We start from the raw sequence: 60,547 nt of genomic DNA on the forward strand, positions 1-60,547 counted from the left end.
TTTTTAAAGTATATGTGTTTAATAATAACATGATCTATTGTATATTTAACTTCAATTTTTTTCTTTTTTATCTCTCTAAAAATGTGTTTATTGTTTCCTTATCCCCAAATCATGTTTTTAATGCACTCTTTTTTGGAATGGCCAAAAGCATAACACATTTGTTTTCATTCTGTATGTGATGTGATTTAAATGTGATTTTTTGTATGCAACAAATTGTTGGGAGTGGTTCTTATTTATTCAGCCACTATCTTTTATTTCCTTAGTGATTTTAATCTGATTATACTCAATATTATAATAGTTTAGTTTTTATTTCACTAAGTTGTAATATTTATATTGCATTAAATGTTTGTTTAACAATGTTTATTTGTTACACATAAATTACTATGTATCTCCCATCCTCTCTCTCCTCCTTGCATTAGAGAAGACATTGTTTGACAAAAAGATATGTAATCCTAAAACTATATCTTCTACATTTCCATTTATCATGGGGGGTTTTCCCTAGAGGAGTAGGTATAAGTCATTCTTCAAACTATTTATATTGCCATATATGATATTCTTTTAATTTCATGTAGGCTTCTCCATATTTTTTTAAGTAACCTGCTTGTCATTTCTTATAGTTCAGTAGTATTTCATCACAACCATATGCCACAAGTTGTTTAGCCATTCCCCAGTTAATGAGCATCCCTTTGGTTTCCAGTTCTTTGCCACGACAAAGTTATCTACTATAAATGTTTTAGAACCAATAAGTTCTTTTATTATTTTTCCAAGATCAAGATCACCCTAGGAAATAAAACCAATAGTGATATTATTGGGTCAAAAGGTACACACAATTTTACAACTCTTTGATTGCTCTCCAAAATGGTTGAATAGGTTCATAGTTTCACCAACAATGTATTAGTGTTCCCATTTTTTTCCTATCTACCAATGCCCATTTCCCATTCATCCTTATGTCTCAGAAGTCTTTCAGATCAATCTGCACCTAAACAGGAATGCCTGTTATAACAACATTGATAATTGCTCATCCAATCAACACTTGAAAAATTTTAGTGATGTCTTGGTCCCTGTCCAAATAGAGAGGACTTTGTATTTCCAATCTCCCTCATGATCCATCTCTTTCTCTTCAAGATTCTCCTCAGACTATAAAAAATAACATAATAATACTTTAAAGCAAATTAAATGGAAAACCAAAAAGCCAAAGTCATTTATTCATGAGGACGAAGGCTAAATTCTAGGTCACTAAGCATTACTTACCTTGCAGGCAATCCTAAAGGATAAAATGTCAGTGTAAGCCCTCTATCTTGGCTAAAAGGAGGTAATTATCCCATTTCTTAGGGTTCCATATTTCCCTCCACACTGCTGATAAGGCAGCCCAAAATATTGTTTTTGCTTTTTTAACCCAATGACTTCAAAAATCACTGCTTATGACTATTCAGATACTACTTCCTGACCCTTGCTTCTTTCCTGATCAATAATTTAGTTTGATTTAATTAAAAATAAATTTCACTTTTGTTTCTTTAGCAACCATCTCAGTTCCAACTGCTCTATGGCAAAGTCTACCTTCTTTAAAAAGAGACTTAACTCTTTTTTAAATACTACTAATTAAAGATGCTTTGTTATTTTTTCAAATATAATTTAAAAGATTTTCAAGGGTCGTTTTGACTGTCACATTTTCACTTACACATAGTCTAGAAACTAATCTTTATAAGATGTGACTCCATTGTATTTCTTTTTTTCCTCACAATACTAGATAATTTAAATAACCCTTTTTGTAGTAGATTTTAAAGTCTGCAAATTGGATTTTATCTTTGATTTCAATTTCTTTTAAGTCATTTTCCCCTTCTCATTAGGTTTGAAATTCATTCTTGTTGAATGAAGAAAAAACAGAATGAAAATTAGTTGGCAAGTTGTCTTTTCACTGTTCTTTTACTGTATTGATAAGAATCAACTATGGTCAGGAAACTGATATGCTTACCTTTTTGTCTCCATGAAGTTAGATCTTGTGGCTCATGACATATGCATGTGCAGACTGGAGTCTAAAGTGAAGGGTTAGGCTCTTCCTCACACCCTTTGTTCTACACACCACCATCTTCAAGTGCTTTGGGAAAGTACTTATAATTTAGCTTTGAGCTCATGTCTATGGTCTCCCCAAAAAGGGAAGGGGAAATACATTCAACATAAAATATGAATCAGTTATAGGACAGCTATTTATTTCCTATACACAAAATAAATACTTAAAACAAGAGACAAGTTCAAATTTACAATAGTCCTAAAGAAATAACAGTAACAAAATAACTATAATTATACTCTGCCGGTAAGTTAAAAATTTTAATGATAAAAACACAAAGCATTTTGTAGGATTGATGAATTGGCATTTATTTATTTTAATTTTGTACTATCCAATCAAGTTTCCTCTAGGTCCATGTTTTCTAGTCAAATAATGGCATGGGGCTCTTCCTTTTGTCCATGTTCATCTTCTCCAAGAAAGTTGTAGTTGAGGAACACTTTTGCTCCTAGCCAGTTCCAATTGAAGGACCTAGGATCTGTGGACATGTCACTCACAGCATTTCTTCCAACACTTAAAACATTGATTACAAGATTGCTATTTGGTCATCAATGCTCAAGAATGTAATAAAACAGAAGCAGAAAGCAAAACCCAGGTGAAAGCTCACCAGAAGAATGTCATGTGCTTACAGTGTTAGTAAAGGGGACCATTGCTACCCCCTCTAAGAAGAGGTTCAAATTGTTATGACAAGATAGAAAAAAGAAAAGAATAGATTGTGGAGTCACTCCTTTTTTAGGATCAACTGAATCAGTGACTTTTCATGCTCAGTGGCCAATTAGGATGTTACTTTATCATCTCAAAGAGCCAAACTCATTAGCACCAAGCTACAAAGGGTAGATATAAGTTGGTAGGGGAACTCTGAAACATGATCTATAGATTGGCCCCAGCAGACCTATGCTCACACATATTCCATGAGGTAGAACCCCTATGACAATCTTCTTAAAGGTACCCACTATTTTTTGTATTTATTTTCCATTTCTAGACCTAGCTTCTGTTTTCTAAATATCTATCATTCTCAGCCCATGTGAGCAAATTGAAAGTAAATCTAAAGGCCAAAGATAGTTTATTCATAAGGTTAAAGTTCAAAATTTTTTAAATAGGGGTTCTTAATCTGGGCTCCATGAACTTGTTGTTTAACAATTAGATAACTATACTAATATAATTGGTTTCTTTTGTAATCCTATGTATCTCATGTATTTAAAATAATTTTGCTGAGGAGGGATTCATGGTCTTCATTGTGCTGCTAAAGGAATCCCTGACACACAAAAAGGTCAAGAAGTCCAACTTTAGAACAACTCAAAAAACACTCATCTCTTTGGAGTTCACTGTTTCATTGAACAATTATTTCCTTATCTCTGGAAAGGAGGAAAGAATATTTTTTCCATAAAAACAAATACAATTTTAGGCTTTATTAGTAGAAATAAAATGGACAAAGCACTGGAACCTATGGCTATCATAACACATCAAGAGTACCAGGATGGCTTCTGGGCACTGCAATTTAGGAAAAACATTGAAAATTCAAAGGCATCCAATTAAGTTTGATTGGGATTATAGGACTAGAGAAAAATGGCATGTCAAGAATGGCTGAATAAATTAGGGATATTTAACCTAGACATGAAGAAAATTGGAGAGTAGATTGATGACATTGTTCAGGCATTAGAAGGGTAGTTAGAGAAGGGACAGATTAGATAAGACAGAATGATTCTTTTTGAGCCCAGAAGGCAGAACTAGGACCAAAGACTTAAAGGTGTTGAGTGACAGTTTTTGACTCAATGTAAAGAAAAGTGTTTTTGTTGTTCAGTTATTTCAGTCACTCTTTTTGGCCACTTATGGGGTTTTCTTGGCAAAAGTACTAGAATGATTTGTCATTCCTTCTCCAGATCATTTTACAGATGAGAAAATTGAGGCAAACAGGGGTTTAAATGGTTACTCAGGGTTACACAGCTAGTAAATGTCTGAAGACAGATTTGAACTCAGGAGAATGAGTCTTCCTGACTCTAGGCCTGGCCCTCTATCCTGAGCTACCTAGTTGCCCCAATACCATAACACTTATACCTGTACACCATGTAAACTCAGCTGGTATATAATGTATTCTACTACTGGAAGTCTCTAAAGAAAGCTGGGATGATCCTAGTTTGAGCTATAAAGATGCTGTGAAGGCATATAAACTATCTTATTAAAGAGGGAAATCAATAATGTAAGGTGTCTCAAACAATCTTCATGTCATTTCAAGTTTTCGTAGTTTAAAATTGCGGAAAGATTTTTGGAACACTCTTGGAAAATTGTAATTACTGTGGCTCAGGAAGAAGGTAAAAGTGGATTACAGACACCTGAATAAATTGACACTCTGGGATTCTCAGAGCCATTTCTCCCTATCCTCCAAGGACCCTTCCTGAGTCTAATGAGTGACTTAGGCATTGTTCAGAAGTGCGATATAGATTGGATCAGGGCTTCATTTGATACAAGCATAAGATTTGACTAAAGGGGAACAAAAAGCATACTTTATGTAGCTGGTACTTACAAGTATGTCAAGAGGATCCACCTGAAATTATGTAGGCTTGAAGCTTTCAAGCAAAAGTTACATAACCATTTTTAGTGATATAAGAGAGAGAAGATATTTGTTTGGGCTTGGGTTGAACTAAAGAAGTTAAAGGAATTAGCATTTACCTAGTACTTAAAATTTGAATTTTATATTAAGGGCTTGTTGATATATTGTATTATAATAGGTATATATTATAATACATGTCATATTAAGTGCTTTTTAATATATTATTTAACATATTTAATTATATATTAACATATACACCTATATGTAGATATATAAATAGTCAGACTGACAGATAGATACATAGATAGATAGATGGATAGATAGATAGATACCTAGATCGATACATAGATAGATTGATACAAAGATGGATAGATATTTAGATCCTTCCAATAACCCTAGAAGGTAGCAGGTATTTATTATGCCCATTTCACCAGGAAACCATTTCACTGAGGAAACAGAGAAATAGAGATTAAGTGATTTGCCAAGGGTCACATGACTGGGAAATATATAAAGTTGGACTTGAACCCATCTTCCAGATTCCAGGTCCAATGCTTTATTTACTGCATCACCGTTTCTGATGTTCTTCGGCAAACTTGATGACACTTGAAGTGCTTTCCAATTCTAATATTCTCTGTTTCTGTATAAAGTAGATCAGGATCCAGGAATATGGTTTCCCTAGTGGCCAGTGAGGAAGACAAGAAGATAGATTCAGGGAATTGTGTGTGGATTCCACAAGATTCTAGTACCTCTAGAATCCTCAGGTTTTCTTATAACTCCAGTTTTCACCCCTATCAGGAACAGAAATTAGATTGGCAAAAGATTCAAAACATATCTGGGACATGTCTGAGGATACTGAGTGTGGGTTGCTTAATCTGTCAGAATCCTATTAGCTCCATTGGTTTGACTACTATGTATAAGGCATTAGATGAAATGAATGAGAATTAAGGAATCTAGAACATCTATGGAATATTTAATTTTCCTGTAACATGCAGGTTCCCATGAGTTGTATGTATCATTGGGAAGCTAATTTATGATAACTAATCACCCATACTTTGGACCCTGTCTACACATATGGACTGAGAAATAAAAATCCCAAGGAATAGAGTCCAAATTTTTAGTACAAGAACAAGGAATAGAGGAGAGAAGAAAATGAATAAGGGATCCAAGGAGAGCTAGGCTTTCCACTACTTTTCTGTCTGTCTCTGGGATAATGGCAAGGGAAACCAAAGGCCCTCAGGGAAAAAAGAAGACAATTATGGTAATTTGAAGCTCAGGAGACAGTATATGAAAGATGGGATCTCCTACACAGTAATGCTTTGTGTATATCCACACTGGGTATAAAGGAACGGAACAATAATGAAAAATTAAGGAATTTATATAGCTCTTTCTTAAAGAACATGAACAATAAAGAACACATAAAAACTGAAAAGGGAAGTAGATTTGAAGAGAATTGCAAATTCTACACAGAAGTCAGATGTATTTTTCTTTGAATAGCAGAGGATTATCACTGTTGAAGTCACCATCCCTCTCCTAAAATATAAGTTTTGATTATTGGGAAAATTGAAAAGCTTGAAGTTGGCAGCTAGATGTTAGGGAACAATGCCAACCCAAAAGAGAACACTTCCTGGAGAAGTTACCTACTTAAGGAAATAGAGCATGTCAAATCCTGGTGTGTGCCAAAGCCAAAGAAAAAAATCATCTATTTTTCTGCATTTCCCTAAAATTGATCTTATGTGATGGACAAAGATGGTATCTCTTTCCACAGGAAGTGACACATTCCAGGGATGGTCATCCTCAATCATACCAGTATTAGCCACACCATCTTCATCCTAGTAGGTATCCCTGGCCTGGAGGACCAGCATATGTGGATTTCCATCCCCTTCCTGATCTCCTACCTTACTGCCATTATTGGGAATTCCCTCCTCATCTATATCATTGCCACTGAGAGAACCCTCCATGAACCCATGTATCTCTTTCTGTCCATGCTGGCAACTGCTGATATTGTCCTCTCTACTACCACTGTACCCAAGACATTGTCCATATTCTGGTTTAATGCCAGAGAGATCTCCCTTGGTGGCTGCATTACACAACTGTTCTTTATTCACTCTACATATGTGATAGAGTCAGGGTTTCTATTAGTGATGGCTTTTGATCGATACATTGCAATCTGCTATCCTCTGAGATATAGCATGATTCTTACCAACTTAGTTACTGGAAACATTGGTTTGGCTGTTGTTTTAAGAAGTTTTGGCACCATTTTCCCTATCATATTCCTTCTGACTCGACTGACTTTCTGCCAAAACAACATTCTTCCCCATACATCCTGTGAGCACATTGGTCTGGCCAAATATGCTTGTGCTGATATCCGTGTAAATATCTGGTATGGAGTGTTTGTCCTTTTAACAACTATAGTCTTAGATATTATCCTCATAGCAACTTCCTATGGTCTGATTCTCCAAGCTGTCTTTCGCATCCCCTCCAGGGAAGCTCGTCACAAAGCTCTCAACACCTGTGGTTCCCATGTCTGTGTCATTGCCCTCTTCTATGTTCCAGGAATCTTCACATTTCTTACCCAACGTTTTGGGCGCCATATTCCACCACATGTTCATATCCTATTAGCCAATGTGTGTGCTCTGGCTCCACCCATGCTGAATCCCATCATCTATGGTGCCAAGACAAAACAGATCCGAGACCGGTTGGTCTATGTGTTTTTTCCAAGGCAGAAATGACTTTGGAGAATGTGTGCCAGGGGAATCTTTTTTCAGATGCTGTCCAGCAAAGATTGATGGTTGTAGAGACTGGGGAGTGGGAGGAAAGAGGTGGAAGCAATAAAGGTATTTGTAAGAATTGCATGACTCAGTGATTTGAGGAGTAATGAATTTTATTAACTCAAGCTTTTGTGGAAGGTGAACAAACAAATAAATTCATATCACAATGGTTGATTTTGAGCTTTTCTTAAAAGACTTCATCAGTGTAGATATATTCTCTGCCCTCTGAAGATTATATCTTCATAGCTTTAACCATAGTCTCCTAAAACTCTACATAAAAGTATTAACTATCTGATGATCTTCATTGTGGAGATAACCCTTTCTTGAATTTAAACTAAAACGTAAAGGTCAGATAAAGTCCCATCATCATTTCTGTTCCCAAAAACTCTTTTGGTAGGACTTGAAAAACCTTGTTTGACATATACTTCAAGAAACCATGCTCATTTCCACATCAGTGATGATGGGCTCCTGGAGGAAGGTTTTATGTTTTACTTTAATTTTTTTTCATATTATTAGTAATCAACTACTTTAAAAGCCAAGATATATGATCTGGCTCTGCATTCTGTGGTTTAGATACTACTAACTGTTCTTTTCCCCAATGTAAACTGATTATTATAGAAAGAATGTTTGTATTTATAAAATTTGATAAATCATCACTCAGATACTTGTCACTGTGTGATCTTGAGCAAGTTGCTTTAACTAGCTGGGGCTCTGTTTCCTCATTTATTCAGATGTACATGTATTTCTAGCTTGCATTATTTATATCCATTATAAATATTGTATAAACAACCTATCCACTGAAGTGTAAGTTTAGACATATTTATTAAACACTATGTGCCAGGCACTATGTTAAGAGCTAGAAATGCACATACAAACAGAAAGAAGAAGATTATATTCTAATGGGAAGATAACTTAGAAAAAAAGGATAATTGGGTGTTGGGGAGAGATACCCAAAAGGAGGAAAAGTAAAGTTCAGAGAATTTTTAGTACAGTCTCAAGAGGAAGGAAAACATGGGTGACATGAGCATCTTCCTTAAAATTGGGAGGAACCAGACAATAGAAAAAAGTCTGCAGCAACAAAATATATTTCCACTACAAGAGGTCATACTTACAACTTCCTTTCCCACATATTATCAGTATCAAGTAGAGGATCTCTGCCAGTTTCTGCTACCATAGAAACTTCTTAAGAGGAAAAGGGCTCACAGGTGGGAATGAACAAAAAAAAAATACCAAAGAGTATTAGGTATAACATACTTCCCAATACAGTTGTTATACTCCCTAGATAGACATAATAAACCTTTTGTGAAACTGATGAACAGATACTTCTTATTCACCAGAGGGCCACCCTGTCTCATCAACTTATGGTTGTTTTCCATCCTTGAACCAAAATGACATCATTTTTCTGGGGTCAATGTACAGTGTGTCCAACTCTGATTGATCAGAGCTATATAAGCCCAGAAAGCTCTACCTTAGGTCAAATAAACTGTAGGAACACTTGATATGGAGATGTTTCTTAATTTATACATCTCACATGTCTTTGAAGTACTCAATTCTGTTTTTCTCATAAGGCACAGCATCTTTTTTGATGCAGGCATCACATAGTAGACCATCCTGTTCCAGTGTCTCTCATATCTCAAACTCAATAGCAAAGTTCTTCAGGGAGATCTCCAGGTGAGTGCTTGCCTTGTGTGAGTTCTCCATAAGATAGACTTTTAGGCAAATATGTGTTTGGCTTTCAAATAACAAGACTAATCTATAAAAGTTGGATTCCTTGAAGTAGAGTATTAACATATGGAAGTTCAGCCTAAGAAAGGCCTTCAGTGTCTAATATCTTATCTTGCCAGACAATCTTTAGAATGTTCCTAAGGCATTCAAAAGAAAGAGATTCAGTTTCCTAGCATGGCACTGGTAGACATTCCAGTTTCATAGGCATTTAAAAATGAAATCAACAATGAGATCAACACAATGAATTTGGCTCAGTTCTCTATATAGGTGAAAAAAGATGTCTATGTCAAAGTTATCTACCATGATTTCCCCCCAGTTTGTTGCTTCCTTTCTAATCTTGGTTACATTATGCAAAATCTTTTTAATTAAAAGTAGTCATCAAAATTATTGATTTTACAGTTCATAATGTTCCCTATGTTTTATTGGTCATAAATTGTTTCCTTACCCATAGGTCTGAGAGGTACTCTATTTTGTATTCCCCTAATATGTTTATGGTATCACCCTTTATTTCTAAATCATGTATCCATTTTTACTTTATCTTGGTATCAGATCTCTGTTCTGTTCCTGGAATTTTTCATGGAGTTGTCAGGCAGCAAACACCATGTTGACTATTCCTCTACTTTTTATGAAACCCTGGTGGCTCTTGACCAGTCTCTGAGGAATGAGAGTTACCTGCTGGTATTCAAAATCTCTTCTTCAGTTGGAAGTTCAGCTAAAAAGGGATTGACTTCAACTTAAAGTATATGGTCAGGTGGCATCACCATTGGTTAATGATGACCAATTGAGAATACTATGTAAGTGTTCAGCCCATCTCTCCAGGATCATGTCCTTATTATTGATTAGTGTGGCTCCATCAGCACTGAGTAGCTGAGATACACCAGAGGTCTTTGGCCCATAAATAGTCTTCAGGGCATCATGCAAACACTTTGTATTGTTGCTATCAGTATAAAACTGAATCTAATCTGCCTTCTTATAGAGCCAAGAATCCTTTATCTCTAAACTTCACTTACACTTTACTTTTAATGGAGTTAAACACTGCCTTCTTATAGATGGATGAACTGTCCTGATGATAAACTCTGTAGAGTTCTTGTTTTTCATTTAGCAGCTTTTGAATTTTTCCAACATTTTCATCAGATAAATCATGGTGTTTGTTAGTGTTCTGGCTCAGATAAGCAAATGTGTTGCTCAACACCAAGTCTCTGAAAGCTGCCTTTTCTACTCCATTGTTACTGTGTGATGACTTAGCTTTCAGGCTAGGTCAGCAATAAACTGTTTGCCCACAAAGATGTGCTCTAATTTGTTGACACTGTAGCAGTTTTCTTGCCTTGGGGCTTCAGCTTTTATTGAATACAAATGGTCCAGCACTCTAAGCCACTAGCCTCAGTCACTCACATTCTCTGCCTGTCTCTTCTCCTTACAATAATATAGTCTATTAAATGCTGATGTTTGCTGCAAGAGTATTCACAGATGAAAGAGAGAGGAGTGGGGTGAGAGAAACAGAGACTGAGACAGTGACAGGCAGATAAACCAATGCAATATCTGGAATATAGTATGTACTTGATAAATACTTACTGACTGAGGCAGCTAGTTAGCTCAATGAATAAAATGCCAGGCCTAGAGTCAGAAGGCCTTGGGTTCAAATGTGACCTCAAACACTTCCTAACTGTGTGACCTGAGCAAGTCATTTATCCCCAATTGCTTAGTCCTTACTGCTCTACTTCCTTGGAACCAACTCTAAGAGGGAAAGTAAGAATTAAAAAAAATATGGCTTGATTTCCAAACATCTTCTATTTTTCAGAGGTCCATATTTTTTTCTGTTCTATAGTCTTCCCAACTTCCTTCATACTTTCTCTTCTCTACTAATTGAGAAAACAAGAAAAAACAAAACTGCCATTGAGGGAGGCCAAAATGACCAGCCTAGAAAATACAGGAAGGCCTTAACAAGCTGACTAACCTTGGAAGTTAGTCAGAACCATAAATATGCCAAACCCCAGCTGCAAGGGGTACCAGATAAAGGCCAAGAAGACCCCAATAACATAAGAACCATAAACATGCCAAACCCCAGCTGTAGTGGGTACCAGATAAAGGCCAAGGAGACCCCAATAACATAAAATTGTCAAAGTTCCAAGAATGGTATGTAGCAGATAAGGGGCTGGAAGGGGGGCCATACATGCTAAAAAGTATTTAAAGCCAAGCCTCTCAGAAGCAACTTGGAACTCTGATGGCAGAGGTTCCCACTGGTGCGTACCAGTTCCATAATAAATGGCCTTTTTCCTTGCCTGATTGCATTGTCCAAGGTCTTCCTTGGTGGTGAGTGAAATCCTGGACCTTAACACCATAAGCATACATAGTCAGCAAAATAAATTCCTACACTGGTAAGTTTTTAAAAAGTACTACTCATTTTGTTCCCTGAGTCCATCACTTCTCCATCTGGAGAGGGGCAGCAAGTTTCAACTTGGAATTGTGAGGTGACCTTCAACATCTTAAAGGATCCAGTTGTGAGTCTGGATCCTGGCATGCTTCCAACCATATCCAATACTATTATAGTTAAATTCTGTATTTCTTTTGTATTCCAGTCAAACTGCTCTCCTGTCTAAAAAGAAAAATGGAGAGGATCCATTCCAGGTCATGTAATGATATGAGCGAAAGCAGAGACAGAGGAGGGTAGAACCAGTCAGGGAAAGGAAGCAATTCAACTTGGTTTATTTCCATTCAGATCCTTTTTCCCTATGGACTCTGTGAAGGCTCATGTCATTCCCAATGACTACAATAGACTCCTCTCATCTCCATCTAAAAATTTTCCCTTCCCTCAAGGGCCAAATCAGATGCTAGTTCCATTCTCTGACCCCCTAAAATGAAATCTCCTTTTCAGATTGTAATTTTCTATGTACTCACTTCACTTGTCATTGTATCACTTTTTTGGATGTCTCTCTCCCAATAGATGACAAACATCTTAAACAGGGATTCAATCATATCTATCTTTGTACCTCCCTTAACAAACTAGCAGAGTGCCTTGTAGCTAATCAATGCTCAATAAAGTATAGAGTTAAATTGACTTTGCATCTATTAGGTGATCAATCAATTTTGTTCTATTGTCTATGTACATAGTAAGTACTCTAAAAATATTGACCAAATAAGTGATGATTTCTGGTCTGGTTTTTTTTTTATCTCCTACAATGTGTAAGGGCAAAAAATCTACTGTTTTAGGCCATGGGGTCACAGAAGCTCTAAGACTAAAGTTATTTGGAGGCAGATAATTATACAAAAACGATAAACCCAACAATCATAACCACATCAAAACCCTAAAATTTTGAGAAAACAATAGCAATAAGAACTTCAGAGGATCTTGGAGAATATACAATTAAATTCCTTAAGTTATTGAGGAGCAAACTGAGGCCCAGAGGAGTAATGCGACTCTATTGAAGTCTCCAAGAAGTCAACATCAAAGGCAGGATTGAAGTCAAGTCTTTTGACTTCAAAGCTCATGTTCTTTTTCCAATGCTTGTGAAGATGAAAGTAACAATGGAAGGTGAAAGATAAAAAGCCAAAGACCTTGGCAGGAAGAAAGGTTTGATGATCTCCCCCAGCAAATAAATATATTCTAAGTCATTAATTTAAATATTTACACAGCCAAACAAGTGTTGAGTAGTGTGTGGGGAAGGACTGGAAGGTTGGGAAGTAATATAAAGGATGAAGTAGGTAGAAACAATAAGAGAAAAGCAAATGAATTTCTAGGTTCCATCCATCTGAGTAGTTCATGAAGGATATCTTTAAGCATATGGGCCTTCAATTCAACTGAATTCAGCAAGCATTCATTAACTTTAGGTACTGTTTGATTTATGAGAGGGGATATGAAAAAATAAAAAATCAAACTGAGACTTTTAGTGGACTGTCCTCATCAGAATGAGCTAGATCAGGTCATGGCAGCTGAAAAGACATTCAATTTTAGGTTACTTCTAGTGACTTAGTGTATATATAGGGAGAGTGATTATCCTACCTTCCTCTTCCTAGGTCAGACCATCTCTAATCATTTTGTTCAGTTCTGAGTCCCATATGTCAGGAAGGATATTGACAAAGCATAAACATTTCCAGAGATGGATTATGCAAACATTAATTGGGATAAAAACCACATCTTGTGAAAAACTATTAAAGGAACTAGGGTCTTTAGCCTGAAAAAGAGAAGATTTGTGTGTAAAACTGGGGGATGACATAATGACTGGCTTCAAGTATCTGAATGACTTTCAGGTGGAACAAAGATTAGTTTTGTTACAGTTGGTCCTTGAGGTCAGAATTAAGAGCAATGGAATTGAAGCAAATTTGTTGTTCAGTCATTTCAGTCATGTCTGATTCTTTGTGATCTGAGTTTGGAGTTTTATTGGCAAAGATCTAGAATGGCTTGTCATTTCCTTCTCTAGCTCATTTTACAGATGAGAAACTGAGGCCAACAGGACAAAGTGGCTTACCCAGGAAGGGTCACACAGCTAGTAAGTGACCAAGGCCTTGAACTCAGGGAGATGAGTCTCCTGGACTTCAGGTCCAACACTCTATCCACTGTGCCACCCAATTGTCCATCAAGCAAATTTAGGTACAGTACAAAATTCCTAACAAGGAGAACTGTCCAAAAATGGAGTAAGATTTCCGAAGAAAAAGTGAGTTCTCCTTCACTGGAGTTCTTCAACCAATGACTATTTATTGGGTGTGTTGTAGAAGGAATCTCTGTTCAGATAGAGGAGCCAGATGCCTTCTGAGAAGTTCACTAACTTGCAGAGTTCTATGGAGTTGAAGTGGAACACTTCATGCAACAACATTGACATCCAGAAGTTTGAATTAGCGGAACCTTTATTTATTTATTACTGGCCAGGGTGCCCTCCTAATGAGAGTCACCCCAAGAAGAAATTTCATGCAGCTTTTATAAAAGTTTGGATAGGCAGGAAACAGGTGTACTCAAACACTTTCACACATATATTTCCTTATTGGGTTTGGCAAAATCAAGCAAATCTTATCTGATAGAAGCAGATGTGCCATTAGCGTTACTTCAGTACAGGGTACATTCCATCATGCAGTCATCTCTTAATATACCATATGCTATATTAAGTTCAAGCTTTTTAGGGATTCCTGATTTCTTCTCCCTAGGACTAACCATAGATTTTTGTCTGCTTCACAGTGAGAAGCTTGTCTTATGATATGACAACTCAGAGGAATTTCTCTGACTTTGAATCCTCCTTTTTTACTTCTAAGCTCCATGGCTTGACTTTGCCCTAAGTATCACTGCCACAATGTTTTCTTCTGTCTGAGTATTTCTCATTGATAAGATTTAAGAAAGGGGCTTATGTTCACAACTTCCCCATTATCCAGCTATTTTTGGAATAAAACTTTTTATTTAGATTTTCTATAGATTTTTATAATTAGTAGGTAGAAAGAAATGGGAATAGGATAAAGTTAACAAATAGGTAAAGTTATTCAGTTATAAGGAATCTTAAAAGAACTCTTTAGTCTGCAATGAGATAGATGGCTTTAGGCTTCATTACTTTTATTTCATTTCTTTGTATATTACTTTATTCTTTTTGCTCCTTTAGAGAATCGTATTTTGTCATAGTTAGAAGGCATCCTAGAACACAGAATTTCAGTTTGGAGGAGACGCAGGACATAGAATTTCAGAGCTGGAAGGGATTTTTAAAAAGACCCTTATCTCCATCTCATAATTAACACTAAGTATTGGTTCTAAGGCAGAAGAGCAATAAGGGGTAGGCAATAGGGGTCCACCAGGGTGACATGGCTAGGAATATGTAGGAGGGACTTTTGACCACAGAATGTCATAGCTTTAGAACACATGATGTCAGAGCTGGGAGAGCCCTTAAAATGTAGACTATCAAAGCTAGGAAATACCCTAGAACTCCTTCATCTGCCTCTTCAAGGAGAATTTATGAGCCATCCTTCCTTTTAGCTATAATTTCTTTCTCTTTTTTTCATTTATAGAAAAATATCAAGACTAATCTAATAATTGGTCAATGGACAAAGATTTCACTTTTAAATCATCAATAACTGTTAATATTTATACATAATGTAATCTTTAGTACTTTCTGTCACTTCTTCTGTAACATTACAGCTTTCACTACTGTTACAGAAGGTGACATCAAAAGGACTGATGGCTATTTTGTAAAGCCAGCAGGAAAGGATTGGAAGGGCAAGGAAAGCAATTTCATTTTTGCTCTACCATTTTAAATGTCTTGATGTGAAATAAAATTGCCCAGTAAGAGTCATAAAGGCCAGCTATGAGCAGACTCAGTGAATCCAACAGATTGACATTTTCAGAAGAGACATCATGCCCAATGGGAAACAGAATGAATTGACCACAAAAAGAGAAAAGCCATCAGGACACTGGAATGCCAGAGGTCAGAGATGCCTTGACCATTTGTTTTCCCCACATATGTGTTTTCCTATTAAAATATTCCATGTCCCCACTCTTCCCAATGATAAGGTATGGGTAGATGGAGGACAAAACCTAAGTTTGGGAAAGGAAGAAAGCTACATGACCACCTTCATAATATTCTACTTCAGAAAATGCCTTTGCTCTGATCATATCTTGTCATATATCTGACTCCTAAGTGGAATATACCTATGGGGCCTTTTTAATCTTAGAAGGGTAGATCCACATTGTACCTTGAGCCTAAAGTTGTGGTCATCACCTGTGGGACTCTCATCTCCACAACTTTTCTCTGAGTATCCACCATTCCTGGAATGCACTACCTCATTTTAACCTCTAAGAATTCCTAATTTATTTCCACATTCAACCTAAGCATAATATTTAAGATGAAACCTTTCTCAATGTCTCCAGTTGTTCCTGTACGCCCCCCCCCAATTTTGTATTTATGTTGGATACATCTTTGTATGTGTGTCTGTGTGTTTATACATTAAAATGTAAGCAGGGAATGTTTCACTTCTACTTTTGAACCCATTTTAACTCCGTGCTTAATAAATGTTTCTTTTTTTATAACTCTTACCTTCTGTCTTGGAACCAAATGGTTCCAAGACAGAAAAATGGTAAGGGCTAGGCAATGGGGGTAAGTGACTTGCCCAAGGTCACATAGCCAGGAAGTGTCTGAGGTCAGATTTGAACCTAGGACCTCCTGTCTCTGGACCTGACTCTCAACCCACTGAGCAACCTATCTGCCCCCTTAATAAATGTTTCTTTTGTTTATTAAATGTTTCTTGATTAATCCTATGTCCTCAACATTTCTCATATCTGTTCCCTTATCTCCATTCAAACCAATGCTGGCCCTCATCACCTCTTGACTGGACAGTTACAGTAGAGTCTTCTATGATCTCTCTGTCCAAAATTTCTTTTCATTCCATTGGCCACAATTTCCAATATGATATTCTTAAAGCCTATGTATGATCATGTTACCTTCTTCCCACCATCAACCTCCTCCCCCCCAAAAAAATCATCAATGACTTTTGGTAGCTTCTAAGATAGAATACAATATTTTCAGCCTAGAATTTAAATCCTTTGGCTCCCATTTTCCTTTCTTTCTGTTCTTATTTTTCTGCATACAATCTTCATTCAAACCAAACTGACTTCTTATCTTCTGTTTGTCTAGGCTTGCTCCTCTCTGCTTCTTATAATCTCTAGCTTCCTTCAAAGCGTAACTCAGATACCATATCAATACAAGTCTTTTCCTAATTGTTTCAGTTATTAGTACTCTCACTTTAGCAGTTACTTTGTATTCCTTTTAATAGATTTTATATTTATTTGTTTATGTACATGTTCTATCCCCTTGAATAATGTAAACTCCTAGAGGAGTTATGGGCACAATACCTTATGGATACTATGCACTAGATAAGTGTTTGTTGAGTTGAATTTGATTCCAGAGCTAAATTAGTCATGTACAACCCTACATAACTCCATGGACTTTTTGTCCATGAGGTTTTCTTGGCAGGAATATGAAAATGGTTTACCATTTTTTTCTCTAGGGTGCTGACATTTTATAAATGAGGAATGAAGCAAATAGGTGTTAACTAACTTACCCAAGGTCACAGAACAAGTAAGTGTCTGAGGCCATATATGAATTCAGATCTTCAGACTCAAAGCCAAGTGCTCCTTCATTTCATGAACATCTGAAAGAAATACAGGGAATAAAGTTAAGGATTCTTCAGGCAATTCCCAACCTTATTTTACCTCTCTTTCGCCCTCCCCCCTTATTCCCCTATTATTTTCTTTATAGTCTTTTTGAACTACTCCCCCACCTTTTCCCTCCCTTGTATTGTTCCCTTCCACACCAGTCCATTTGTTACCCTTCTAATTCTCTATAGGGCACAAATCAATTCTCTGTTCCAATGAATCTGATTGTTTTTTCCTCTTAGAGTCAATTTCAATGCATGTAAGAATTAAGATAATGACCTTTAGAAGCCATCGAGTACAATTTATACCAGTGAGCATTCTCTCTACCACACTCCTAACAAATGATCATCTTAACCTTCACTAGAAAGCCCAAGAAACAGAGAACTGCCTGCCTCCCAAACTTGCCCACTTCCCTTTGAGATCAGTCTGATTATTAAGAACTTTTTTCTATATATTGAAACAAAATCTTCATCTTTCCAACTTTTTACCTTTCCTCCTAGCTCTTCCAACTTAAGGAAAACATGAACAAAAAATAGAATCATAATAATTCCTACAACTTATATCATTGAGACCCAATTTCCTTCAATAATTGAAGAAAAAATTCACTTTAATGATCATATATTATCTCTCATTTTATGAATCAAGAAATTAAGCTCTTGAGAAAGGTAGAATTACTTGCCCAGAATCATAGAGACAATGGAAGAACTTAAAATAGAAGAGCATGACCTGAAATATAGAATCCAGATTCAACCCTAGACCAGTCTTTTTTTCCCCATCATACTACAATAAGTTCCATTTCATAGATGAAGAAATTAAGACCTAGAGAGGTTTGAAATGACCCAAATTATGAAATTCTAGAATAAGTAATGATAGAATCTAGATCTCTCAGAGATTTAGTTGAAGTCCCATAGTTTTATAGAGGAGGGAAGCAAGGTCCCAATGGAGTTACAGAAATTTGCCCAAGGTCAAACAAAGAGTAAATAGCACAGACAGGGTACCAAAGGAGCTAGTTTGTTGATTTTCACAGTTGTAGGATGTAATAAGATGGGTTAGACAATAGTTTGTCAGAGAAAGAGTTGAGAAACTTAGTGTACCAAAAATTCCAAATGATTGAGCAATGGTATATAGCATAGAAAAACTCATGCAATCTGAAGTTGAATTAAGAGAGATTTAGCTTCCAAGAACTGAGGGGTTATAATCTCATTGTTCTCTGCCCTAGCTAGAACACATCCCAGGTAATATGTTATGTTTTCAGTAGCAAACTTCAGGAAATACATTGATAAGCATCCAGAGTGTGAAGATTTGTTTTGGCTCTCCCCTGATTGTAACAATGAAGGTACTTAGCTCTTCCCTGATTGTCAAGATTTAAATTGTTACTCATGGCTATTTTTAGATTTTAATCCCCATAAGTGTAAACACCCTTGCAAACATGGTACTTAAAAATTAAGTATGAAGATCTGTCCATTTAAATCTAATCACCAAAAGTGCAAATATCCCACTTAATCATGAAGTGGGGGGTCTGTGACCCACATATGCAATAGTGGGTAATGAATCAGAATTGACTAACTGCTTTCTTGGGAATCCTAGAGCATAGTTTCAGCTGTGATTGGTAGACATGGAATTAGGGGAAGTGACACAAGAGAAAATGCCTTTAAAAGAGAGAGTGCTACACAGAGTTTGGGGAGGATTCTTGGAGTGGAGTTCAACTTGGACTTCCACTTCTGTTGGATGCAGTTCTTCATGCTTTCAAGTTGAGGCTGGTGAAGAGGGGCAGAAGTATCTGCTGATTGGATTGACACTTGGTGAGTGAAAGGCTGACTCTTAACTGCTGGATTTTCTGAAGATACTTCCCAGGTCCTTGGCTTTGCCTAGGCCAGCTGAAACTAATTCTCCCTGCCCCAGTAAATTACTTAGTGCTTAGGCTAGATATCTTACCTTATTCTCTCTGATTTCTTGCTTCATTCTTTCTATGTTTTGTAAATAAATTGTAAATAAAATATCTTTGGAATTAATTAAATTCCTTGCAACTACACTCTTAAGTAATCAAGTCCAACCCTTTAAAAAATAACCCCCTTTTCACCCTTACAAGAGGAAGGGGTCCAAAGGAGGCAATAAGTATGAGGAAGAATCTTGAATTTATATCCTAAGAGGATTGTCTTAGGAAACTTGGGATGTTTAGCCTAACAAAGAGGAGATTCATGGAAGACACTGGAACCAGCTACAAACACTGAAAAGGCTGGCAAGTGAAAAAGAAATCATAATTGATCTTTTTAAACTCCAGAAGGCAAAGGCTCCAACAATGACTAGAACTGGCAAAAGAAGCCAACTTGGGTTCAATGTCAGGGAAGACTTGCTAGCAATGAAAGCTATTCCAAAGAGGCATGGCCTGCCTTGGGAGGAAATGCCCTATCAATGTTTCATGTACCCCTATCTGTAAAGATTAAAATTTAGGGGAGACGGGGAGACTGAGGCAGGTAGAAATTAGTTTCTCTCTGCAAGGAGTATTATATTTTTGGGGGGTTTATTAAAGGTTAAAGGTTAAAGAATATACAAGTAAGAAACATGTGCCTAGGCCAGAGGCCTAGACAAAATAACCTCACATCACGCAAGAGACCGCCTGCTCCAAAACGGAAGTCCAAAAAGAGCCAAGAGAGCCTCAAAAGCCTTTGAATCAGCTTAAATACCTTCTCGATCTCGGCCCAGGTGAGATTACAAGGCATTCTGGGGAAGTGGAGCAAAGGCTCATGGGGATTGTAGTCCTGTATTCGAGTCTATTTTTTACATATCTCTATACTTTTCGTTCTTGCCATCCTTTAACCTTGACTTGCCCTTCTAAACCTTTTGATTATGTCCTCTGAGAGGAGAGCAAGGATACTTATTTGTTAAGTTTCATTGGGAAAAAATGGAGTAGTAGCTTACATTTCATTAGGACTAAAACATTATTGGGTGGTAGGATTTTTATTCTTATTCTACAGATGAGGAAATTAAAGCTCAGAAGGTTTGAGGGATTTTCCCTGGTTCCCAAAATGAATATTTTCATTTATTAGTTACTCAGGACTTAAACACTGAAATAAAAACCAGTCCTTGGTATTCCTCTTCCATCAACACCTTCAAAAGCCTAGATAGTTAGAGAGATGCAGATCAGAAAAGTTAGCAGCAGTCCTTAATATGGCATATGAGTGAGTAGAGCAGTTGTTGAGCTAGCATGAGTTTGCCCCTTTGACCTCAAAATATTTATAATAGGCAAGAATAGTACAAGCTGAAAACATGTGTGGACATTTGATTTGAATCCAAAAAATAAGGAAACTGAACCAACCAAAATTATCCATTTTACTTCCATTATCCTTTTTATCTCCTTTTAGTCATAAATTCTTTTCTTATTCACAGACCTAACAAGTAAAATTTCCTGATTTATAATTTAGCTCACTTGTTATATCTAAATGATGTACCCATTTTGATTTTATATTGATATAAGGTATAATGTTGTTCTGTTCCTAGCATCTGCTATTTTCTAGTTCTCAAAAGAATTTTTGTCAAATGCTGAATTCTTGCCCCTATAGTTTTAGATCTTAGGGTTTATCATACATTACATTACTATGACTATTAATTACTGTATATCATATACCTAATTAATTCTACTGATCCACCACTCTATTTCTTAGCCAATTCCAGATTGTTTAGATGATTACCACTTTATTATATAGTTTGGAATGTGATATTGCTAGACTCTCTTCCTTTATTTTTAAAAAATGACTCTCTCAATATTCTTCACCTTTTGTTTTTCCAAATGAATTTTATTATTGTTTTTTTCATTCTATAAAATAATTTTAGGTACTCTGTTATGGCACAGAATTAGTAAATAAAAGGAAAAATTTAATTTTTATTATTTTGGTTTGTTAAATTTTTATTTTGGCCCTGAATATATTTAATTGGTGGTCACCAGGGATTTAATCTCTAATTCCCAAAATGAATTACTCAAGTAAATTGGAATTGATGGTAGTTTATTTCCAGTAGAGGGAAGATATTAAGGAAGAAAGAAAAGGGGAGGGAAGGAAGGAGGGATAGAGAGAGAGAGAGAGAGAGAGAGAGAGAGAGAGAGAGAGAGAGAGAGAGAGAGAGAGAGCGAGAGAGCGAGCAAGCTCTGGCCTCCTCAGAGTCAGGTAGAAATTCTTAACTCCAGCCAGAGGAAAAGAGTTTCGAGATGATGGGCCTTTCTCAGAGGTTCACACATCCAGAAAGGCAAAGAACTAAGTCAGTCTTTCACTCACCAGGGTGATCATTTAAAAGTAAAGCAGTCTGAGGTCTCCCCGTGAGCTCCTCCAGGGGTCCAGTTCCTAAGCCAAGTGTCTTCACTCCAAGTTTGAGTTTCTGTCTTCCAGTCTCTCCTCAAGTGTCTGATGATTCTTCCAGTTTCTCCTCCAAGTGACTCTTCTTCACTCTAAGCCCAAGTGACTGAATCTTCACTCCAAGACAGAGTGTCTGATCTTTTCCACTCCAACTCCAAGTGACTGAATCATTCCTGATTCATCATTGTGTGCCTGTTTCCTCTATTTAAAGACCTTTTTCTCTTGGGTCACCTCCCCTAAATTTTTACATCTATCAATCACAGCAGACACACCTCTCCAGGCCTGCCCACTCAATGTATAAAATGGGTGTTCACACATTTTGTAGTTAGTTAACACCTTTTTTGATTAGTTAACACCTTTTTGTAGTTAAAATGGGTAGATCTACTTTAAATACTGAAGTAACACTTTGGGGATTAATATCTAAAAATAAACAGGGGATTACAATTTTATCTTCACTGTCAAGGAAGAGCTAAATACCTTCATTGTTACAATAAGGAGATAGCCAAATCCAATCTTCACAGGTTCATTCACCCCATGAGCACTTTCCAGTTGTTTGTATCTTTCCAGTTGTTTGGATCTGTTTTTATTCGTGTGAAAAACGTTTTGCAATTGTATTCATATTATCCTCAGTTTTATCTTGATGTGTAGACTCCCAAGTATTTTATACGCATGAAATTATTTTATATGAAATTTAACTTTCTATTTCTTTCTACTGGGTTTAATTGGTAATATGAAGAAAGAATGATAATATGTGTAGGTTTATTTTATATTCTGCAACTTTACTAAAGTTATACATTGTTTTATATAATTTTAATTGGTTCTCTAGTGTTCTCTAAGTACACCACCATATCATTTGTAGATTGATAGTTTTGTTTCATTTTTGTCTTTTCTTACTCTTTCAATTTACTTTTCTTATTACTATAGCTTTTCTTATACGATATATAATTACAGTGTTCATAATGGACATCTTTGTCTCACCCTTGATCATATTGGGAAGGTTTCTAGTTCATTCTCACAATAGATAATGCTTGCTCTTGACTTTAGACGGATACAACTTATCATTTTAAGCAAGGTTACTAGTTTTGTATTGTGCTATAAGAAATGACAAGCAGGATGCTCTCCACAAAAAACCTGGAAAGACTTACATGAACTGATGCCAAGTGAAATGAGTAGAACCAAGAGAGAAGGCATACGTATCGACAACAATATTGTACAATGAATCAACTATGAATGATTTGGCTATTCTCAACAATACAATGATCTAAGACATTTCCAAAGGATTTGTGATGCTATCCATTTCTAGATAAAAGAAATGATGGTCTGAATACAAATCAAAATGTACTTTTAAAAGCTTTATTGTTCTATTGTTTGGGGGAGAGGATGCTATGTTTTCTTTCAAAGCATGACTACTATGGGAATACATTTTTTTGCATGAGTGTAAATGTATAGCTTATATTAAGTTGTTTGCCTTCTCAGGGAGGGATAGAATTTAGATCTCAGTTTTTTAAATGAATGTTAAGTGTTGCTTTTCAATGTAATTGGGAAAGAATAAAATTTTTAATTTAAAAAAAGGAAAAGTTACATTTATTCCTATGCTTTCTAATGTTATTAATAGTGTATGAATTAAATATGTGGGGGACCTCCAACCTAGTCCAAACTTGAAAGGACTCACCATGGAAATGCAGAGGCTTTTTAAACTCTCAGAATTTTTTATGATATTCCTTAGGGTTTTCATTTTAAGATCACTTTCAGGAGGTGATCTCTGTATTCTTTCAATTTTGGTATTAGCATCTGGTTCCAACCTGTTGGGAAAACTTTAATTTATAGTTTCTAAAAACATAACATCTAGGCTCTTTAGTTGATCATTGATTTCAGGTAATCTAATATAATTTATCTATCCTCAATCTATTTTCCAAGCCATTTGTTTTTTGGATGTGACATGTCACATTATCTTCTATTTTTAAAAAATTATTTTGACTTTGTTTTATTGTATCTTGGTGTCTCCTGGAGTCATTGTTTTTAATTTTCTCAATTCTAATTTCTCAGAACCTTATTTTTTCTTCAGTCAGCTTTCCCAACTCTTTTTCCATTTGATCAATTTTACTTTTTAAGAAATTCTTTTCTTCAATGATGTTTTGTACATCTTTTCTGACTATATGGCCAATTCTGCTTTTTGAACTATGATTTCCTTCATAAAAAGAGGTGTCTTTTTACCATTTTTACTATTTACTTATTACCATTAATTGTCATCATAATTTTCATGGTGTCTTCTAATTTCTTTCCCAATTTTTTCTCCACCAATTTTATTTAATTTTTTTTTCAAATCTGTTGTTTCTCTTTCTTTAGCTCATCCAGGAATTATTATTGGGTTTGTGTCCAATAAGCATTTTCTTTGAGGTTTTGTCTAAATCAATTTTTACATCCTTTTCTTCTTCTGAGTCTATGTCTTGCTCTGCCCGTAGTAAATTTTTATGATCAGGATTTTTTGCTTGCTTGCTTGATTGATCATTTCTCTGGCCTATTTCTTTACTTTGAACTTTATGCTAAAGTTAAGCTATGCTCACCTTGTGGGATGGGGAAATATAGGGCATTCTCTCAAACTTCAGGCATTTCTACTATTTTGACAGTTAGTTCTGGGAGTTTGTAAATTTCAATATTTTCAAAGGCATATGATGCAGGAAGAGGTGCAGTCACGCTCTTCTGGTCTGTTTTCTGGTCATTATCCAGTAAAGTCTCCTAATTCCTTACATTCACAAACATTATTGCTCCTCTGGGTCCCTGATTTCTGCAAGCACGAACACTTCTCTCTGCCATGGAACTCTGACCCCAAAGTGGGTATGAACTATGGAGTTGCCAGAAAGTACTCATTCCTGTACCCAATGTTAGAACAACATTCCCCTATAATCAACTAGGGCTGAAATTTCCCAAAGCAGCAGCTGCTGTCACTGCCACCTATAAGACCCAGAAATGATGTTTTTGCTGTATAGGTTTTATTTACTCTTGAGTACTTTAGTAATAGCCCTTCTCACCCCCAATCCTTATTTTTCCCTATGTCTCACTTTTTGACTCTCCCTCTGATGGTGTTTTTTCTGAGAACCGTATTTCAAAATATCTCAGCCTCTTCCCATAAAGGAAAATCAACATTTACCAAACTAGGTATCTGTCCCAACCAACTTTTATGTGCACAGGCTTAGTGGAGGGCCTTAACCTCCATCCATCCCCAATTCCACACACTGGTGTCCTATCACTTTCCCTCTTTTCTCTTTTTTCTGGTCTGGCAGTTGCTGGGGGCCATCAAGCCACAATGTTTTGACATGATCACTCTTGGAAACAAGGAGGTCACAAAGCGGCTCCTAGGAAGGATGGAGACATTCACTCATCCCCTCTCAGTATGACTTCACTCACTAACATCCCCTTATTATTAGAATCGCTCTTACTTGGTCCCAAGAAAAATAGATGAGAGCAACATCCTTGCAGGGTGAATACAGATGTCCCACTCTGTCCCTCCAGAATTTCACCAGGAGATTCCACTTACAAAATTAAACCTAAGGATTCTTATATACCCACTTAGATAGGACTCTCTTTTCTAGGCCATAAAACTTCTGACAAGTCTGTGCTCAGAATTCCCCAACCCAAAACTGGGCCATGTTGATTCTTTGACCCTGCACTTAGCAACAGTGTTTTGTTGATCTCCTGAGGCTTCTTATCTGTTGTTAGGATCTATGGAAACATGCCTGTTGAAAAATGAAACTGTGTGCCAAGTATGGTAACCATGAGATATAAAAATAAAGCCAAGTCTGGGCGAAGGTGGAACAGTTTTTCTGCGAAACCTGTGCTGTGCATTGAATACAAAATGTGTCCCATTCATCATTCCACCAATACCATCCCAGTTCCAAGACCCCATCCCCTGTGGGAGGCTAGACCACCTCAGAGTCGGCAGTTCTGAGCACTGGAAGACTGGTGTCATCTTAGCTAAGGTGATTTTAATCATTTGGAGTTTGGGGCTTAAAACTGTAGGAGGAAGGAGAGAGAATGTAGAGCCTAACTCTTTTCCAAGCCCAGTAGTGTGTCCTGTCCCTTACCTCTGTTTCTCTACTCTTCTGCAAACATCTTTTGGAACACAGAATGCTGTCAAAATAGTTCTCATGAAGGATTTATCAAACTTCTGGAGCCTGAAGATCAAATCTCCATGACACATGAAATAGGGAGAGAGATACAGGTTGTAGGATTGGGTTTTGTTACAATTTTGTGATTCTGGTCTTTGGCCTGACTAGTGTCACTGACAGTAGGGTGGTGAGTGAAGGAGTACTCCCTGACCCTGGGTTAGATTTGATACTTTAGCTTTGTTGCTATTTTTATTTGTTTTAACCTTTCTTTGGGTTCAGGGTGTCCTAGACCATGGAGACTACTGAAGGTACTTTACCTTTGGCATATACTTTCACTTTTGGAGAAGTTTAAGAAGTCATTGTAATCAGAGAAAATGTCTTGTCCTGCAACTTGTTGGTTACATAACCAGAAAGTTCTAAAAAGTATCATTTGCAATGGAGCTAAATTCTTGCATTAACTTTTTGTCCTATAGACATTTCAAACTCAACAGATTCAAACTGAACTAATTATCTCTTGCCTCCTAAATTCAAATTCAAGCTTCTTATAAACTTATTAATGTTGAGGGCCTGGCCACCCTTTCAGTAACCCAATTTCTCAACCTTAGTTCCATTCTTGGCTCCTCATTGTCTCACCATACGTGTTCAATAAAGAATCAAATCTTATTTCTATAACTATCATCACCCTAAATAAATCCCTTGTCCACTATCACCTAGCTTATTGAAATAATCATCTAATAGTCTTTTTGTTTCACATCTTTCCTCAGTTTAATTGTTTTTTTTTCATTCAGTAACCAAAATGATCTTCATAAAATGTAGGTTTGACCATCTAACCTCTATAATTAAACTTCAATAGGTCCCTAATGTATTAATAGTATTAAATATAAAATCCTCAGTTGTCATTTAAAGGTTTTTACAACCTGATCACATCTTCCCTTTCCAAACTTCTTATATATTACTCCCTTCTATGCTCCCAGCTATGCTGGTCTATTTGCTCTTTCTATATACATGATATCCTTTATCTCCTCGCCTTTGCATTGACTGCCCTCTCCTCTGCCTTCATATGTCTGAATTGCTCTCTCTTCTTTTACTTTGGAATCCCTGATTTCCTTCAAGATTTAGTTCAGTGGCTACTTTCTGCACTGAATTCTTATGCTTTGCCAGCTGCTAGTACATTCCTCTCCAATGGTTCCCCTTATCAATTTGATATACAGGATGTCCCAAAAACATTTAGATAGTTTTAAGATTTAACATCTTCAGAAGTATAAATTTTACAAACACTGAAAAGTTTGGAATATTATTTACAGCTTTAAAATATTGATTTTTCTAAGTAAAAGTTCAGCATAACTACCTTCTCCATCTCATTCCAGTCAATTTCCAAACTTTGTATTTCTTTTCCCACAATTCTTTCTCCTAAGTCCCTCAGAATTGTCCTGGATCATTGCATTGCTGCTAGTAGAAAAGTCCACCCAATGGCTTTCTTACTAATTTCTTACTTTCTTACTAATATCTTTTCCATATGTTCTAGTTCATTCATGAGGTGAGGGTGTATCTCTCTCAGGACCCTATAGAGGTGGTCTTTGTAATCCTTGCTCCAGGATGGGCTAAAACTAAACAGTCTTCTCATCTTCTCAGGGTTAGTTTTCTCTGCCCGTATGTGCTCATAATCTTCATTGCTGAGGAATTGGCTGTGAAGTCTGTCAAGGATTATGTCCACTGACGTTACCCGAGAAATTATCTGGTTCCTGTGTTGATCAACAAAGTGAAGCTCTGGAAGAAGAGAATAAGGGAGAGATTGGTGGGGCCTCTGGTTCTGACAGAGGTAGGATTATCTTAATGTAGTATTAAATAGTTCCAGTCATTCCCGTGGCCTCCTCACTTTGTTTCCATTAAGTTTAGAGCCGTGGATCCCATTCATCCATCCCTTCATCCATGCTACTCACTGATGTGATTGAAATTAACAAAGGGCAAACTGAGGCAATTCATTGAACCAGATAACATTTGTTAATAGATGCACACTACTTGTCAGTCAAAGGGTCTATGGCTTTTTTGTCTGGCTAAAGGACCAGAGCCAAAGGACAGCTTCCCTTTTATAGCTTTTGGGGGGTACAGAACAAAGAACAGAATGGGTTAAGTGGCATCATAGGACTGAGGGCAATCTGATTGGTTACAGAGCTGAGGCACAGGGAGCAACATGATTGGATAGAAGTTTGGAAATTGGGTTGCAACAACCCCCTCCTTCCTGAGACTAAGAAGTGCACATTTTATGAGTCGAGGTGCAGGACTAAAGCCTTGACTGTTTTTGTACAGCAAACCAGACATTTTCAAAGGATAGCTTGGTGGTTTAAAGATATTAGACCCTTCACCCTGGTATTCACATGCATACCCTAAGGATGTTAATTCCCTAAGGCAGGAATAAATCAGTGTTGGGGACAACTGGGTAACTCAGTGGATTGAGAGCCAGACCTAGAGATGGGAGGTCCTGGGTTCAAATATGATCTCAGACACTTCCTAGTTGTCACCCTTAGGCAAGTCACTTAACTCCCATTGCCCAGCTCTTACCACTCTTCTACCTTAGAAACAATACATAATAAGACAGAAGGTATAGTTAAAAAAAAAAAGAATAAGTTGGTGATTAGCAGGAGAGCTGGATTTTTTACAAACCAGCTGAATTCTGAACCAAGTTCAGAAACAAAAGAATCATGACTTAAGCAGTTACAGGACAAAAACACTTGTCAATAGGATCAATAAGAAAATGATATAGGGGCAGCTGGGAAAAACAGTAGCTAGAGCACCAGGCCAGAGTCAGGAGGACCTGGGTTCAAATCTGATCTCAGATACTTCCTAGCTATATAATCCTGGGCAAGTCACTTAACCCCAATTGCATAACCCTTTCTACCTTAGAATTGAAACTAAGAAGGTTCTAAAAAAATGTTACAGTATCAATTTTATCATCCTCATCTACCCTTCAGGCTTTTGCTCCTTCAGGTCCTTCCTTAAACAGTTCCTATAGTAAATAGGTCAATTTGAAATGTAAATAACTACAGACTGAAGACCACCAAGCCTTCTCCCTATGATGTGCCTGAATCTGAATCTTCCCCCAGCCCTGATCCACTTAGCTCCAGAGTTATGGCTTGGCTCTATATTCCCTTCTGCATCACTCTAGACTCAAGAACCTGGCCTTTCTAGACCACTTTATGTCTCTCTAGATGTCACAAAGGTCTGCATGCAATTTCATGCTATAAAACTTTAATTCTGCCCAAAGATTTTCTCAACATCACCCTGTTTATGACCTGTTATGACTATCTTTGGTCATTTATGAGTCTTCTTTTCTCCTAGACCCCTGATAGTCAAATTGTAGTCCAAGCCGATCTGTTTCTGGTGTCTATAAGACTGAAGATATTCCCTACCTGTGGTAGCTGGAGAGATTGGGGCACAAACTGTTCCAACATCTCCTGGGAAAAAGAAAGAGGAAATGAAGTATAATTCAATTTTCTGACTGATGTCTGGTGCTCCTAGGACACCTAGTCTTGGTGTGGTAAAGTGATGTTCTGACTGCAATGGACCTGGAGGAGTGGGGAAAAGAGAAGGGACCTAATGGAAGGAGGTCAGAGGGTGCAAATTAAGTTGTCATTCCCATCCTACAGATTGATATTAAAGACTAAATAAAAAGAAAAGGCCATGGTAACTAGGACCCCAATTTCCATGAATTGTGCTTTTCATCATGGGCAGGCAATATAAAGCAGTAAAACATTTCTAGAGTGAAGGGCTTTATTTCTTCATTGGTGTTCTCAGTAACACTCAGAAAAGTACCATGTTGCATAGATATTAGTGATATAACTAACTTGATCCTCCCTATGTGTTACCATGAAAGGTGAGATGAAGTTATTTTCCTGTTGATAGGTCTCTTGATCTTAAAAGTATTAAAATGGGATGAATGAAAAACACAAGAGCCATTCTTCAGATGGTAAAGTTCATTCCCAAGTTAGTAATAAGTAAAAATGGGACCCTTTACTATTAATGACCACATACCTCCCCTTCTTTCCTCAGTACAGACCTTCTAGTCAATAAACATTTATTAATCACCAACTATGTGCTAGGCACTGTGCTAAGTGTTGGGATTATAAAAAAAAGAGGGAGAAGACAGTCCCCACCCCTCATAATCTAATGGAGGAAACAGCAAATGACTGCATACATAGAAGCTTTCTACAAGATAAAAAGGAACCAATTAACAAAGGGAAATTACTAGAATTAAGAGGAATTGGGAAAGCCTTCCTGTGAAGAGTATAATTGTAGTTAGGACTTGAAGGAGCCAGGGAAGCAAGGAAGGAAAGCATTCCAGACATGGATCGCAGACAGAGAAAATGCCTATAGCTAAGAGATGGAGTATCTTGTTTAAGAAACCATCATGATACCAATACATGACAGAGAGTAAGGCATAAGGACATTGGAAAGGTGGTGGGGAGAAGAGGATGGTGGCAGTGGTTAGATTATGAAGGGCTTTGAATGCCAGAGGATTTTGAATTTGATCCTGGAGGCAATAGGGAGCCTCTGGAATTTGAATAGAAGGGTGACATGATCAGACCCTCCACATTAGGAAGATCACTTTGGTGGCAGAATGGAGGATGGAATGGAGTGGAAAGAGACTTGAGGCAGACAGACCTACCAACTAGCAATTGCAGTAGTCTAAGTTTAGGTGGTAAGGACTACACAAGAGTGGTGGCTGGATAAGAGAAGATGACATAGTTGAGAAATGTTGAAAGGTGAAGACCTTGGCGACTGATTAGATACAAGGAGTGAAACATAGTGAGAAGTTCAGGATGACTCCTAGGTTGTGAGCCTGAGGCACTAGGAGGCTACTGTTGACTTCCACCATAAGAAGGAAGTTGTGGAGTGGGGTGCTTAGAGGGAAAGATAATTAGTTTAGTTTTGGACAAGTTGAGTTTAAAATATCTATCATCTATCCAGCCTGAGATTTCTTTTTTTGTTGTTGTGTTTTTTTTTAATATCTTTTCATTTAAATTTTTTATTTTATTTATTTATGTTTCAGTCTGAGATTACTGAAAAAAAAAATTGGACATACAAGATTAGAGGTCAACAGAGGGATTAAGATAGGGAAGGCAGATTTGGGAATAATCAGCATAGAAATGATAATTAAGTCTGTGGTAGCTGATGAGATTTCCAAGTAATAGAACACTGTTAGTACAGATGCTTATACTTATGAAGACATATTTACACACACACACACACACACACACACACACACACACACACACACACACACACACAAAGTATCTTACCTGATCTTACCAATGTCCCCCAGACCACTGTCCCCTTTGGGTCTCTCAAATCCAAACTGATTATCTCCTTCACATTGCTGGTGTAAATCTCAGAGAAAAACTGACATTCCCCAGCACTCTGGTAGCAGAGTTCTAGTTCCTGGAGGGAAAAAAAAAAACCCAACAGTATTATACATTACAGGTTATCAGAACAAAAACAAATCAAACCAAATACGGCAGGACAGGGCCATACCTTTAATATTAAGGGATTACATTTTAAAAATCAAATTAGATGTTTACTTCAAAATTATTTTAAAGTAATTCAAATCCTCATATCAAGTTAGTTAAAGTAAGATAGATGGATGGAGAGATAGAGAGATGGACAGACAGACAGACAAATAGATGGATGGATGGATAAATAGATGATAGACAGAGAGAGAGAGAGAGAGAGAGAGAGAGAGAGAGAGAGAGAGAGAGAGAGAGAGAGAGAGAGAGAGAGAGAGAGAGAGATAAGATAGATTAGATAGACAGATATTCCTAAAAAGCTTAGGAATCATGTCAGGGATGCATACTGAGCGACACTGAATTCACTTAGATTTTGAATGAAAGTTATTTTTACTGCAGGATGTAATCAAATAGTCACTTACTGTAGGCATTATTTCCAAGTGTTTTGATCCAGATACTAAGAAACGAGAGCCAATGTAGAGTGGGGTTACTGGAGATGGTTTATGCAGACGTAAAAAGTGGAATTTTGCCTCTTCTTCATCAATAGCCTGAGGAAAGACCAAATTTCAACGTTAGAATTCCCTGTCTATCCAGGAGAGCAACCAAGAAGGCAATAATTAATGTCTGTGTCTGTGTGTTTATTATTAAGATGGGGTTGTTATTTCTTTAGGCTCTAAGTATGTTTTGTTCTTTTATCCTTAGGACAATTTAAGCTTACCTTCCTTATTGTGCAGTCACTGGGGATCAGATAAAGGTGGAGTGTGATGTCCTCTGCCCTTAGACGGAAGTAGATCAGAGTAGTGGAATAAATGGGAATGAATCGAAAGGTAGAATGCACAATTCTCAGCAGAACTCCCATGGGAGAGAAGCTAGGGTTTTCCAGGATGGCATGGGATGATTCCATTCTTGTTGGATTCTCTAGGACCATTCCCTCTTCTTTAAAGTGGGCAATTTTGAACAAAGAGATATCAACTTTTCCTCCTGTTGGAGAATTTCAATAAAAATTACTTCTCATTTCTCCTTTCTTTATATTTCCCCTAATATTCACTTTCTTTGTGTGACTTCTATGGAGACAAGATTCTGTACTCTGGATTTAAAAAGCATATCACAATAGGCCAAATTATCCCATGGCATTTTTATCTGAGCAAAGTAGTGAGATTCTTAGTTGACTCTTCCAACCTGACATATACAAACTGATCTTTTTCACCAACTCTCCTCTTCTCCCTTTTCCTGCATATAAGAGATGATGGAGACATGAGAAGGTATTAAATACATGTGTTCTCTGAGCCATCAATCTCTATTTAGAAAGAAGATTCCTGGAGATATGGTTATTCAGCTTCTACTTTTAGATCTTGTTGAAGAAATTGTCATCCATTTTTAGCTACAGTATGGCCAAATTGTTTCTTTTGTTGGTTACAAAGAAGTATATGGGAGATATCATCTGATACTCAGGAGTAAACAAGAATCATATGGGGTGAGCAAAGTAAGACATCTGTTTTGAAAACAAAATCAAAACAATATGTGTTTGAAGGAGGTGGAGTCCTAGAAGGGGGAGATATGGGACAATGAAATTGGTCAAATTAACACATATAGAGAGCCATTCATAGGATTAACTCAAATGTTCAAAGTAGACCACTGAAGCTATCAAAAATCAGTGGGAACTTCACATGAATGTAAAATATTAATTGATTATTAAATTTAAATTAAATGAATTATGGATATTACATAGGCAAATAAGCATATCATCTTTTTTTCCCTGGAGAGTCCCCAGAGGCATTTGGGCCTGAAGTGACTGAACTACTCATATTTGAGTGTCCTAATAAGTTTCTAGAAGTAAAATGAAATAGGAGACATAGAATCTAATAGTCCTTCAATCTTAATTCCAAAGCATTAAGGGAGAAGGAACTAAGAATCCTTTGAGGTTCCTATTTCCAATTTTTAAGAGCTCTAAAGGTTATTATGTTTTTCCTTATGCTGAACTAAAATCTGCTTATTCAAGCATAAGTCCCAGGACTGAAAATATCACTGCATTTGAAATTGACTGCACTTGAATTATATTCCACATACTGTTACTACTTTCATGATTTCAGGCAAATTATTTAATTTCTCCAGTCTTTGCTGAAGAAATTTTTTCCATTTTTATTCTGTCCTTCCCTATCTCCATGCTTTTTGCTCCTATTTCACGGCACATTTTCATGTTAAAAAATCTTAAAAAGCATGAGAATAAACAAGCTTTTCCTTAATATGATAGTATCTATCTAAAATCAACAGTTAGCATAAATTGCATTAAAAGAATATTTGAAGTCTTTTCAGTAAGGTTGGAAGAAAAGCAATGATGTCCATTGTCATTATTTGATATACTTAGTATTTATATTTAACTTTAAAGTTTACAAAGGACTTTAAGTATATCTCATTTGATATAATTCTAGAAATGCTAGCTATAGTCATTTCTTTCATGAGATTTGAGATTTCACTATCCTATGGAACACTCAGTGGGGAAATTTCCTCTACCAATATAGATCAACAATTGTTCTGTTACTTAAAGTCAGGAGAAAGATTATTTATAAAGTTAAGGAGTTATCCTAGATAATCTTTAAGATTTCTTTCAGCTCGAAATATTATATTTTCCTAATGCTGTTGATAATCAAGACTTCTCTCTTTACTTATCCTGAAGGAGAAAATCCTGTCCTGAAGTTTTATCGATCTATATGGTTATTCTCTAATTCCTGCTAAAATCACAATGAACCAAATTGAACATTTCCTACATCAAAGATTATAGAGAATATTTAGAGTTTAAAGGAAACTTAGCATTTAAATCAACTTTGCCCACAAACTGCTTTGCTTTTGGACTTCTTTGTTTCAGTTCATGTGGCACTATTCTTTTCATTACTGGTGAAAAAAAATCATGGTCAAGTCATCCTGCTACTTCATTTCCAATGTCCAGTCATCAAGTACTATTCTTCTTTTGAAAAAAAATTCAATGTGTTCTCAATTTACATTTATACAAGCTTATTTCCATTTTTCTGGATTACTGCAATAGCTTTCTAAGTGGCAGATTTACCCTGCTTGCACATCTATTAATCTATTAATACTCTAAATAATTACATAGCATCTCTTTTAGGAACATAGTGTACCTATTGAATATGGAATCAATTAATTAATGTTCATTGATTTGAATTCATTCATTTTCCCTATGTCTTTTTTGCATTATGCATCAAGAAGAGCTAGAGGAATAGGTGGAGAGAGAGAGAGAGAGAGAGAGACAGAGAGACAGACAGAGAGAGAGAGAGAGAGAGAGAGAGAGAGAGAGAGAGAGAGAGAGAGAGAGAGAGAAAGGAAAGATGAGGACAGGAGAGAGATTATTTAATGGAATGAGTACATTTTTGATTGAAAGGAAAAAACTACATAGATAATCCTTATGTATTATCATAGGATATAGGTAGAGTCAGGTTTATCCTTTAAAGAAAGGAAATTAGCTAAAGCTATAAGCTAAAAGCAAATTTCTTAGTTTTTGGCATCAAAATGAGAATGAGTACAAAGGGAAATTGAGTGCCTAAAAAAAAGGATGTAATAATAACTGCTTGAATAATGATTGACAATTTTACTCCTAAGAATCATACCTGTTTTACAAAATTATCACCAAGTTAATATGCTTTAATACAATATTTCCTTAATTTTTATTTTGTTTGAAATAATAGGTAATAGCTAATAACACCACACCATAAATTGTGTGCAATTGACTCTTGGTACTTAAGTGTTATGTCAGAAGAGTGAAAGCTCTGTCAATTTCTACCAACCTGATCTAGTATTATTCTAGCAAGATCTGCTTTTTGATGATAAGTATAAGTTAAGTTTGGAGAAGCTAATCACCACTAGCTAATGCTATAAGGAAAGCAGGAACAGGAGCTACTGAAAAGAGGAAGGTTCCAGAATTCTGGAATTGTGAGAATTTGGCTTTTGACTGGTAAGAGTTGAATCTAAGGGTGACAGTGAGTCTAGCTCCTTGGATGGACCTCATGAGTTGGACTAGTCTCCCTCTCTTGTGACTGTATCCCTTTATCCAACAGCTGTTTCCTGTGTCCCCATAGGTGTATCTTGTGGCTGATAGAGTGCTTTCCAACAGAGCTGCTCAAGACATCCAAGTGCAATCTGTCAGTGAAACCTTTCCTTTGAGCCCTGTTCCTGCTACCTTCAATTCCTTACCACTTTTATATATTAACTAAGGGAGATTTAATTTAGCTAGTTGTAGGAATTAGATTTGTAGGTTGAGAAGTATTAAATAGTTTAGTTATCAACTTGATTTTGGGCGGAAAGATTATTTATAGTATTTAGATAGATCATCCCAATACCCTTCCCTTCCTTCCCTTATCTTAAAATAAACTATTATTTTAATTATATATATATACATATATAGTTTCAGTATAATATTTCACTAATCACTAGTTAACTGGCCAATCAAACAATGTACTTATTCCATTAATTGACTGTGATATGTTAACTGTTGGTGGTAAAGCAGGTGATGTTAAGAATCTGCAGGGATTTACTTTAGGACTTCATAACTTTTTTTTTTTATGATGTGTTCTAGTCTATCAGTTTGGTGAAAATCATGGACCCCTTATCAGGAGTATGATTTTAAATGCACAAAATAAAAGGCATAAAATTTCCAAAGAAATCACTTATGTTGACTAGTTATTAATATATTTACATTTTTAAAAGTTTAGAGTTGAAAATAAGAACATCTGTTTAGAGGGCTGCCTAACAAGAGACAAACTGACCCAGACTGGAAAAACCAAGTAGGTTTCAAAATTTATGTCAGGGAGGCAGCTGGGTAGCTCAGTGGATTGAGAGCTAGACCTAGAGATGGGAAGTCCTAGGTTCAAATCTGGCCTCAGACACTTCCTAGTTGTGTGACCCTGGGCAAGTCACTTGACCCCCATTGCCTAGCCCTTCCCACTCTTTTGCCTTGGAGCCAATACACAGTATTGACTCCAAGAAGAAAGGTAAGGGTTTTTAAAAAAATTTTTATGTCAGTTAGTATTGGAAATGGATCTGTGAGTAGCTGCTCTTTATCTAGCTTGAATAAGATAAGAAAATCATCTCAAAAACAAAAACAAAGAGAAATATGATCTCCTAAATATAACAATGGATATAATACTGTTGTTCTGACTTTTATTGTTGAGGCATAGAACAGTGAATTAACATTTGCTACTATCATGGAGGCAATCCAGCACACCATACCAAATAAGGATTTCTATGGTTTCTAGACACTACTGTTTGCAAACGATACTGTTTTTATTTCATTAAATACTGAAAACAATGCAAAGACTCCTAAATTAAATCTCTGAGTATTTAAGATTTTCACCTAACTGTATATTAAAGAAAAAAATCAAGTGTATAATACCTATTTCCATGACAATTATATTCTTCCCTTCTTTCTTCTTTCCTAAATTTGATCAGTTGGGGGTGGGGATAGATAGAACAGACCATAGAAGGACACATTATTTTATTAAAAGCTTATTACTTGAAAAATAAAAATTAAATTTTAAAAATTAAAGAATTCACAGTCTATGTTTTGTAAAAAAAAATACTTGATCTTATTCTCATCTTGGTTTTTTTTTTTAATGCCATAACTTTTTATATTCAAGTTACATATCCATGTTGACCTTATTGTGGTATATAAGCTAGGTTTTTCTAAATTTCATTCCTACCAAATGGATTTTCAGGATCCCCAATTTTTCTTTCAAATAGAAATTTATTTCCCAAATAATTTATGTTCTTAGATTTACTGAACAATTAGGTTTTTGAAAATAATCAATAGTTTATGTTTCTAAATTATCTGTTCTTTATCTTCTTCCCAGTCTGCTTTTTTCTTTCAAACTAGTACAAAACAGATTAGATGATTATTCCTGACAAAAGAATACTATAAATATGATTTGAGGTTTGGAATTACTATTCCCAAATTATTCCTACTTCTGAAACATCACTTTCCCTTAGTCTTTTGTTCTTCTAAATAAGATTATTTTTTCTAACCCTGTAAAGAATCCTCTTGATGTTGTTATTGGCATAGCCCTAGACCTGTATATTAACTTAGGTAACTATTATTTTAATTGTTATCTTGGCCTGGTCATGAGTATATTCCTACAGATAGTGAAGTAATTCTTTGTTGTCTTTATATTTTGCAATTGTATCTTAATGTGTTGGATATACCTAGGTAGATTGACTGAAAGATATTTTACATGTTTTTCTAGATATTTTAATAGAATTTCCCTTTCTCATACTTCCTCTTGGATCTTGTTATTACTATGTAGAAATGATATTGATTTTATGTGTTTATTTTATATCATGCAACTTAATTAAGGCTATTGTTTTGGACAGTTTCTTTGTTGATTCATCTGGAGTTTTCTAAATCATCATGCCTTCATCAGAGAGGAATAATTTTGTCTCCTATTTGCAGGATATGCTACTTTGGGTTGAAACTTGAATTCTTTTCCTTTAAGGGATGTACTATTCCATCCTCTTCTCTAATTTCTCAGAACTATGAAATGATCATGTCTTGTTAAAATTAATTTTCTTGTATATTTGAGGGTCTGTTCTCTAGTTCCTTGAAAAAAACTTGTGTCATTGAAATTATTAAATTTGACTGCTAAGTGTCTTGAAGGTTGAAATGCATGCAAGTTCTATCTCTTCCCTCCCTAAAATGATCTGTGGATTCTCTTAATGTTTTCTTGTTTGTATTCAGAAGTTCTTGACAATTTTAGTGAGTTATTTCCTGCATGTAACATTTAGATTTTTTAATTTGCTATGTTCTTTGGGGGAAACCTATCATACTTAAGTTACTTATTCCTATTTAATATCTTCTTAGATTCAATGTAGGGGAAGATGTTAGGATAATGATGATGATGATTATAATGATAATGGTGTCATATACGCAGGTCAAGAAAATAGATCTCATAGAATTGGTTTGTCCATGCTCAGTGAAGTAAGTGTCAATAATCATCCATTTAGATACACATGCTATCTATGAAATTATATTAGTAATCATTATCTTTATGACCACTATCCTATCTTTAATCATCACTATATTTTTCATCTTTATCATCATCATCATCATCATCATCTTCTTCACTTTAATCATTACCACCACCACTTCCAACATGATTATCACCAAATATTTAGAACATACTGTAGAGTGAGGTAGACAGCTTTTTATTCTGCAATCTGAGTGGTGCTTATGTAAGTTTTTGTTTCTCTTAGTATCTAGACAAGTTCTTAATTGGATATAGTTTTTAAGCCACTGGCCACACATTAATTTACCTGATTATTAAGATTATAGATGCACATGTTGTTGTGTCTTGCTATCAAATATTAAAATAAGATTTTTACTCTATATCTTTTACCTTGGAGATGCACAAAATGAGGGAGATGCACAGAAGTCACAACCCCAGGATCAACTGTGATATGAAACAGAGGGCCAGCGATCATCCAGCTTTGCTGCTGAATCCAATCTAAGTGCTGATTCCAGGTACCAAATTCAATATCAACAGTCACTTCACTTCTCACATCAAAACCAAGTCCAGTATAAGGGCAGTGGTAGAAGCCAGCCATAGATAAACGAACTCTGGGAAGCAAAAAGAGATAATGTCATGGTAGAATAGGAAAAGTTTCAAAGGATTCGCAGTTTGCATAGTAGGCTATAAGCAGTACAGTTTCTATACATTTCAATTGCTTATTTTATCCCTTATCAAAAAAGAACAAAGAGGAGAGTCCCATATTTGCAGAACAGTGAGAGAGCACAAAAGTCTAAGGCAAATCTGATGAGGAAATAATACTATATATTTATAATAAGCAGGAACATCAATCACTTAAATGAAACATCAACTAATCATTTAGGAAAAGAAAGAATAGATGAAGAAATGGGAGGAGAAAAGAATCAAAGGGAGGAGAGAAGAGGAAAGAGGAGAAAAAAGGGAACACCCTCGAGATTGGGATAGGGCTATTACATCCTCTTTCTGTGAGTCACAATGTGTGAGACGCCTTGGGACAGAAAGAAATGAAGAGACTGCTGGCTCTCACTTGTATATGTTTCTCTTCTTGTCTATCCATTCAGGCTCTACTGGTCCATTTGGTCCCAGGAACAGGCACTTCTCCAGATCTAACTGTTCTTCTTTCAAAGGGTCAAAAGAGGCTAGTAAAGAAGTCACTTCTGCCTCTGTTTGTGGGGTAACTTCTTCTGGAAATAATTCAGGAAAAGAAGAAACCTGATTTTCTCAGATTCACAAGGCATAATAGTTTGCTACGCTGCTATCATCCCTGGTCACAACAGCAAACCCATTAGAGTTATAGAGTACTCAACAGTCTCTCAGGTAATATGAGCAGATGATACGGTATGAACATAGCCACATTAACTTTTGTGTTTCATCCTAGTTGGGGATCTTGGATCGTTAAACAAAAAAGAGAAGTCTTACTCCTATTCATTCACTTTGGACCAGGAATTATTTTCATCTCTATGACACTGATGACCACAATTGGTGTCCTTCATGGCAACTTGTTTCTAAGAGCTTGAAACAGCACACACACACACACACACACACACACACACACACACACACACACACACACACACACAAAAGATGCAAGGTAGGGAAAACAATTTAAAGACAAATCAAAAGTTTTGTGGGGAGATTCTAGTCATTCGCTCTTTTATAACACTGTCCTCAAGCCAAACTATAAGGCTGCCACCAGCAAAATTGCTCTATTTACAGTAATAAATATTACAAGATTCTTCTCTTCAATCTTTCCTTATAATGTGAAGAATTAGACTCAGAGAGAAGAAAGGGTTGTATATTGAAATAAAGAAGAAAGGACAGAGGAATGAAAAGTGTGGTAAGAGAAAGGGAAGACTACAGGATCAACGGATTCTGAGTTGCCCTCTCCTGCAAAAGCCAGGAGATTCAGAATTCTTCTATAATCAGGAAAAGGGCTTTCTTACAGTACAAACCCAATCTTTTTCCTTCTCCCTGTGTCTCCCCAAAGAAATCATTGGACAGCTTTCTCACCTAATATTCTTATGGATGTACCACTACTTTATAGGGAAATGACAACTTTAATACTAATCAGCTTCCTTATCAAAACAGCTCATTTTATCTTGGCATGTGCCTGATTCCTTCCATATGCAAAATTATTGTTGGTTCCTATCTCAGTTTCATGGTATCGCCTGTATCATTTTTATTGAGGACTCAATTAACTCCCAGTTTTGGTAGGACTTTTGTTTCTCTAGTCTACCATCTTTATTCATATAAGTAGGTGTTACTAATTGCCTTCTATAGGTTCTGGATAAGTACAAGGGTAGATGCAATATAGGAAACAAATAGAAATAAGAAATGATCCCTGCTCTTACTTATTAATTAGTAGGGATCAACACAAATACTATATGCTATATATATAAATATATATGCATATATATATATAGTAAAAGGATGCCTTCTCTAGTATAGAAAAGGAGGGAAGAAGATAAATACATGAGAAATTTAATGTAAAAACAAAACAATTTAAATGGAAAAAAAAATTCGTGTGGATTCTATGAGCCTGAACTAGGATAATAGCCTCCCCTGGAAGTGAAGAGAAAAGAGCATATAAGAGAGATTTTGGAGAGCTGAAATCAATACAACTCTGCCAATGTCAATAAACTAGCATTTATGAAGCATCTAGTAGGTACCAGGCACAATTCTAAGAGCTTTACAAATATTATCTCATTTGTTCCTCATAAAAACTTGGGAGGTAAGTGTTATTATTATCCTTATTTTATAATGGAGGAAACAGACACGTAGAAGTTAAATGAATTTGTCCATGGTCACACAGCTAGTAAATATTTGAGGCTGAATTTGAACTCTAGTCTTGCTGACTTTAGACCCAGTGCTTTACCCCTGCCCTACCAGAACTGTCATTCTGTGGACAGTGAATAGAGAAATTTTCTGAACCAAAAGGTTTATATAGGAGAGCCAATGCTGAAAGGAAAGGTTGGGGACAGTTTGTTGAAGAGCTTTTGAGTTTTATTCATCAGTGATAGTAGCAAGAGAGTGACAATATCAGAGTTAGATGAATCTGTAAGTATTGGTATGATATTATTAAAAGAAAAGGAAAAGAGGAGGTTGTTACAATAGCTTACAATAAAGCGGTGAAGATCTAGACTAAGGCTCTCATTACCTGGTTCGAACCTCTGATGATCCTGTGGTGAATTCTCATATTCCTCTTCTTTCATTTCAGAGTCAGGGATTATCTCTACATTTTTCCTATAAAGAAAATAGTTCATCAAGGTTGACATTTTGTTTAAGGGGGAGGAAAGAGACCGTCCTAGTATTGGAACATAGTCACTGGCCCTGGAGCTCTCATGTGGTCTCCTATGTCATTAGCTAGGGAAGGTCCCTCAAGGCTCCATGAAGTGAGACCTAAGGTTAACTGAAGCTAGAAAAGAATTTTTAAAGGTCATTTAAATTGACAAAGGAATGAGTTTAGGCAAGGGGCATAGCGTGTGCAAATGTGCAGAGATGGGAGATAGCAGAATGAGATTGGAGAACAGCTAACTGAATGGTTTGGAAAATAGAAGACACAATGGGCAGTAATATGACATGAAAGGCTGTGAGTGTACTTTGGAGCCAAATGGCATACAGCCTTGAACTCCAGGCTAAGAACTTTATATTTTATCCTAAGAAAAGTGTGGAATGTTGAAGGTTTTGAAGCTAACGTGTGGCCTGGCCAGACATGTATGCTAAAATCATTTTGGCAGCTCCTAACAAAGTCTGGAGGGGAGAGTCACTGGATGAAGAGAAACCACCAGCAAGGCTGTTCCAGTAGTCCAAGCAAGACACCTTGAGCAAAGTAGCAAAGAATGGGATTGATAAGAGGGACTATGGTATAAAAATTGATAAAAACACAGTGAATTGCATGTGGGAGAGTAGAGGGTTTTGAGGATTTAACTTAAAATATTTCAGTTGTAATTACTCATCAATTCAATACTTATTAATGGTCGTATTTGTAGGAAAGAATTATAGGCACTAATAAGACTCGAAAAATAAGTAGCATACAGTATTTGCCATCCAGCAGCTCAAAGTTTAGCACAAGATGACATATTCACAAACAACTATAATACAATCTAGCATGAGATAAGTTTAGGCCAGTTTAGTGTACAGTCACTAGAGAACTGGATTTGAAGCCAAAAGTCCTGGGTTCAAAATATCCTGTTGTGGGGCAGCTGGGTGGTTCAGTACCTACAATCAAGAAATCTTGGGTTTAAATGTGGCCTCAGACACTTCCTAGCTATGTGACCCTGGACACATCACTTAACCCCAGATGTCTACCCCTTATTGCTCTCTTCTGCCTTAAGGTCATTACTTAGTATTGATTCTAAGACAGAAGGTAAGGATTTAAATATACATGTATATAGTTTAAATTATATATATTTTTAAACCCTTACCTTCTATTTATCTAAGTATAATATACTACTATATTATACTCTATATTACTAGAGATAATATAGTAATAAATGTATTTATATTTAATAATTTAATTTATTATAATTTATCACATATAAACTATTTGATAATTAATAAAATATATTTATATTATTACTGTCATATATAGTAATATAATATAGAGTATGATATATTGACATATATCTTGCTGATGTTTACTCCCCCTATGAACTTGGATAAAACACTTTACCTACTTGGATCTCAATTGTTTTATCCATAAAATGAAGGCACTGGACTAAATGGCCTCTGAGGTCCGTTCTAACTAATGATTTAGTCTCCTAAGTGCACAAAGGGAGGTAAACAGTATGATAAGAGTTGAGAAGAGATATTCCTTACAAAGTACTAGATTTAGATTTAAAAGACCTGATTTTGAATCCTTGCCCTTCCACTTACTCCCTGTGTGACATTAGGAAAGTCACTTTCTCACATTATTACCTTCTCAATGGAGGGGAGGATGGAAATTTGGAACTGAAATTTAAATAAAAGGAAAGTCATTTCTCTTCTTACTATGTCATTATGAAGGGGCTGGATTTGATGGTATCCAAGTTCCTTCTACCTCTAAACCTATGATCCTATGGTCTCCTTTTCTTCTATCCTTTCTATCTTTTTTTCAAAATATAACTCTGCCCAATGACCTCAACAGCCTAATCTCTGAATGATCTGCTTCTTAAATTCTATATTTTTCATAATCCCAACTCATCTCTTTAATTCTACATCTCATTCCTTCCCTCTTTTTCTTTTGTCTCCTTCCCCCTGGGCCTTCACCAATTCTTACACTGATTGATTCTTCCCCCTCTTCTATGGCTATTCAAATTGCAGTAATCCTTTAAGTACTAGCTCAGGACCCATTTTTTTTATGAACCCTTCCTTATTTTCCTACCTCTCTTCTCTAAATTTGTATTACAATGAGTCAGCACAACAGTGCCCTTTCTTTCAATATTTTTTTCCATGAATGTTAATGTTGTATTCCTCCTCAATCACCAATTAGACTAAAATTCCTTGATGCAAAAAGTAATGTTTTTATTTATTTTATTTTTCACACAATGTCTAGAATAGAGCCAAGTATAGAGCAGATGCTTAAATGGCAGTCACATTTTAGAGTGCCTCAACAATTGAAAAGCACTTTCTTCATATTTCTCTTTGAGGAAAGCATTATTATTATCATTATCCTCATTTTGTAAGTGAGGAATCTGGATTTAGAAAGGTCAGGTGTCTTGTCCAGCATCATGTCTTCATTATTGCCATATTAATTTTGTTGTTAATAAGAGGAAGAATCAGATCCCAATGGGAATAAATTTCCTATGCCAAACCTGATGACTTTATAGTTGGAAATTAATATGCTATTTGGTTGCTGGATATGAAATATTATAAGCTTTTGGAAAAGAGGATGTTGTTTCTTAAGATCACAAAAGCCAGTAAGTCTCTGGTGGATGCCTCATTCTTATCAACCTTTCTTAAAAAGTTCCAAATGTAATTGTCATTTTTTTAAAAAATACACTTCCTCAAACAGATCAGAAAGTGTCCTATTGCCATTCCTGGCAATGAGGCACCAAAGCAAATGAGAGGACTTAAAATTTCAGTTAGTGCTTAGCTTGGTCTCTATGATACAGGGTAGCTTCAATATGATGGATGTTCTTGCTTGAGACTGAATGGGAGGGACTTTTTTGATAGTCTTTATTTTCCTGACTACAATCTCCAAACGCTTGTGACATCCTTAGGAATGTCTTCAGAGATAAGCTTCTTTTGAAATATTTGATCTGTGGTCACAATTCCAAAAGAATCATAGGACTAGCCATTAAGTTCACTTCCCTCAGTTTGTAGATGCAGAAATGGAGGCACTGACAGGCTAAATGACCAGTGGCATACCAGCAGGAAGTTAGTGCACACATTTCTTATCTTTGTATGCTCAAGTCATTAGTAAAAACTCATCAAGGTCCTGCTCTGCCAAGTACTGCGCCAGCAATCTAGAGCAAATATTTGTTCAGCAAATTTAGAGCAAAAAATATTGTTGAATTGAATTGTGGTCTCATGCATGTCTTTGATGTATATCAATGTATTGACATATGTTTGTGTGACTGTAAATGACTAGATATTAGTATTTTCTAGTGGGTGTTTGTCAAATATCACATGAAAAACACATACAAGAAATTCTTCATCTTTGGTAAATTTTCAAACTCTTTCTTCATTTCTTCACTTAATTCAACCTGATGGAACCTGTGGAAATATAAAGAAAAAAAGTCATTTTCCTTGTTCTGATCCTAGTGGGATCCCCTTAGTCATCAGTTACAAAGACCTCCAGAGTCAACCATAACCAGCTAAAGCCCTGGAACCAGCCCAGTCCATGCTGGAAAGAGGAAAGAAAAACCTCAGACATATATGAACCACTTACATTTAGCTCCTCCACTATTCCTATCTAGAATAGATCTAGATTGGGAAGAAGGAAAAGGAGGTAAATAATAATAGGGAGGGTTAGTTAAGGGAGGGTCTAATCTGAAGCAAAACAGACTCTAAATAGGATACTTAAAAATATTTATAGCTGTGATTTTTGAGGTTTGAGGTTGAGGCAAATAATTGGAAATTAAGACAAAGTATCAATTAGGAAATGGCTAAATAAGTTAAATAAATGCGACAATACTAAAGTGTTGTGATCAATGATGATGGTTTCAGAGAAACCTGAGAAAACTTGAGATGAGCAAAACCAGGAAAATGGTTTAGAGTGTGACAGTCTTATAAAAAACAACTACTAATATTGGCTACATTAATTTTATTTGTACAAAACCTTTTGAATTTAATGTACTCAATATTATCCAATTTATATCTCAAAATGTTTTATAGATCATTTATAAATTCTTCCCCTATCCATAAATCTGATATATTCCCTGTTCTTCTAATTTGCTTATAATATCTCCCTTAATACCTAGGAAAGTAATATTAGGGAAAATTTTGTATAGGTTGTTTTTTAAAGAGGTCTCATATGTAAAACATATAGAGAACTTTGTCAAATATATATGAATAAAAGTCATTCCACAATTGCTAAATGGTCAAAAGATATGAACAAAGTTTTTGATGAAGAAATCAGTTATATATAACTATGAAAAAATGCTAAATTATTGATTAGAGAAATGCAAATCAAAACAATCCTGAGATATACCAGATATTGGTTAAAAAGAGGGGAAATGACAAATATTTGAGAAAATGTGGGAATTGGGGGCACTAATACACTGTTGGTGGAACTGTGAATTGATCCAACCATTTTGGAGAACAATCTAGAATTATTCTCAGAGTAATAAAACTTTGTATATCTTTGGACCCACAGTATCACTATTAGGATTATTTCTTAAGGTGATCAGTGAAATGGAAAAGGACATATAAGTATTCTAAAATATTTATAGCAGCTCTTTGTGATGGTAAAAAACTGGAAATTGCAGAAATGTCTATCAATTGGGGAATGGTTAAACAAGCTGTGGCATATGATTGTGATGGAATACTACTGTGCCATAAGAAATGATGAAGAGTTTAATTTTTGAAAAACATGGAAAGACCTACATTAAAAATTATGAAAAATGAAATGAGCAGAACCAAGAGAACATTATATATAGCATCAGAAATATTATTTGAAGAATGAGCTGGGTAGCTAGTAATTCAGTGGATTGTGAGCCAGGACTAAAGATAGGAGGTCCTGGTTTCAAATTTGACCTCAAACACTTCTTAGCTGTGAGACTCTAGGCAACCCACTTAACCCCAGTTGCCTAACTAACCCTTTTGGCTCTTCTGCCTTGGAACCAACAGACAGAATTGATTGTAAGGCAGGAGGTAAGAGTTTAAAAAAATCTATTATACTTCAGCTGCACTAACCATTGGGGATGGGGGTAGAAATGATGATTTTCAGATAAAATTACAATATAGAAATCATATAAAGAGCCAAGTAGGGAAATTACATTATGTATAAAGGAATCACAAATAGTGCTAGTGCCTTTCCTCTGATGTATTTCCAGCTTATCCTACAAAAATTGTTTCTGTGTAGTTGTTTATATGTTATCTTCCCTGTTAGACAGGAGCTCCTTGTGAGCTTTTGCTTTTGTTTGTAATCCCAGCTCTTCCCATCCCATAATAGCCACTTAATAAATATTTGGTCATTGCCTGAGATTGGATATATATATATATATACACATATATATGCATGTACATATATCACTAAGATGGGGAGGGAGAGATACCACAAGATGAGTTGGGTCATGGGATCTCATAGGCTACAGAAAAACATGAGCAGCTTTTTAATCAGAGAATGACAATAAAAAATATTTTTAAGGAGATTAGCCTGGTAGCATGACATAGTTTGGACTAAACTTGTAAAATATAGAGGCAGAAGGCCACAAGAAATTCTCCCATGTGACCTGCTCACTTGTTGGGATGGTTCTTGGGAGAAACTGATGATGGATGTCACTGTTTTTGGCCTGATATTGGGTTTCCTGGGTAAGGGTTTCTACTCCAATACCTTATGAACTTCCTTCCTGAGCAAAAGGGAGACTCACCTCAGAGTATGCAGTTTACAGTTAGGGTGCATTATCTCTTTGTAAACTATCTTCATTAATCTGTCATCCGGGAAACTGCCACTTAATTCCAACTCGATCAGGCTTTTCTTAAAAAGGAGTACAGAGATAAGTTCCTTCCATTGAATGAGGATGTGGGGAGAATTGTACATCCTTAAAAAGGACACAAAGAAATGATTAGCATTGGTCCTTAGCACCTATGAAGAATGACTCAAACACATTTCAAAATTTCCAGCTTTTTTCTTTAACTATCAACAAGTTTAACCTATACTTCTTTCCACAGGCCTCATCAAGAAAGGAGTGGGGCCCAGAGTGAAGCAAAGTGAGTGGGTGGCCAGAAGGAGAATATGGAGCTAAGCAAGTGGCATATTATAAATTACTTTAAACATGGAATCACACAGGACCCACCCTTACCAAAGGAAATATTAGCACTGAAGAAGCTAGAGGACAATTCCTCCATTTATGCATATTGCAACCATTCCATTCATACCTTTTCTTTCTTCTGTTTCCTCCCAAAAATCCTCCAAAGAGGATCTGCTCAAAATTCAGAAGTAAAAATGTCAGGATTGATTAGGAAACATGAATGAGGAGTGTTTGTTAGATGAGCTAGAAATGTTTTTTTTTTTTTCAACTAGGCGAACTGAATGGTTTTCAAGGCTTTGAGTAAACCAATCAGCAACTTTTATTATGTGTTTATTATCAGACAGTGCATAGAACGCTGAGAAAACAAAGGTAAAAGAGAAATATTCCCTGCCCTCCAAGAGTTTACATTCTAATTTGAGGTAGGGAGAGACCATGAACATTCAAATGAAATTCAAATTAAGAAACCACTTGGAACCTTGTGTTTTGGGTGAGAATATTGGGAGGGAGGGGGAGAACAGGAATCAGAAAAAACCTCATGCAGAAGGTAGCTCTTAACCTGAGTCTCAAGGAAAAGGTATTTATATAGTCTAATCAAGGTGAGAAGATCCACTTTGTTTGTTGGTTTGGGGAGGGGTTCCTCTCTTAGTAGGATAAGAAGTCCACTTTAATCTATGGTTTAATCTTCTAATTTTCCCTGATCTCCATTTTCACTGCCATATTCAGATTCCATTAAATTATGTTTCCTGCCTAGGTCACCAGTCAGAGTTACTTAGCCTTTGACCCATCTTCCCTTCCCTGGAGGAGGCTCATTATTTAATTACCTTCTGCCTTTTCCTTTTTTGGAAGAAAGATAGCTCTAACTTTCACTGGGGCCAAGAAAGTTATAATGAAATGGAACGATGGGGTTTCATTTCTTTTACTGAGATATTAATGATTAGGCCTTTTCATAACCAAAATATGACAAGAATATTTGCTCTGTAAACAGTGAATAACTAGTAAAGAGTAGAATTATGATAAAAGAAGAGGAATGGTATAGCTAGAAATGTGAATTTCTTAAGATAATTTTTCATAAAATTGCTCTAAGATAGCATTTTTAATGTTAGGATATAGATAGAAATTTTCAAAAAGTAATGAATATAAATTAATATAATTCATATATAATATGAATATAATTTATTACATTTTAGGTATGTATATTGCATATACATATATACACATACATATTTTCTATAATTTTATGTACTGTAAATATGATATTTATAATTTTGTCTGTGTATATACATACTGGGTAGTTAAATAGCACAGTTGGTAGAGTGCTAGACTTAGAGTCAGAAGGACCCGAGTTAAAATTTGGAACATATTAAGCAATCAATAAATGCTTACTCATCACTTGAGGAATAAACCTGGCGTACAAAGAAACTTTCCAAAACAAACCTAGTGATCAATACCTACTTTTGAGGAAAGAATCAAGTTAGACACCTAAGCACTTTCAAGACATCCCTTGGAATCTTCCAAGGAAAATGAGGTAAATAGGCTAATTTTGTTCCCAGAATTCAAAGGAAAAAAATATGCTTACAAAGTTCGACTGATATGCAGATGTATGTTCACCAAATTGTAGCATAACTTAATGCAGAATATAGAGACAAGGATATCTTTTGATGTGTGAAGATTCAATCTCATACTTTGGAAATATTTCATTGTCTTCCTCACCAGTTCCTCCTGTCGTATCTCATATAAACACTGAAACAATTCCAAAGGATCTGGGTGCAGCAGAGGATTTATCATTCTTTGTATGTTGCTTTCTAGAATCATCCATTGTAGTAATTCTGCCTTCCCTCTTTGTATCGTTGGGTAAACGAAATTTCTATCCAGCTGTCTCATAGTCTCTTCATTCAATAGTCCAAAAAGGAAATTCATAATGGAAACCTCAGAGTCTGATTCTCTAGTCTGTACCAATAGCTCTATCACATCCTTCACAGCAAAGGCAGGATAATCCCTTTCTTCTCTCTTTTCTTCCAGCACATAGAACATGGCAGCAAAAAACTCCAGGAATCTCCCGTGAATGAAACTGTAGCAGTTTTCCTTGTCCTTTTTCTCAAGAATGTACATATTGAGAAAAGAATCATCAGATACATCTAACCCATGTCTTTTGAGGTCATCTTCATTAAATGTAAACTTCCCAGCCCATACTTCCTCTGCAGCCAAGGAGCACAGGCGCCTCAGTTGGAGGTCATGGTGCTGACTTGAAGAGCTCCCATCATGGGATAATCCAAAAGAAAGATAAGACACATAGAGATCTGTGGTGGTTTGGGGTAACAATACAGGTACTTCTCCTCTTTCCATCTGTTGTTTCAGGCAAGTACAGATAATCCAACACTCCAGGGGGACAGAACACTTCTCTGACAAAGTGTCACTGACTTTTAACAAATCGAGGACTTTCAGCACCTTAGCTTCACTTTTGAAAAACTTAGAGATATACATCTCAATATTAGCTTCAGTGAATCCCAGGACTTCTACACAATTTGGATCATCTATTAAGCACCTGAATCTCATCAGAGCTGAGCTCCGTGTAGCTATCAGTAAAGATGACCGAGGAAATATTGTTTTCCACAGTAAACTTCGCAGAAGGACAGGCACTGGACACTTCTCCTTCCAGTGATGACATAGTTCAGGTTCAGGTTCCACAAAAGGCCACTTCACTTCATCAAAACCATCAATAATAAAAAGGAGTTGTTTGGGATTAGACATAATTGCTTCTATGGGTGCTTGGAGGTCTGGCCAATCTTTGGAAATCAGATCAACTAAAGTCATCTCTAATGTAAGGTTTACTGTCTTACAGTTCACATAAATAACATTTTTAAATCTGTCCTGAAAGAGGTCTCCCTCTGCCCAGTCTAGCATTATCTTTCTGGTCAGTATTGTTTTCCCAATTCCAGCACCACCACATAGCACAACAGTCTGTGGAACATATTTCCTCTCATCAGACCCAAATAATTCTGACATGTCAATGATGTGTGCTTGCTTTGTCATGACTGAGACAGGTGTATTTTTCCTGCATATATTCTTCAGTTCTTTGTACTTATGGAGAAGCATAAGGGGTACGAATTCCTTGTTTAAGTCTCTAAGATTTCCAAGAGAAGAGGAGCTACCATCCCAAGTGAGGCTGAATTTCTCTTTCATTCGGTTTATATATTTTCTTCTGTTACCTATAATAGTGAGAGAAAAAAACATGAAAAATGTAGCTTCCTGAAACCACAAATTAATATATTCATGTGTGGACACCTGAGAAGATGATTGGAAACTGAGGGAAAATGAGTAAGGGAGAGGGAGACAAAGGAATAAAGACTCAGAAACAAAGAGTTAAAAAACATGGGCTCCATCATGCTTGCTCCTCTGATGGTATTGAGAGTGATCTGCACATGTCTCCAAACTTTTATTGGAGAATTTAGGAATGTGGAGTGGGAGGTAACTGATGAACATATGACATGGCCATAGGTTTTGACATTGTCTCAATTGACAATCACGTAATCAAAGAGGAGGTTAATTGAACATGTGACTTGGTAAGGAATGTGGTCTAACATGGAAGTAGCTAGTACCTTGTGGCAGCTAATGCCCTGCCCAGGAATTCTTTTGACCTTTGGACTGAAGATTTAGAAATACAATGATCAATAAGTAACCTGACCATGTGTCTGGTATATAAGTACTTAGGTTACAATATCAATACATAAATTACACTTTCAAGATGATAATGTACCTGAGATGCTATAAAAATGCAAGATCTCCAGTTTTAGAGAGTTAACTCTAATTGGGACAATTAGAGTCCTTAAAGTAAAAGTGTATACTTGGCACCAAAGTCTTTAGTGGCATTAAAATTATTTTTTTATCTTCATTCTCAAACCTCCATGTCTTGAGTCAAAAAAAGTTATCTAAATAACTTTTAGAGGAAACTATTGATTGTCCCTGATCCCATAGAGATATAGATAAATTTTACTGACACTAATCAGACAGAGGTCATTTTTATTTTTTCAGTAACTATATATGTATGTGTGTGTGTTTTTATTTTCCCAATACGAGGAATCTTCTTGAATAATGGTGTGGAGCTACATAGAGAGGTATCCTGGGATGTTGCCTTCAGTTTTTCTCTTTTGGATAGTGGAAAGTAATATGGGAATGTGAAAGGGACATCTGAAACCTAAGCCTTAGTTGCATCTACTTGAAAAAATAATTAACATGCAGAATATAGGGTTCTCACTGTTTTGGGTTATGTGAACAACAAGAGGACAGATCAGACATTTTCTCTGATTCCCATGACCTTTCAAACCACCTCAAACTAGAAATTATGTGCCAAAGAAAAAAGCAGTTTCAGTTGTTTTTTAAAGAAACACACACACACACACACACACACACACACACACACTGATTTCCCTCTTCTTTTTTCCAGTGCAATGAAAAATGCTTCCTCCAAGCTATGGAAGTTTGTCCATTCCTTGCAATCAACCTGGCTTCAGCTCCTCAGGAATAAAAGCCTACCAGGGGCTACAATATGCAGCACAAGTGCTTCAAAGTTCTGACTTGCCAGTGCTTGGGAAAATAGTCTATGAACTGCCAGAAACAGGCCAGAGAATTGAGAAACAAAAGTACTAAGCAGGTCACCAGGACAGAACAACTGTATATGTGGGGCTGTGCAGCCTGAGGATTATAAATAAATAAATAACCAAAAAGTACACAGCTGTAGCCAGTTCTGACCATCAAAAGTAAGTTGGGCCAGAGACCTAGGTTTATGAACCAGTGAATTGTCCTAAAACTCCTGTGTAGGAGGAGGCCGAGATACTATGGGAACCAGCACCCTAGGAAAGCAGTCAGGAAATGAGTGATAAGGGAGGAAAAAAGAAAATAAGGGAGTAAAAGACTAAAAAATAGATCAAAGATTTCAGGAAAAAGAAAATTCAAGACCTTGAACATAAACAGATAAAGCAACAGGAAAAACAGAAACCACAGCAGGAAATATGGTCTCCTAATAAACGAATTCAGGTTCACATGAAATAACGCCAAAAAATAAATGAAAATGATCCAAAACTTGATGTGAGGGGACCCTGTGGAATTTAAGGAAGACACAGAATTGTAACATTTTCTGAATGGTTTAAAAGAATTCTCACCTTGGAACATGATGTGTTGTTTGGTTTGGCTTTTTTTTTCACTCCTCTTTCCTCTCCTCTTAGAAGGCCCCCTTCAGCATATCATTCAAACTCCCTCTTCAAATCCTGACTAATATAGTCAGGAATAAACCACTGAATTTTGAGAAGGGAGAAGAAAGGCATTCTCTCTAGCCTGGGCCTCAGTGAGTCCCTCCCCTATATTCACTTCCCCAAAGCACCAGTGTTGGTCATTACTAGAATCAGTATTATCAGAGTCAAATCATAGAGTTGAAAGACACCTGAGAGATAATTAGTTCAAAGTCAACCTAAAGCATGAATCTTATCCCAAGGAACCTAATCTCTGCTTGAAAGAAGGCTCAGTGAAGGTTGAAGTGACCATTGCTCCAACTTCTCATTTGAAATGCTGAATATGTGTATTAGAGTGAACCTATTTCCTGCTAATGAATAAGACTGTTAGGAAAAGATGTATGTCCAGGGTCCACATAACACCCAGAAGCTCAGACAATATACTCTCCTCATGTGGCCCTAGAGTCCATCCTAATACTCCTGATCCTTATTTCTTTCTTACTATTAGAGTTCCCTTGATCAGTCCCAAGCACAGAAGGCACTCCTGTTCCAGTGGCTATACCTCTCCCAGTCACTATGGGGCACATATGTATACTAAAAATATAAGTAACGGGCTGAGAAGAAAAGATCTTTCAAAAGAAAGCTTGACAGGAATTCCAGGAACTCCATTTTATCCAGGGTAACACATAGGGGAAAGAACTAAGATAATCAAGACAAGGAATATGGAAAAGTATCTGATTTTAGGAAAAGGAAATTATATCATAAGGTCAATCCATATTCCAGCATGGGTGAAAAAAGCTCTCAAATGTAGCAATTCAATCCACTTTACAAACATGATCTTATTTATAATGGTTCACATAAATCATTATTTGAGTTGTTGCATAAAGATATTGGCAGTGATGAGGGTTAGCAATAATCTGGTAGGAAAAAGCATCCCTACAGTAATAGAGTACATGGAGATGTAAAGACCTATCTTTAAGAAGTCTACCACCTGATAAAGGACACAAAAATACTCATTTCAATTCAAATCAAATAACAATAAACACTATATTCGAGGCATCAGTTGTGGAGATACAAAAAGAAAAAACCCAAAAAACCCAAAATAATTTAGTTTATATTTGAGCATCCTGGGGAATACATATATATATATATATAAAGTATTTTAAAAATCATTTCAAGAGGGATTACACTAACTTGGTGGATCAGGAAAGGCCTCTATAGGAACTGCCACCATAACTACAATTTGGAGGAAGCTAGAAATTAAGAGGTGAACACAAAAGATCATCTATGCAAAGGCAGAAATGTGGAAGATAAAATATGATATAGAGAGAATAGCTAATAGGTCAAAATGGGTTAGAGAATTCAAGAATGGAATGAAAAAGTAAGTAGGATCCATGCTGTACACTTTATTAAATGTCTAGCCTTTCTATTTTATCCTAAAATAGAGAATCATTGAGAATTTTTGCATAAGAAAGTGATATGGTAATTAAGATCTGTATTTTAGGATTATCAATTTGGCAACCATAGGAGGGCATGAATAGGAGAAGAGTAGAAATGGAAATTAGAGCAAACAAAAGGTTGTTGAAATAGTCCAAGGAAGAGATATTGAGAGCTTGAAGTTAGAGATTGTATGAGTAGAGAGAAGAGGATGGTTGCCAGAGATATTATGGCAGTAGGTTTAACCATGCTTGAAAACTTATTTTATGTGAATCTAAGGGGAAAAGGAAGAGGGAAAGATGATTCCAAGGTTACAATCTTTGTTGGCTAGAAGTATGGTAGTACCCTCAACAAAAATTGACATTTGGAAGGAAAGACACAACTCAGAGTATGGACAATTAGGGATTGCATGAGCATAAAGAGTGGTAGGTATAATAGAAATTTAGTTTTCCCCAGGTGGAAGATTTTTTGTCTTTACTTACTCATCAGAGGATCCTCAGCCTTTGCTCTTTCACACACCTTCTTTAATCCCATCTTCTCCCAGATTCTGATCACAATATCCCATACTCTTTGCTCATCAAAGAGAGAAACTATAATGGAAGCCACTTTAGTACGACCAGCTTTCTCCAGCTTGTTCTGGTTATTTTTTAGAAATCCTCTTCCAAGAAGAGAATTTTTCAGCAGTAGCTTGAATATCTTCAGCTCCTCTTCATTCAGGTCTCCTAAGTACTGAACTAGTCTCTGTTTGGTACTCATTGCCATCTCTTCCCCAATTATGGATCTTTAGGGTCTAAGGAAAGTGGCAAAAATGACAGACTGAGGATGTTTGAGGATACCTTTTCCTAAACACACATATATTCTTTATCCACCCCTGAATACTTCTTGTTAGGAAAGAGTGATGAGAAATGGAAGATGTGATAGAAGTCCACAGATGATTAAACTACATTTTCAAAATGAAAAACAGTAAATAATGGTATCAAGATGTGATGTGATGATGTGATGATGTGATGGCCCCTGTTAAAAAAACAAAAATAAAAAAAACAGTGAATTGTTAAATTGATAGTTTCTTAGCACTTAGAAGGGAAACAATAATAATTTAAAAATAGCATAGATTCAGTTAAAAACTAGACATGTCATTCAGTCAAGAATCATTTATTAAGTGCCTACTAAATGTCAGAACTAGTTCTTAATGCCAGAGACACAAAAAATAGGCAAAAGAAAGTCCCTGATCTCAAAGAACTCACAAGGTGACATGCAAACAACAGTGTACAAATAAGATATATACAGGCTAAATTGGAGATATTCTCAGAAGGAAGACACTAGTGTTCAGAAAGATCTGAAATGACTTCTTGTCGAAGATGGAATTTTATCTGTATCCTGAAGGAAACTAGAGAAGTCATAAGGAGAAAGGAAGGAAAGAATTCCAATCATCTGATACTGAAGTTGCTATGATACCTACGTTGTGAGCCTGGCTGACTAGAGGATGATGGTGGTCTTTACAGCAATAGGAAAGTGTGGAGAGGGAAGGATTTGGGGAAAAAATAATAAGCTCAGTTTTGAACATGTTGAATTAAAGGTGTCTATGAGACATCTAGTTTAACATGTTCAATAAATAGTAGAAATATGAGTCTGGTCTTAGGGAGAGGCTAGAGCTGGATAAGCAGATCTGATAATCATGAGCATAGAGATGATCATTAAATCCCTAAGAGCAGATGAGTTCATCAAACAAAAATGCTATAATGAGGAAAGAGTCCAAGATAAAGCCCTGGGAATACCCACCATTAGCAAACCCGACTGATAAGACTGATAAAAAACAGAAAATCAGGAGAACCAGGATATAATAAAGTCATGAAGACCTAGAGAAAAAATAGTATCAAGAAGAGAGTGATTGATAATGATACTACAGAGAGGTCAATAAGAATAAGGCTTGAGAATAGGCCATTCAATATGGGAGTTAAGAGATTGTTGGCAACCTTGAGAGTGGAATTACAATTGAATGATAAAGTTTGTAGCCAAATTGTGATGATCTAAGTAGAGCATGAGAGGAAAAGAAGACTAGGCAATGACTATAACTGGCATTCTCCATGAGTTTAGTCATAAAAGTGAGGGATATAGGGCCAAAGACTGGTAGGGATGTATGGATTAATCAAGGGTTTTTTGAGGATGAGGTAGAAATGGTGTAGGCAGCAGGAAAACAGTCAGTGAATAGGGAGAGATTGAAGATAAGAAGATACAAAAGAACAGATTGAGAAGATAGTATGGAAGGGGTTCACCTGTACATGTAGAGGAGCTTGTTTTGGCAAGAAGGAGGCACATTTTCATGTGAGATGGTTGAAGGTAGAGATTGTAGAAGCATATGAATGATGTCACATTATGAGAGGAAAAGGGAGTTCTCAGTGAAAGACCTCAACTTTTTCAGTGAAATATGAGGTAAGGTCCTTACCTGAAAGCATGAAAACATGGCAGAGTCATGTGATATTTGAAGAGGGATGAAAAAGTTTAGAAAAGCTGTTGTTTAGTGAACGAATTAGAGAATCAAAAAAAAAAAAGATTGCCTTGTAGCACTGAGGGGTCAATTCAAATCATGTATCATAAATTGTTAGTGGTCCCAGACAGGAAAGATTTTATTTTTTATGCAACTTAGATCAGCTGTGAATAGGAGTAAAGGAAGTATTTGGGTCTTAGTAGGACAAGATTGGCAATAAGTAAAGGGAGCAAAGTACTTGAGAGAAGAGGACAATATAGAGTGGAAATTGTTCTCCAAGGAGTCAAAATGGAGAAAGGAAGATAAAGCAACCGATGCAGAAATGATGAATTGGGGAGAGAACTGAGGAGTCAAGCAATGAGAGGTCATAGTAAAGTTAAACTATTTGGCTAAGATGGAGTAGAGGAGTAAGTTGTAGAAAATAGGCAAGTTGAATTATTGAGAGGTAAAGATATGTTTAGATTTCCTAACATGATAGCAAGAGTTGAAGAGGAAAGAATGTGAGCCAGGAACTAAACTTATTGAGGAAAGGAGGAAGTGTTCAGCTGTTTGGTAGATAACAGCTAATTTTGGAAGATATAAGGAGTGAACCTCAAAGGAGAAGTTACTGAGTAATAGTAGTAGAAGCAGAACTTAGGAGTGGCAGTTTGGAAACAAAGAGTATTTCAACTATTCCATTCAACCTAGGAGGAGTTAGGGAGGAAAGGGGCCAGGAATGATAGTGCTAGAGATTGTCACCAGGGAGGCTATGTCCTCAGGATAATAATAGATTTCAGTGAAAGCCAAAAGATAAAAGTAATATGAGAGGTGGAAAAATCTACATTGGAAGCAAGCTTGTTTCCTATGGGGTAAACACTCCAGATACCACAACAAAAGGGATGGGTAACTTTAGAATGTGACATTCTTCAATGAAGGATGGAGTTTGTTTCAGAAAGATAGAATTAAAGGATCAGGCAGTGGGTGGGGGTGGGGTGAGCATGGAGAGTGGGGTGTGAATAGCAATTACTGGGAATTCAGAATCTCTGGTACTGGGAAGAAATGACTGGGTAGGAATGTGTTAATCATTAAGGAATGAGTTCTTGTAGCTTATCAACATAGGGATTTGGCCTCAGCCTGGAGTCCTTTCAGGAAATTATGAACTTTAGAGATGAGGAACAGTGGAGAGAACTGAAATGGCATTTTTCTCTTTCCTCCTGGAGGAAGGCCAGGCCAGGCTAGAAGACCTATGGAGAGAGAAATAGCATTTCTCCTTTTCTTTCAAAGGCAGAAGGCCCTCAAATGGAATGCCATTTGTGACTATGTATTACTCCCCTGCAAAATAGAGACTGGCTCAAAATGACATGAAATTTTTCCTTTCTAACAAAATAAAAAAGAAAATTGTCAATTTCAGAGTTTGTCTAGTACTTAACCAATATCCCATTTTAATCAGAATCATCTTCATCAATGGTAAATCCAGCTTCCAATAGGAGATGATGAGGGAAGAAGAAACCACTACTTCCTGAGGCAGATCATTCTGCCAGATCAGAGATCACTGGATCACAGAGGCCTGGACTGGATCACTGGATCACTGGATCACTGGACAAAGAGTCATTTTGTGGAGTAAGGTGTAAGATGTCTACAAAGGTGAATGTAGGAGGGTGCTTAGGTTATGAAGGACTTTGAATACCAAAAAGAAGATTTTTTATTTTATTTTAGAGGCATGGGTATTTCTTGAGAAGAGAGTGACATGGTTGCACTGGTATTTCAGGAAAAGATTTTAACACCTACAAATGGAAAAATTTCAAAACTGATGCATGTTAACTTTGAGAATGTGAAGACATTACCAACTAGCCCCTAAGGCTTTATGTACAAGGTGTTTCTTGAGCTGGGTCTTGAAGAAAAGCAAGGATTACCAGAGTTGGAGATGATGGAACGAGTGAATTTGAAGCATGGGGTGATAGTCCAAAGAAATGGAAATAAGAGATGGAAAGCTATGTGTGAAGAATAGAGTGTCATGTTGGCTAAAACCATAAATAGGAAAACAAGGCAGGGCAGGAATAGGCACCCCAGGGGTCTCTGTGTGGAAGGGGGTAAAGTGTAAGGCTGCAAAGTCAAGGAACAGACATTTATTGAACACTTGCAATGTGTCAACCACTGCACTAAATGATGAAAGTAGGAAAGGGAGGCTGTAATCAGGTTATAAAGAGCTTTACATGTCGAACAAAGGAGCTTCTATCTGGTCTTAGAGGTAATACTAAGTGACTGGAATTTATTAAGTAGTGGGTTGTAGCTTATACTTTGGGGAAATTTTGGCAGGTTTGTGGAGAATGGATTTGAGTAGGGAGAAACTTGAGACAGAAAGACCACTTACTGAGTTAATTCAGTATTCTAATTAAGTGATAAGACCTGGATTAAGTTGTTCCTGAAGTGACTAGAAAGAAGGGGGTATATTTGAGAGATACTGTGTAGGTATAATTGACAAGATTTGACAACTGATTGCATATGTAAAGTGAATGAGAAATAACATCAAGGCTGCAAACATGGGTGACTAGGAGGATAATGATAATTTCTATAGAAATAGAAGAGTTCAAAAGAACTTTGAGAGAAAAATAGAATGAGTTCTCTTTTAAACATAAAATCTTAGACACCTATGAATCATACAATTCAAAATGTCCAATAAGTAGTTGGTAATACAGGATTGGAACTTAGAAGAAAGACCAGAGATAAATATATAGATCCATGAGGCATCTACATATAGATGATAATGAAACATTTGGGAAAGGAGGAGATCATTAAGTTTGAGAGAGTATATAGAAAAGAGAGAATAGCTGCTACATCATGATCCAGTTAAGCAGATTTAGAAGTAGTAGTCACATAAAGAGAAAACTGTTTCTGGAAAACTCAGATTTGGGAAGCAGTATCTACATGTTGATCCAGGTGATCAACAGTATTAAATGCTTCTGAGAGGTCAAATGAAGAATGAAGTTTAAGAGTAGTTCATGAGTTAAGAAATCAACTTAATATAGCAATTTCATTTCAATGATTGGGTTAGAAGTCAGATTGCATAAGCTATAGAAGAAAATGATAGGGGAGAGAAAGTAGAGACATTGAATATAATTAACTTTTTTTAAAAAGCTTGACTAGAAAATGGAAAAAAAATATAGGAAGAGAGTTTGAAGGAATTATTGGGAGAGGTGGTTATAAATATTTAGAGTTTTAATGATTCCTGATGAAGAGAGGAGAAAAGTCAACTCTTTGTTGAGGTAGGGATCTGTTCTTGTAGTGTCTTGGTTAATGTGTTAGTTTTGCTTATCTGCTTCTCCCCCATTTCTCTTTCTTTCTTTTTTTAAAATTCTTCATTATAAGAGATAGAAGAGAGAAAAGAGATGTTTAGAAATGAAGATGATATGAATACAAAATTAAAAAATAAAAATCTTTTAAAATAATTTTAATGATTTTACCCTAATACATTACTTCTAAATCCGTGCGTTCTTTTTTTTTCTTTTGTAAATAAACATTAAAAAAAAAACAATCCTGTGGTCTAGATTATGTAATGGGAGCAGAAGAAGGGAAAAGGAAGTAGGTGATGAAATAGGGCACAAAGATTTTTAGGCAGCAACAGAAAAGGTGGAGGAGTTTGTAAAGAGGGATCAGATGCAGAAGATTTCTGAACTGGGAGAAGGTGGGAAGCAGGGGTTGTGCCCCACATTGGGAATAAATGTGCATAAAAGGTAAAAGTTGTAAAACCAAATAGTAAGGTCAGAGATTCTGATTTGGAAAGTTTCTTAAAGTCCATCCCATATCCATT

The 60,547-nt window shown here is 36.2% G+C and overlaps 2 protein-coding genes across 2 annotated transcripts; one reads left to right on the forward strand and one right to left on the reverse strand.

Annotated features, from left to right (window-relative positions):
• Positions 1–6,394: 6,394 nt before the first annotated feature.
• Positions 6,395–7,339, forward strand: LOC100023364 (olfactory receptor 52B4-like). The gene has a single exon (XM_001374893.3). The coding sequence runs from the start codon at positions 6,395–6,397 to the stop codon at positions 7,337–7,339; it is 945 nt and encodes a 314-aa protein (XP_001374930.3).
• A 19,380-nt stretch (positions 7,340–26,719) lies between these two features.
• Positions 26,720–53,119, reverse strand: NLRP1 (NLR family pyrin domain containing 1). The gene is made up of 12 exons (XM_007491177.2): positions 52,773–53,119; positions 49,193–50,822; positions 47,236–47,406; positions 44,828–44,917; positions 41,379–41,464; positions 39,249–39,405; positions 38,573–38,793; positions 31,894–32,156; positions 31,598–31,723; positions 30,972–31,110; positions 29,082–29,126; positions 26,720–27,441 (listed from the first exon to the last, which is right to left on the reverse strand). The coding sequence occupies exons 1-12, from the start codon at positions 52,780–52,782 to the stop codon at positions 27,164–27,166; spliced, it is 3,216 nt and encodes a 1,071-aa protein (XP_007491239.2). The 5' UTR covers positions 52,783–53,119; the 3' UTR covers positions 26,720–27,163.
• Positions 53,120–60,547: the final 7,428 nt, after the last annotated feature.

This window comes from Monodelphis domestica, chromosome 4, assembly GCF_027887165.1.
Source record: "Monodelphis domestica isolate mMonDom1 chromosome 4, mMonDom1.pri, whole genome shotgun sequence".
Lineage (NCBI taxonomy): Eukaryota > Metazoa > Chordata > Mammalia > Didelphimorphia > Didelphidae > Monodelphis > Monodelphis domestica.

Coding starts and splice junctions, on each gene's coding strand:
- LOC100023364 (XM_001374893.3), top strand. CDS start 6,395: ATGGTCATCCTCAATCATACCAGTATTAGCCACACCATCTTCATCCTA.
- NLRP1 (XM_007491177.2), bottom strand. Junction 32,157..38,572: donor TCATTTTGTGCATCTCCAAG/GTAAAAGATATA, acceptor ATTCTCCAACAG/GAGGAAAAGTTGATATCTCT. Junction 29,127..30,971: donor GGGGACATTGGTAAGATCAG/GTAAGATACTTT, acceptor TCTTTTTCCCAG/GAGATGTTGGAACAGTTTGT.